This window comes from Ranitomeya imitator, chromosome 2 (assembly GCF_032444005.1).
Source record: "Ranitomeya imitator isolate aRanImi1 chromosome 2, aRanImi1.pri, whole genome shotgun sequence".
Classification (NCBI taxonomy): Eukaryota; Metazoa; Chordata; class Amphibia; order Anura; family Dendrobatidae; genus Ranitomeya; species Ranitomeya imitator.
In genome coordinates this window covers 358,883,231-358,955,319 of record NC_091283.1, presented here as the reverse complement: position 1 = coordinate 358,955,319, position 72,089 = coordinate 358,883,231, and the positions used below count along the sequence as shown (strand labels likewise).

The window sequence follows — 72,089 nt, the reverse complement described above, 5'->3', positions numbered from 1 at the left end:
CTTGGGGCTGTTGTTTGTGAAGTGCTTGGGGCTGTTGTTTGTGAAGTGCTTGGGGCTGCTGTTTGTGTGCTTCCAGGACCAGTGTGACGCCCGAGAGACCGGGGTACCCAGCACCGGACCAATGGGGTCTGTCTCTTGAGGGGAATGTCACAGGTGGCTTGACCCGGTGCTGTGGCCTCAGGCAATGCACAGTGTAAGGGGTATCGTGAGGGGACAGGCACTTACTTGATCAGCAGCAGGTTCTCCCAGCGGTGATGATCCCAATCCTGGATAGATGGCTATTGTCCAAATGAAAGACTGAGGCACTGAAACGTTTAACCAGTTTACTTTAACATAAAAGGATTTACAACCAGTCCTGTCACCGGCGTCTGTATGGGAACTCTGAGTTACTTTGACCCTGCCGGGGTCTTCGCCTCTTATTGTGCGCAATTTCTGTGTGGCCCTGCTGCTGTATGTGAACTGGCTGCCGGCCCAATCTGTCCCCTCCGGGTCCTGGTTCGACGGGCAACCCGAGTCCTTTTATCGGCTTACCCCCTCCGGGAGTACCGCTGAACTCTGTGTCTGTTGCTGCGTCCGACCCTAGTGAAGCTGATATCACCTCACGTTTTTCCGGTTGCTGTATTATATATAATGAATACAGCCACGGATCCGGTAGCCGTCTTTGCGCCTGTTCTGGGTAGTGATTAATGCTACCCGGTTCTCACAATGTCCCTTTTCTCTGTCCCTCTTCTCCTCAGGCTGGTGATTTGGGCCTGGAAACCGTCATAGGGCTGTTAGAAATTCAGCTGTATGACCTCTCACTATCAGCTCCTTAGCCCAACTGCCATTTCTTCTCTCAGACCAGAATGGATTAAGGGGAGTCTCTGGAGCTCCCCCTTCTGGCCGGAGGTGGTAGTGCAGTTTTGCTATCTTAACATTTGTGTTTAGTGTCAGTAACTATTTTTGTGGCAAATACCCCTAGGGGTGCCACATTCCCCCTTAGTTAAGAACAGTACTCCGGGACTGTGGGACGATAACATTTTGAAATAACAATTAATATGTACAGAGTCTTAAAAATGAAAAGTTACAAAAACCACTCAAGGAAACAAAAATAGAGTTCTGTAAAAAGTCACTTCAAATAGCGTCCATTAATACAGTTCTACCCTTGAAGGTACTAGGAAAGGCACTGCACTTTGTGTCCAGGAATTTAGTTCCATTTTTCCAACGGAGTTACCAATAGAAAGTCTAAAGAAAGTTCAAAAAGAGCAAAAAGGAAAGTTCAAAAAGCAGTCTTTCCGGAGCTTTGATTTAGTGCCTCCGGGCTGATAACAAGTTCAAGAATATGCAAGAAGTTCATACAGACAAGTCTCTGTAGGTACTGGGCTTAAACGTTGCAGACTGATAACAATGACTATACTACATTTTCTGTTTAACTATATATGGCATAACATATATACAATTTACATTATGAGCTTTATAGTTGGTAATCTGCATACCTGGCCGGTAATTGGCCCTGGGTACTACGCTGTGATCTACGTAATAGCGGTATCTCTTCATGTGGTGTACTACTGTCTACTGCGGATGTAGTATCTGCCCGCTCTGCTAAAGATAATTCCATGACTATGGAGTTGGCAAGTCCACCGTGAATGAGATTACTCTGATCAGGAATCTGTTCTTCCTGGCCTGGAACCTCCTGTAGTACGGGGTCAGCCTCTTCCTGTCTTGGGACTTCTGGTATTGGGTTCGGTGTTGGGTAAAAGGCCACCATGGGAACCAATACTGCACCATGGTATGTTAGTAGGGTTTTGGGAAAGTCTCCTATACAGGTGTGATACATTTTCTCTTCTTTTTCCTTTACTGGTTGGACCAGTATGGGTTGAATAACTTCTGGTTCTGGCTGGACAACTTCTGGCTCTTTCAATGCTTCCGGACACAATTTAAGATTGTCTCTTGACACTAGTACAGATGTTAAGCCTCCGTTTTTGCTAATGAGACACATTTTAGGATTATCCATTCTTGTTGGTAAAACTGTGTAGGGTACGGCTTCCCACTGATTGTCTAGTTTATTGGTTCGACGATTTCTCTTGAGCACTTGGTCACCCGGTCTTAATGGGGTCGCTAGAGCATTCTGGTTGAAAGTTCGCTCTTGTCTTTCTCTAGTTTGCTGAAGGCTTCTTTCCACACTCTCTTGCACTTGGCGATACTGCTTTTGCCGTATGATATCCCAATTGGAGTCTTGAACTTCTGCGTCTGGTTTCAGAATTCCCATTTCTAGATCGATTGGTAATTGGCCGGGTCTTGCACGCATAAGGTAAGCTGGGGTGCAGTTGGTGGAGCTTACCGGGACATGATTATATAGATCTACCAAGTCAGGCAATTTCTCTGGCCATTGATTCCTTTCTGTCTCAGGTAAAGTCTTTAGTAGGTCTATTATAATATGGTTCATCTTCTCGCATAAGCCGTTTGTTTGTGGATGATAGGCCGTCGTCCGGATCTTTTTGCAACCATACATATTACAGAATTCTCTGAAGATCTCTGATTCAAAGGCTGTACCATGGTCGGTGAGAACCTGTTCCGGATATCCATGGGGTCTACAAAAGTACGTTTGGAACGCTTTGGCTGCTGTTTTTGCTGTCAGATCTTTTACGGGTACTACTACCAAGAAGCGTGAATAATGGTCCACGATGGTCAAGGCATAGACATAGCCGGACCGGCTTGGTGTCAACTTCACGTGGTCCATGGCTACAAGTTCAAGTGGTTGTTTGGTGATTATGGGCTGCAGTGGTGCTCTTTGGTTCTTTTGATCGTTTCTTCTGAGGTTGCACGGGCCACAATTTCTGCACCACTGTTCGATTGATTTTCTCATCCCGACCCAATAAAATCTTTCTGTTAGAAGTACTTCTAACTTTTTCCAATCGAAGTGACCAGCACCATTATGGTAAGCTTCGAGGACCATCTTGACATCTTGTTTAGGCACGATAATCTGCCAAACCAATTCATGTGTTTTCGGATTGGTGTACCTTCTACAGAGCTTCCCTTGATACAGGAACATTTTGCCTCTCTCTTTCCAGAGTTGATGCGTCTCTTCTGGGGCATCCTCATCGGGATATGCACTTTGCTCAGTCAGCAGTTCCTTCACCAACTTCACAGCCGGATTGCTGTCTTGAGTGTCAGCCCATCTATGGTGTGCTAACGGATTAAAATTCACCTCTTGTTGTTTCTGATAGGTACTTGACTGATGATGTTTTGCCTTGGGATGATGGAAGGCTGGTAGTTCAATTTCTTCAAGCTCCCCCGTTTCTTCTTCTACATCTCTCAAGTGTGGCATCCGGGATAGGGCATCGGCATTTCCATTCTTGCGACCTGCTCGATACTTGATCTTGAAGTTGTAATTAGATAACCGGGCTATCCATCGCTGTTCTAACGCACCTAATTTGGCTGTGTCCAGGTGGGTCAACGGATTGTTGTCAGTATAGACAATAAATTCTGCAGCAGCCAGATAGTGTTTGAAACGTTCAGTCACAGCCCAAACTACTGCCAGTAGTTCCAATTTGAAGGAGCTATAATTTTCTGGATTTCTTTCAGTAGGCCGGAGCTTTCTACTTGCAAAGGCGATGACTTTCTCCCGACCTTCTTGCTTTTGTGACAGCACCGCTCCTAGTCCCACATTACTGGCATCGGTGTAGAGGATGAAAGGTTGATGGTAATCTGGGTATGCCAGAACCTCTTCTCCGGTTAGTGCCTTCTTTAGTTGTTCAAAGGAGTCTTCCCTTTCATCGTTCCACTGAAAAGGAGGGTTTCGGTTTGAAGGTTTCTTCGTCTGCCCTACCAAGGCGTCTTGCAAGGGTGCTGCCAATTTGGTAAATCCTTTTATAAATCTGCGATAGTAACCCACCAATCCCAGGAATTGCCTCACTTCTTTTGCGTTGGTAGGTCTTGGCCAATCCCTTATGGCGCTTATTTTCTCGGGATCCGGTGCTACTCCCTCCGAACTCACGATGTGTCCCAGGTACTGTACCTTTGGCTTGAGAAGGTGACATTTGGATGGCTTGATTTTCATGCCATACCTGGATAAGGCTTCGAACACTTCTGCCAGGTCTATTAAGTGTTGTTCGTAAGTCTTTGAGTAGACGATCACATCATCTAGGTACAGGAGGACGGTCTCGAAGTTCTTGTGGCCGAGGCAGCATTCCATCAGCAGCTGGAAGGTACCGGATGCGTTGCAGAGTCCGAATGGCATGCGATTAAATTCACTTAGACCCATTGGTGTGGTGAATGCTGTCTTTTCCTTATCTCTCTCAGCCACAGGGACTTGCCAATACCCGCTTGTTAAGTCTAAGGTGGAAAAATAATTAGCAGATTTCAAAGCAGTCAAGGACTCTTCTATCCTAGGCAAGGGGTAGGCGTCTTTATGGGTGATGTTATTAATCCGCCGGTAGTCTACGCACATTCTCATGGTTCCGTCCTTTTTTTTGACAAGCACTAGAGGGGCCGCCCAGGGGCTACAGCTGTCTCTTATTACCCCGGCCTGATTCATTTCCCTCAGCATATCTTTTGCACATTGATAGTGAGCGGGCGGTATGGGTCTATATCTTTCTTTTATTGGGGGATGGTCACCTGTGGGGATTGTGTGTTCTACCCCTTCTATCCGTCCGAAGTCCAATGGGTGTTTACTGAAGACTTGTTCATATTCCGTCACTAGCCTATACACCCCTTGTTTTTGATGGGTAGGTGTTGAATTTATGCCCACGTGTAGCTGTTGGCACCAATCCTCCATTTCTCCATCTGAGCCATTGCCTTCCACCTGACAGGTTGGTTCTAAGGGCTCAATGGTTGTGATGGCATTGTTGTCAACAGTATATAGCTTTGCCATTGTAGCATACCTTGGCAAAGTGACCTCTTCCTCTCCACAGTTCAAAAGTCGTACCGGCACTCGTCCCCGGTGTACCTCGATTATACCTCGTGCTGTGAGTATAGTGGGCCTGCTGTCGGTGTACACTGGTTCTATTAAGGCTTGATAATCTCGTCCCTTAGTACCAATGGCTGCTCTACACCATACCAGCATTTCTGTTTTTGGTGGGATTACAATAGACGTTGGATCACTTACCCTCACACTGCCGATTTCTCCACCTGCAACTTCTACCTGTTGCCTTAACATCAATACTTTTATTTCCCTTTGGAGAACTCTCTGCTGGCAGGATTCGGCAGTTTCAGCAATTTGCTGTAAGACAGAAATGACTTCGGAAAAGCAGTTCTCTAACACATTCATTCCTATCAATACAGTTGGTTCACAGTTCCGCCGGTCAACATCAACAACAATTATACCCTGTTTCTTCAATTCTACTTTACCAATCTTTATGGTCATCTCCCTGAATCCTAGTTTCGGTACCAACTTACCATTACTGGCCCATATATCTAGTTCAACATCAGAGGGCCCTTTATCAATATCTGCATCAGCCCAGTACCTCTTATAAAGGATATACGGTATAGATGAACTCTGGGAACCTGTGTCCAGCAAAGCGTAGAGGGGCATTCCGTCCAGCACGATAGGGATAATGGGTCGTCCTCCGATGTACCTGTCGTGCCAGGGTGTTGGGCCTTGAAAGTTCATTCCTGGGAAGCGGCCCGCATTCCCAGGGGATTCCCGTTTAAATCACAATCTCGTGCAAAGTGGCCTGGCTGCTGGCAACGGCGGCAAATGGGCTGTCCATCCGGTTGGTAGCGGTTGCGGGGTCGTCCTCTCCATGTCGGGTATTTCCGGGGTCTCATCCATGGAACATCCTCTCTACGGTTTGCCAACTCCATCTTGGGTCCTCTCATCTCCTGCATGGTTTTAGCCATTGAAGCAACAACATCAGTTAAAGAGTCAAGCTTTTGTTGAAAAGCCTCATTAGTACTGGGCCCCAGGGGCTTAGCAATGGCCCCGGACATAGCTGATGTCACTGGTACTCCATGTTGTTGAGGAGCCTCTGCCATGAGTTGCGCAGGCTCCTGATCCCGAGGTGCCTCTGCCAGCTGGAGACGTATAACGCTCTCCTTTAATTGAGCAAATGTCAATTCAGGGTTCTTAAAAACAAGCATGCTCACATGCCCCCGGTGAGAAGGGGTGTAGAGTCCCTCAATAAATTGATCTCTTAGCAGTTTATCCGCTCCGGTATTAAAAATGGGTTCAGCCAGTGTAAGTGATTTAAGGGCTTCCTGCAGGTTTAAGGCAAAGTCTCTCACGCCCTCATTAACTTTTTGTTTGCAATTAAAGAATCGTACTTTAGCTTTGCTGCTGGCAGTGGTTTCAAATGTAGCTTTTAATCCAGCAAATATGCGTTCAACAGTGCCTTTTAGATCAGCTGCCCATGCTGTGACTTCTCGCTTAGCATGGCCACTTAACTGCATCATCAGGAGACTAACACGCTGAACTTCACCCACGGGGAACATGTCAAAATGAGCCAGCATCTTTTCTCTGAAATCGTCAAGGGTATTAGGCTCACCTTCATACATTGGAAGCCATGGGCGACCCGGGGTATATGGCATCAGCACCGGTATGATGGGCGCCACTCCTTGCACCGCTGTGCTACCGGACTCTCTATCGACACTCTGTCTTTCAGCTGCATTAGCGTCGCCGGATGCTGCGGCGTCTCCGTGCTGCGACATACTGTGCCCCCTTAGTTAATCCGGACCCTTCCGGTCCTCCGCTTCCGTCGGGATAGTGTAGATTCGTTCCGCTGTGCAGCAGGATCGATTTTCCCCTTGCTCTGATGTCAGAGCGCTCAGCTTGGTGCCGCCCACAATGACACGCCCCCTGCTGCTCCTGACGGCCGCGCGCTCTGTAATGGCGGATTCTGAAGTTTTTCAGTTAGACTGGGGCTCAGGTGATGGCGTAGCTCAATTAACAGTCTCGTGCCTAACGGTTATGAGGTGATTACCTCAGGGGATGGCGGCCATCTTTACTCCATTATAACCAATGGGGAAAAGTCACTTTCAATAGTTTTCAATGGGGAATGGATTTTTCTTTAATAAAGTCAATTTTCAAGATTTTTTCATCCAAGTTTTCACAGTTTTGGGCTCCAATCACGGCACACAATACCCGGTATATGGGCTGGCTCTATCCTGTTCGTGACGCCAATTGTGACGCCCGAGAGACCGGGGTACCCAGCACCGGACCAATGGGGTCTGTCTCTTGAGGGGAATGTCACAGGTGGCTTGACCCGGTGCTGTGGCCTCAGGCAATGCACAGTGTAAGGGGTATCGTGAGGGGACAGGCACTTACTTGATCAGCAGCAGGTTCTCCCAGCGGTGATGATCCCAATCCTGGATAGATGGCTATTGTCCAAATGAAAGACTGAGGCACTGAAACGTTTAACCAGTTTACTTTAACATAAAAGGATTTACAACCAGTCCTGTCACCGGCGTCTGTATGGGAACTCTGAGTTACTTTGACCCTGCCGGGGTCTTCGCCTCTTATTGTGCGCAATTTCTGTGTGGCCCTGCTGCTGTATGTGAACTGGCTGCCGGCCCAATCTGTCCCCTCCGGGTCCTGGTTCGACGGGCAACCCGAGTCCTTTTATCGGCTTACCCCCTCCGGGAGTACCGCTGAACTCTGTGTCTGTTGCTGCGTCCGACCCTAGTGAAGCTGATATCACCTCACGTTTTTCCGGTTGCTGTATTATATATAATGAATACAGCCACGGATCCGGTATCCGTCTTTGCGCCTGTTCTGGGTAGTGATTAATGCTACCCGGTTCTCACAATGTCCCTTTTCTATGTCCCTCTTCTCCTCAGGCTGGTGATTTGGGCCTGGAAACCGTCATAGGGCTGTTAGAAATTCAGCTGTATGACCTCTCACTATCAGCTCCTTGGCCCAACTGCCATTTCTTCTCTCAGACCAGAATGGATTAAGGGGAGTCTCTGGAGCTCCCCCTTCTGGCCGGAGGTGGTAGTGCAGTTTTGCTATCTTAACATTTGTGTTTAGTGTCAGTAACTATTTTTGTGGCAAATACCCCTAGGGGTGCCACACCAGCATCAGTGGAGGTTTCAGCAGCATCAGACACCTGCTCATCAGGCTGTGTTGTGGGTGTCAGGTCTGCTGGGGCTTCGGTCTCCGAGGCCGAGGTACATGGCAGTGATGTGGCTGTTGGGGATTCATCCGAGTCATCAAGGTTGTCATCAGTCTTAGTAGCAAATAACATTAACAGTTTAGGTCACAATGCTAACCAAATCATAAATAACATTATAAAAATATATATTTATTAAACACTTTATGATTCTTTTTGAACATGTTTGTATTTTGGAATGGAACATATAAATATGATTATTGAACACACAAATGTACTGGGGAAAAATAACTATGGGTAAAATCTGTCCAAGAATTTTGGAACATGGTGAAGCTTTGTAAATGTGGTAAAATACAGTGTAGTTATTTGAATATAAAGAGTTGATTAATCCAGCTCCATGAAAAAGGCCAAAATTTGATGTATTTAAATCCAAGAAACTTTATTGAAACAAATCCATAAAATAGTCGATACCAATAGTTGGTTAGTCTTCAGCTGAAGACTAAGAACACGTTTGTGTTTGAAACGCGTACAGCGAGGGCTGATATGTGATCCTATGCCTAACCAACTATTGGTATCGACTATTTTATGGATTTGTTTCAATAAAGTTTCTTGGATTTAAATACATCAAATTTTGGCCTTTTTCATGGAGCTGGATTAATCAACTCTTTGTGCTTCTACCACATCCTGGGCTGGACGTTTTCCCTGCTCGGATGTTTGTATCGCTTGTGGATCCCTGTTGTGTGATCATAAAAAAAAAAAAAATGTTTAAAGTTATTTTAATATCTTTGGTCAATCATACACAGTCACACTTACTGATTTGGCTCCATGATTGGGCGAAGAAAGGCCAAGTTTCGGTAGTAAACATATTTCCTCTTTTTTGTTGCACCTGCTGTGGAGGGTAGGGGATTAAATTCCCGCCTAAATTGGTCCCTGGCTGAGCGCCATCGCCATTTAACCAAATCAACTGTTGGAAAAGTAGAGACACAACAAGTCACATTACCACAAATAACAACATATTCCTTAACCCCTTTACCTCCAAGGGTGGTTTGCACGTTATGGACCGGGCCAATTTTTACAATTCTGACCACTGTCCCTTTATGAGGTTATAACTCTGGAACGCTTCAATGGATCCCTGTGATTCTGACGTTGTTTTCTCGAGACATATTGTACTTCATGATAGTGGCAAAATTTCTTTAATATTACCTGCGTTTATTTGTGAAAAAAACGGAAATTTGGCAAAAAATTTATGCAATTAAATCACAGAGATATGTCACACAAAATACTTAATAAGTAACATTTCCCACATGTCTACTTTACATCAGCACAATTTTGGAACCAAAATTTTTTTTTGTTAGGGAGTTATAAGGGTTAAAAGTTGACCAGCAATTTCTCATTTTTACAACACCATTTTTTTTAGGGACCATATCTCATTTGAAGTCATTTTGAGGGGTCTATATGATAGAAAATACCCAAGTGTGACACCATTCTAAAAACTGCACCCCTCAAGGTGCTCAAAACCACATTCAAGAAGTTTATTAACTCTTCAGTTTCACAGGAATTTTTGGAATGTTTAAATAAAAATGAACATTTAACTTTTTTCCACAAAAAATTTACTTCAGCTCCAATTTGTTTTATTTTACCAAGGGTAACAGGAGAAAATGGACCCGAAACGTTGTTGTACAATTTGTCCTGAGTACGCCGATACCCGACATGTGGGGGTAAACCACTGTTTGGGCGCATGACAGAGCTTGGAAGCGAAGGAGTGCCATTTGACTTTTCAATGCAAAATTGGCAGGAATTGAGATGGGACGCCATGTTGCGTTTGGAGAGCCACTGATGTGCCTAAACATTGAAACCCCCCACAAGTGACACCATTATGGAAAGTAGACCCCCTAAGGAACTTATCTAGAGGTGTAGTGAGCACTTTGACCCACCAAGTGCTTCACAGAGGTTTATAATGCAGAACCGTGAAAATAAAAAATCATTTTTTTTCACAAAAATTATATTTTCGCTCCCAATTTTTTGTTTTACCAAGGGTAAGAGAAGAAATTGGACCCCAAAAGTTGTTGTACAATTTGTCCTGAGTACGCTGATACCCCATATGTGCGGGTAAACCACTGTTTGGGCGCATGGGAGAGCTCGGAAGGGAAGGAGCGCCGTTTGACTTTTCAATGCAAAATTGACAGGAATTACCAGATTGTGGTAATGTTGTACGATTAGGTAGGCAACATGACATTTTCCAGGAAGTATAAGAGGGAATTTCTCCACAAACTCCATCTCAGCTTCTTTGAGTCGGCCTCCTACTCTCTGCAGGCGGCTGTTGTCGATGAATGGGTCGAGTTTTCTCAATACGCTGCTCGCTGGTATTGGAGCTTTGTTAATAAGGCATTGGATTTCTGCAAAGTAGGTTTCTCTTTGAACAGTGAGGATGATGTGATTTCTAGAGAACTCTAAGTTGGAGGTAACGTAGGTATTTTTACAAAGATGCCAACCTTTACATTTTTCTGGCTCACAAGTTCTGGTCACAAGTTTCCGCAGCCATCTTGGTGCTCTACAGCTTTTGGCTCTAGTTAGCCTCTTGTATGGACTCCGGGCATGTGCACTGAGTGCCCCCACGGCCATCTTGGCACTCCCGGAAGTACGTATGTGCGGCGCCGCTTTGGTGCGGTGAACGCCGATACTCCATGCCTCTGCTGTTTAACTGTTCGCCGCCGTATCACAGCTGATAGGAATGCGTTCATTAGGGTAAGCGTTCGTGGGTATATATAGTAGTCGGCCACACACTGTGGCACTTGCTCCTGACGAAGCCACTCTAGTGGCGACACGCGTTGGGCTGTTGCCCCCCTGGACCTCTGTATGGTTGGGTATATTGGTCATGCTCTGTGGACATAGCTATTTTAAGTCTGTACGGAGATGGTAGCATTTTGCTCTATTGGAGTGGGCCCTGTTCTTCTATATGCTGTATACATTGTGCATTGGGGCTGTAACTTTGTATGGTAGGCTCTGGACACTTTACCGGCTCCGCACAGTCCCTATGAACAGAATGAGTCTGTTTCTCCCAGGCTTATATATACTTTTATGAGGACTTTCTCTATATAGCCTCTGTGATATGGGACAAATGCCAATTCACCATTAATGTTCTCTAGCTTTAGAGCCTGATCACCTCTTAGCTGGTAACTTATCACAGGGGTATATTCGCCGTGTATACTTTCCTTTATTGGTTATAATTTGTCTTTAAGGGCATATTCGCGATACTTGGTACTTGGTGCTTGCCGGTCTTATAGCAGGCTAACCTCTTGGGTCTATATTGGGTACATTATTATTGTTCTAGTATCATATATGTGTAGTGGTTACATAGGATATATCCGCTATATTCATCCAGATAGTGAGCACCCACTTTACCAACGGGACCACATATATATACAGTGGGGCAAAAAAGTATTTAGTCAGTCAGCAATAGTGCAAGTTCCACCAATTAAAAAGATGAGAGGCGTCTGTAATTTACATCATAGGTAGACCTCAACTATGGGAGACAAACTGAGAAAAAAAAATCCAGAAAATCACATTGTCTGTTTTTTTTACATTTTATTTGCATATTATGGTGGAAAATAAGTATTTGGTCAGAAACAAAATTTAATCTCAATACTTTGTAATATATCCTTTGTTGGCAATGACAGAGGTCAAACGTTTTCTGTAAGTCTTCACAAGGTTGCCACACACTGTTGTTGGTATGTTGGCCCATTCCTCCATGCAGATCTCCTCTAGAGCAGTGATGTTTTTGGCTTTTCGCTTGGCAACACGGACTTTCAACTCCCTCCAAAGGTTTTCTATAGGGTTGAGATCTGGAGACTGGCTAGGCCACTCCAGGACCTTGAAATGCTTCTTACGAAGCCACTCCTTCGTTGCCCTGGCGGTGTGCTTTGGATCATTGTCATGTTGAAAGACCCAGCCACGTTTCATCTTCAATGCCCTTGATGATGGAAGGAGGTTTGCACTCAAAATCTCACGATACATGGCCCCATTCATTCTTTCATGTACCCGGATCAGTCGTCCTGGCCCCTTTGCAGAGAAACAGCCCCAAAGCATGATGTTTCCACCACCATGCTTTACAGTAGGTATGGTGTTTGATGGATGCAACTCAGTATTCTTTTTCCTCCAAACACGACAAGTTGTGTTTCTACCAAACAGTTCCAGTTTGGTTTCATTGGACCATAGGACATTCTCCCAAAACTCCTCTGGATCATCCAAATGCTCTCTCGCAAACTTCAGACGGGCCCGGACATGTACTGGCTTAAGCAGTGGGACACGTCTGGCACTGCAGGATCTGAGTCCATGGTGGCGTAGTGTGTTACTTATGGTAGGCCTTGTTACATTGGTCCCAGCTCTCTGCAGTTCATTCACTAGGTCCCCCCGCGTGGTTCTGGGATTTTTGCTCACTGTTCTTGTGATCATTCTGACCCCACGGGGTGGGATTTTTCGTGGAGCCCCAGATCGAGGGAGATTATCAGTGGTCTTGTATGTCTTCCATTTTCTAATTATTGCTTCCATTGTTGATTTCTTCACTCCAAGCTGGTTGGCTATTGCAGATTCAGTCTTCCCAGCCTGGTGCAGGGCTACAATTTTGTTTCAGGTGTCATTTGACAGCTCTTTGGTCTTCACCATAGTGGAGTTTGGAGTCAGACTGTTTGAGGGTGTGCACAGGTGTCTTTTTATACTGATAACAAGTTTAAACAGGTGCCATTACTACAGGTAATGAGTGGAGGAAAGAGGAGACTCTTAAAGAAGAAGTTACAGGTCTGTGAGAGCCAGAAATCTTGATTGTTTGTTTCTGACCAAATACTTATTTTCCACCATAATATGCAAATAAAATGTTAAAAAAACAGACAATGTGATTTTCTGGATTTTTTTTTCTCAGTTTGTCTCCCATAGTTGAGGTCTACCTATGATGTAAATTACAGACGCCTCTCATCTTTTTAAGTGGTGGAACTTGCACTGTTGCTGACTGACTAAATACTTTTTTGCCCCACTGTATATTTGTTTACTAGCACCTAGTACCTTGTATATCTGGGATACTCGCTATATTTATCTATATAGTGATTACCTACTTTACCAACAGGACCATATATGTATACTCCTTCATTAGCACCTAGTATCTTGTGCTGCGAGCTGGGCCAGATTTAATTATTTATTTCTCATTCCCATCCTCATTCTGTATTGATATGCTATGTATAATTGTATCATTTATTTGAATGTGTACTTAGAGCAGTTACACTTGTGACCCAACAACTATTGTGGTATTCACATCTCCTTACTATTACTACATGTCTAGGGGGAGGTTCCTTATAGGAATCTTTGATGTTATATTTGTCGTTTTTAAATGTTTTTAAATTATAGTGTGCTACTGTGTGTTCTTTTGGTCGATAAAATAAAGTACTTAAAAGTTATCTTTATATCTTTTTGTTATTGTGTGGTGGCTCCCCTATTTATAGCATGACATCTTTCTCTTTGTGTTTATGGGCCTTGCCTTGTATAGTAACAGGAGCTGCGAAACCCAAGGGATCGTACAGACTGTTGATGGTAGACAGGACGCCTCTACGTGTGAAAGGCCTTTCTTCCTGGCTGACCTGAAAGGTGAAAGTGTCTGATTGTAGATTCCAGAGAAGCCCGAGGCTGCGTTGCATTGGTGCGGGGTCTGACCCCAGGTCCAGGTCTCTGAGACCATTACATAGGTCCTGAGAAGGGAACGCTTCCATGAGTTCTTGGCTGTTTGAGGCTATTTTATGAAGCTTAAGGTTCGAGCAGGCAAGCATGTCCTGGGCTCTCCTGAGAAGACTGATGGCAGTGTCATTTGAAGGCATGGCTTTTAGACAGTCGTCGACATAAAAGTCCTTTTCTATGAATTGTCTGACATCTGCTCCTAATTCTGCTTCTCCTTCCTGAGCCGACCTTTTGAGTCCGTAAATGGCGACTGCAGGTGAAGGACTGTTGCCAAAGATGTGCACTCTCATGCGATACTCTGTGACTTCTTTAGTAGGATCATTGTCTCTGTACCAGAAGAATCTTAGGAAGTTCCTGTCTCTCTCTCTCACAAGGAAACAATGGAACATTTGCTGGATGTCAGCGATGAAGGCAATGGAATCCTTACGGAAGCGCATAAGTACACCCAGTAGTTTGTTATTGAGGTCTGGCCCTGTCAGTAGAACGTCATTCAGGGAGACATCATTAAACTTAGCACTGGAATCAAACACGACTCTGATCTGGCCTGGTTTTTTAGGGTGGTAAACTCCGAACATGGGTAGGAACCAGCATTCTTCAGAGTGTTTGAGAGTGGGAGCTAGTTCTGCGTGACGGTTTTCAAAAATCTTTGACATGAAGGAGAAAAAGTGATCTTTTATCTCTGGTTTCTTTTGCAGATTACGAATGAGAGAGGAGAAACATTGTAATGCCTGATTTCTGTTGTTCGGTAGACGTGGTCTGTGGGTTTTGAAGGGAAGAGGTGCGACCCAGCTGTTGGTCTCATCTTTAACGAGTCCCTTGTCCATTACCTCTAAGAACAACTTGTCCTCTACCGACATTGCCACTTGGTTGTCCTGCTTAGTTCTCTGGAAGACTGTGCACCCTAACTGATCCTCATAGCTTCCCGACACTATACTGCTGTCGTGAGTAAAGTCTATTAGATGGTTGGGCAGTTGGATGCTGTGTGGCAGTTCCCTGACATGGAACTCATTGTTACAAGGTTGAAAAAGAGATGGACGTCCTTTCTCCAATGTATTTGTCAGCATGCTTGTCACAGAAGATGGGGCGTGCATGCGTCCCAAGCATACGTTGCCAATTATGACCCATCCTAGGTCTAGCCTTTGGGCATAGGGAGCATTGTGAAGTCCATTGATATGACGTCTCACTTTATGAACCTGTAGGCTATCTCTCCCCAACAGCAGAATTATCTGGGCCTGATGGTCGAGTTCCGGTATAAGGTGTGCTATTCGTTTTAAGTGAGCGTGATGGATTGCTACATCTGGTGTAGGGATTTCAGATCTGTTGTCTGGGATCTGGTTAAATTCGATGATCGTAGGTAGCGGTAGGCAGAATTGTCTGTCCAAAGACTCGATCTGATAGTCAGTAGCTTTCCTGCCTGCTGTTGTCACAGTACCTGCACACGTCTTTAAGGAGTAGGGAGTGCTTGGCCCTTTGATGTTGAATAGGTCAAAGAACGTTGATCTAGCCAAGGATCGATTACTTTGATCATCCAAGATAGCATACAGTCTTACAGCTTGGTCTCTATGGCCCTTCGGGTATACTCTGACGAGGCATATTTTTGAACAGGACCTACTGTCTATTGTCCCTTTGCAGACCTCGGTACATTGTGAAGTGATCTCTGGCGTAGCTGTATCAGTGCTCCTTTCCTCCCCGCCATGCTCACTGTCAGCTGGAGTGTTTTGTGTACTCCATGGAGCTGGGCCAGGGTGTAGAGCGGTGTTATGATCTGTGGTGCCACATTCTGTGCATTTTACAATGACCTTGCAATCCTTGGCGAGATGAGCTGTGGACGAGCAGCACTTGTAGCAGATACCGTTTTCTTTCAGGAAGCTTCTGCGATGTGGCATAGATTTTCCTCTGAAGGCTCTGCATTTCAGGAGAGGATGAAGCTTCTGATGAAGTGGGCACTGCTTGTCAGGGTCCTGCACCTTTGTTTCTGATTGGGAGCAGCCAGCAGACCTGTAATTAGAATCTGAAGAAGAAACATACCGTATATACTCGAGTATAAGCCGACCCGAGTATAAGCCGACCCCCCTAATTTTGCCACAAAAAACTGGGAAAACTTATTGACTCGAGTATAAGCCTAGGGTGGAAATGCAGCATTTACCGGTGAATTTCAAAAATAAAAATAGATCATTATTTCCCCATAGCTGTGCCATATAGTGCTCTACACCGTTCATTATTTCCCCATAGCTGTGCCCCATATAGTGCTCTGCACCGTTCATTGTGCCCCATAGCTGTGCCATATACGGTGCTCTGCACCGTTCATTGTGCCCCATTGCTGTGCCATATACAGTGCTCTGCACCGTTCATTGTGCCCCGTTGCTGTGCCATATACGGTGCTCTGCACCGTTCATTGTGCCCCATTGCTGTGCCATATACAGTACTCTGCACCATTCATTGTGCCCCATTGCTGTGCCATATACGGTGCTCTGCACCGTTCATTGTGCCCCATTGCTGTGCCATATAAGGTGCTCTGCACCGTTCATTGTGCCCCATTGCTGTGCCATATACAGTGCTCTGCACCGTTCATTGTGCCCCATTGCTGTGCCATATACGGTGCTCTGCACCGTTCATTGTGCCCCATATCTGTGCCCATATACGGTGCTCTGCTCCGTTCATTGTGCCCCATTGCTGTGCCATATACGGTGCTCTGCACCGTTCATTGTGCCCCATGTCTGTGCCCATATACGGTGCTCTGCACCGTTCATTGTGCCCCATTGCTGTGCCATATACGGTGCTCTGCACCGTTCATTGTGCCCCATTGCTGTGCCATATACGGTGCTCTGCACCGTTCATTGTGCCCCATTGCTGTGCCATATACAGTGCTCTGCACCGTTCATTGTGCCCCATTGCTGTGCCATATACGGTGCTCTGCACCGTTCATTGTGCCCCATATCTGTGCCCATATACGGTGCTCTGCTCCGTTCATTGTGCCCCATTGCTGTGCCATATACGGTGCTCTGCACCGTTCATTGTGCCCCATATCTGTGCCCATATACGGTGCTCTGCACCGTTCATTGTGCCCCATTGCTGTGCCATATACGGTGCTCTGCACCGTTCATTGTGCCCCATTGCTGTGCCATATACGGTGCTTTGCACCGTTCATTGTGCCCCATTGCTGTGCCATATACGGTGCTCTGCACCGTTCATTGTGCCCCATAGAGATCTCTGCCGCCGCTGCTGCAATTAAAAAAAAAAACCACATACTCACCTCCCTTGATTGCAGCTCCCGGCGTCTCGTTCCGGCGCCTCCATCTTCCCGGCGTCTCTGCTCTGACTGATCAGGCAGAGGGCGCCGCGCACACTGTATGCGTCATCGCGCCCTCTGCCTGAACAGTCAGAGCGCAGACGCCGGGAAGATGGAGGCGCCGGCCGGGAAGATGGAGCGGCGCCCGGCGGCTGGAACGAGGACAGGTGAATATGCTATACTTACCTAGTCCTGGCGATCCTCGCGCTGTCCCTCTGCCTGGTCTTCGGTGCCGCAGCTCTTCCTGTCAGCGGTCACCGGCACCGCTGATTAGAGGAATGAATAGGCGGCTCCGCCCCTATGGGAGGTGGAGCCGCTTATTCATATCTCTAATGAGCGGTCCCACGTGACCGCTGAAGAGGGGAAGAAGCTGCAGCACAGAAGCCCGTGGGACGGCAGGGACAGCGCGAGGATCGCTGGGACTAGGTAAGTATACCTCAGCGCCCTCACCCCCTCACCCGCCGACCCTGCCACCCACATTGACTCGAGTATAAGCCGAGAGGGGCACTTTCAGCCCAAAAATTTGGGCTGAAAATCTCGGCTTATACTCGAGTATATACGGTAAGTCTTGTGTACTGCCACAAATGTTCTGCGTGGATTTGCAGATTGTGATGGTGTGGCATATGGTATTGCAAAGTCAAAGCTGGGATTGTTTCTAATTCTCGCTTGTTGGTGTATGAAGTCTACAAAAACGGAGAAGGGAGGGAATGGAACGCTGTGTTTGTATTTGTACGTGGAACCATGTGTGAGCCACCTCTCCTGTAGATTGTAGGGCAACTTCTGGACTATAGGGTTAACACTTCTGGCTGTGTCGAGAAATGCAAGTCCCTGTAGGTCGTCCTCGTATTTGGCAACTTGCACTTCCTTCAGCAGGTCGCTTAGCTCTCTAAGTTTCTGGAGACCTTTGTTAGATATTTTAGGAAAGTCATCGATTCTTTTGAACAAGGCTCTTTCTATTACTTCTGCTGAGCCGTAACACTCATCCAGCCTTTTCCAGATCTCTTTGAGGCCAGTCTCAGGGCGGTTTTTATTAATGTCTCTGATCCTTACTGCGTGTTTGACTGACTCTTCTCCCAGGTATTTGACTAACAGGTCTATCTCTTCCCTGTGTTGTAGCCCCAAGTCTCTAATGACATTTTGGAAGGAAGCTTTCCAAGCTCTGTAGCCTTCAGCTCGGTCAGTGAATTTCATGAGTCCCTTGGCAACCAGTTCACGTCGTGTGAAGAACTTGGCAAATTCTGTCGTGAACCGGTTGTCAGCGGAGTACACTGGTGATGGGTCGCCCTGATAGTGATGTGAGGTGTTATGATAAGGTAATTCAGAACCGCAATGGACCTTGAAGTTCAGAGCACACAAAGTGACCTGACCATAACCAAAAACATATGACAAGCTCTGAGACGTGGAAACTCTGCTGACCGCAATCCCTAATCCTATCCAACCACACTAGAGGCAGCCGTGGATTGCGCCTAACGCTCCCTATGCAACTCGGCACAGCCTGAGAAACTAGCTAGCCCTAAGAGGAAAATAAGCCTACCTTGCCTCAGAGAAATTCCCCAAAGGTAAAGGCAGCCCCCCACATATAATGACTGTGAGTTGAGATGAAAGTACAAACGCAGAGATGAAATAGATTTAGCAAAGTGAGGCCCAACTTTCTGAATAGACCGAGGATAGGAAAGATTGCTTTGCGGTCAACACAAAACCCTACAAACAACCACGCAGAGGGGGCAAAAAGACCCTCCGCACCGACTAACGGTACGGAGGTACTCCCTCTGCGTCCCAGAGCTTCCAGCAAGCAAGAAAAACAAATATAGCAAGCTGGACAGATAAAATAGCAAAAAACAACACAAGCAAACTTAGCTCATGCAGGAGAGACTGGCCACAGGAATGATCCAGGAGGAAGCAGACCAACATTAGAACATTGACTGGAGGCCAGGATGAAAGCACTAGGTGGAGTTAAATAGAGCGGCACCTAACGACTTAACCTCATCACCTGAGGAAGGAAACTCAGAAGCCGCAGTACCACTTGTGACCACAGGAGGGAGCTTGACCACAGAATTCACAACAGTACCCCCCCTTGAGGAGGGGTCACCGAACCCTCACCAGAGCCCCCAGGCTGACCAGGATGAGCCATATAGAAGGCACGAACAAGATCGGCAGCATGGACATCAGAGGCAAAGACCCAGGAATTATCTTCCTGACCATAACCCTTCCACTTAACCAGATACTGGAGTTTCCGTCTCGAAACACGAGAATCCAAAATCTTCTCCACTATATACTCCAACTCCCCCTCCACCAAAACCGGGGCAGGAGGATCAACAGATGGAACCATAGGTGCCACGTATCTCCACAACAATGACCTATGGAATACGTTATGGATGGAAAAAGAATCTGGAAGGGTCAAACGAAAAGACACAGGATTAAGAACCTCAGAAATCCTATACGGACCAATGAAACGAGGCTTAAACTTAGGAGAGGAAACCTTCATAGGAATATGACGAGATGACAACCAAACTAAATTCCCAACACGAAGTCGGGCACCCACACAGCATCTGCGATTAGCGAAACGTTGAGCCTTCTCCTGGGACAAGGTCAAATTGTCCACTACATGAGTCCAAATCTGCTGCAACCTGTCCACCACAGTATCCACACCAGGACAGTCCGAAGACTCAAGCTGCCCTGAAGAGAAACAAGGATGGAACCCAGAATTGCCGAAAAACGGCAAAACCAAGGTAGCCGAGCTGGCCCGATTATTAAGGGCGAACTCAGCCAACGGCAAAAAAGACACCCAATCATCCTGATCAGCAGAAACAAAGCATCTCAGATATGTTTCCAAGGTCTGATTGGTTCGTTCAGTCTGGCCATTTGTATGAGGATGGAAAGCCGACGAAAAAGACAAATCAATGCCCATCCTAGCACAAAAGGCTCGCCAAAACCTCGAAACAAACTGGGAACCTCTGTCAGAAACGATGTTCTCAGGAATGCCATGTAAACGAACCACATGCTGGAAGAACAATGGCACCAAATCAGAGGAGGAAGGTAATTTAGACAAGGGTACCAAATGGATCATCTTAGAGAAGCGATCACAAACCACCCAAATGACCGACATTTTTTGAGAGACGGGGAGATCCGAAATAAAATCCATAGAGATATGTGTCCAAGGCCTCTTCGGAACCGGCAAGGGCAAAAGCAACCCACTGGCACGAGAACAGCAGGGCTTAGCCCAAGCACAAATCCCACAGGACTGCACAAAAGAATGCACATCCCGCGACAGAGACGGCCACCAAAAGGATCTAACCACCAAATCTCTAGTACCAAAGATTCCAGGATGACCAGCCAGCACCGAACAATGAACCTCAGAGATAACTTTACTAGTCCATTTATCAGGGACAAACAGTTTCTCCGCTGGGCAACGGTCAGGTTTATCAGCCTGAAATTTTTGCAGCACCCGCCGCAAATCAGGGGAGATGGCAGACACAATTACTCCCTCTTTGAGAATACCCGCCGGCTCAGACAAACCCGGAGAGTCGGGCACAAAACTCCTAGACAGGGCATCCGCCTTCACATTTTTAGAGCCCGGAAGGTACGAAACCACAAAGTCAAAACGGGAGAAAAACAGCGACCAACGAGCCTGTCTAGGATTCAACCGTTTGGCAGACTCGAGATAAGTCAAGTTCTTGTGATCAGTCAAGACCACCACGCGATGCTTAGCTCCTTCAAGCCAATGACGCCACTCCTCGAATGCCCACTTCATGGCCAGCAACTCTCGATTGCCAACATCATAATTTCACTCCGCAGGCGAAAACTTTCTGGAAAAGAAGGCGCATGGCTTCATCACCGAGCAATCAGAACCTCTTTGCGACAAAACAGCCCCCGCTCCAATTTCGGAAGCATCAACCTCGACCTGGAACGGAAGCGAAACATCTGGTTGACACAACACAGGGGCAGAAGAAAAACGACGCTTCAACTCTTGAAAAGCTTCCACAGCAGCAGAAGACCAATTGACCACATCAGCACCCTTCTTGGTCAAATCGGACAATGGTTTAGCAATACTAGAAAAATTACAGATAAAACGACGATAAAAATTAGCAAAGCCCAGGAACTTTTGCAGACTCTTCAGAGAAGTCGGCTGAGTCCAATTATAAATGGCCTGGACCTTAACAGGGTCCATCTCGATAGCAGAAGAGGAAAAAATGAACCCCAAAAATGAAACCTTCTGAACACCAAAGAGGCACTTTGATCCCTTCACAAACAAAGAATTAGCACGCAGGACCTGGAACACCATTCTGACCTGCTTCACATGAGACTCCCAATCATCCGAGAAGACCAAAATATCATCCAAGTATACAATCAGGAATTTATCCAGGTACTCTCGGAAGATGTCATGCATAAAGGACTGAAATACTGATGGAGCATTGGCAAGTCCGAATGGCATAACTAGGTACTCAAAATGGCCCTCGGGCGTATTAAATGCAGTTTTCCATTCATCGCCCCGTTTAATGCGCACAAGATTATATGCACCACGAAGATCTATCTTGGTGAACCAACTAGCCCCCTTAATCCGAGCAAAGAAATCAGATAGCAGCGGCAAGGGGTACTGAAATTTGACCGTGATTTTATTTAGAAGGCGGTAATCAATACAAGGCCTCAGCGAACCATCCTTCTTGGCCACAAAAAAGAACCCTGCTCCCAATGGCGATGACGACGGGCGAATATGACCCTTCTCCAAGGATTCTTTTACGTAACTCCGCATAGCGGTGCTCAGGTACAGATAAATTAAACAGTCGACCCTTAGGAAACTTATTACCGGGAATCAAATCGATAGCACAATCACAATCCCTATGTGGAGGTAGGGCATTGGACTTGGGCTCATCGAATACATCCCGGTAATCAGACAAGAACTCTGGAACCTCAAAAGGGGTGGATGATGAGATAGACAGAAATGGAACATCACCATGTACCCCCTGACAACCCCAGCTGGACACAGACATAGATTTCCAATCTAATACTGGGTTATGGACTTGTAGCCATGGCAACCCCAACACGACCACATCATGCAGATTATGCAACACCAGAAAGCGAATATCCTCCTGGTGCGCAGGAGCCATGCATATGGTCAGCTGGGTCCAATACTGATGCTTATTCTTGGCCAAAGGCGTAGCATCAATTCCTCTCAATGGAATAGGACACTGCAAGGGCTCCAAGACAAATCCACAGCGCCTAGCATACTCCAAGTCCATCAAATTCAGGGCAGCACCTGAATTGTTGTGAATTCTGTGGCTGAATTCACTCCTGTGGTCACAAGTGGTATTGCAGCCTCTGGGCTTCCTCCCTCAGGTGTTTTGGTGAGCTCGTTGGCTGCCTTGCTATTTAACTCCACCTGAGTCTGTCTTCCTTGCTCCTTGTCAATGTTCCAGTGTTGGATCTGAGCTACTGCATCTTTCCTGTGGCCTGCTGCTCTGCTAGATAAGTGTTACTTTGTTTTTGTTTCCGTTTTTTCTGTCCTGCTGTGCTATTCTCTTTTGCTGGAAGCTCTGAGACGCAAAGGGTGCACCGCCGTGCCGTTAGTTCGGCACGGTGGGTCTTTTTGCCCCCCTTTGCGTGGTTCTGCTTTAGGGTTTTTTGTAGACTGCATAGTTCTCTTTGCTATCCTCGCTCTGTCTAGAATATCGGGCCTCACTTTGCTGAATCTATTTCATTCCTACGTTTTGTCTTTTCATCTTGCTAACAGTCATTATATGTGGGGGGCTGCCTATTCCTTTGGGGTATTTCTCTGAGGCAAGTCAGGCTTGTATTTCTATCTTCAGGCTAGTCAGCTCCTCAGGCAGTGCCGAGTTGCATAGGTAGTGTTAGGCGCAATCCACTGCTGCTTTTAGTTGTGTGAGGATAGGTTCAGGTATTGCAGTCTGCAGAGATTCCACGTCTCAGAGCTTGCTCTATTGTTTTTGGGCTATTGCCATATCACTGTATGTGCGCTGATTACTGCACACTGTGTTGCCTGATAGCACAGCATAACACTGAATCCACAAATGCCATGACAGAATAGGACGACAAAGAGCAGATCAAAGTAACGGAGAAAAGAAATTTCGACTGTACCGTACCAATGGTGGCAGATCTAGCGAACTGCTTAGTGCACTTAGGACAATCAGAGATAGCATGAGTGGAATCACCACAGTAGAAACACAGCCCATTCTGACGTCTGTGTTCTTGCCGTTCAGCTCTGGTCAAAGTCCTATCGCACTGCATAGGCTCAGGTTTATGCTCAGATAATACCGCCAAATGGTGCACAGATTTACGCTCACGCAAGCGTCGACCGATCTGAATGGCCAAAGACATAGACTCATTCAGACCAGCAGGCAAAGGAAATCCCACCATGACATCCTTAATAGCTTCATAGAGACCTTTTTTGAAAATAGCTGCCAGCGCACATATATTCCATTGAGTGAGCACGGACCACTTTCTGAACTTCTGACAATAAACCTCAATCTCATCCTGACCCTGACACAGAGCCAGCAAATTTTTCTCTGCCTGATCCACTGAATTAGGTTCATCGTACAGTAATCCGAGCACCAGAAAAAACGCATCAATATTACATAATGCAGGATCTCCTGGCGCAAGGGAAAATGCCCAGTCTTGAGGGTCGCCACGTAATAAAGAAATAATGATCTTAACTTGTTGAACTGGGTCACCAGAGGAGCGAGGTTTCAAAGCCAGAAACAGTTTGCAATTATTTTTGAAACTCAGAAATTTAGCTCTATCTCCAGAAAACAAATCAGGAATAGGAATTCTTGGTTCTAGCATAGAATTCTGAGCCACAAAGTCTTGAATATTTTGTACTCTTGCAGTGAGATGATCCACACATGAAAACAGACCTTTAATGTCCATCACTACACCTGTGTCCTGAACCACCCAGATGTCTAGGGGAAAAAAAAGGCAAAACACAGTGCAAAGAAAAAAAAATGGTCTCAGAACTTCTTTTTTCCCTCTATTGAGAAGCATTAGTACTCTGGCCTCCAGTACTGTTATGATAAGGTAATTCAGAACCGCAATGGACCTTGAAGTTCAGAGCACACAAAGTGACCTGACCATAACCAAAAACATATGACAAGCTCTGAGACGTGGAAACTCTGCTGACCGCAATCCCTAAGCCTATCCAACCACACTAGAGGCAGCCGTGGATTGCGCCTAACGCTCCCTATGCAACTCGGCACAGCCTGAGAAACTAGCTAGCCCTAAGAGGAAAATAAGCCTACCTTGCCTCAGAGAAATTCCCCAAAGGTAAAGGCAGCCCCCCACATATAATGACTGTGAGTTGAGATGAAAGTACAAACGCAGAGATGAAATAGATTTAGCAAAGTGAGGCCCAACTTTCTGAATAGACCGAGGATAGGAAAGATTGCTTTGCGGTCAACACAAAACCCTACAAACAACCACGCAGAGGGGGCAAAAAGACCCTCCGCACCGACTAACGGTACGGAGGTACTCCCTCTGCGTCCCAGAGCTTCCAGCAAGCAAGAAAAACAAATATAGCAAGCTGGACAGATAAAATAGCAAAAAACAACACAAGCAAACTTAGCTCATGCAGGAGAGACTGGCCACAGGAACGATCCAGGAGGAAGCAGACCAACATTAGAACATTGACTGGAGGCCAGGATGAAAGCACTAGGTGGAGTTAAATAGAGCGGCACCTAACTACTTAACCTCATTACCTGAGGAAGGAAACTCAGAAGCCGCAGTACCACTTGTGACCACAGGAGGGAGCTTGACCACAGAATTCACAACAGTGAGGTGCGTTCGTACCTGTTAGTGTCCTCATGGTGGCGCCAGCCAGTGTCGTATTGCTTCGGCCTGATGTACGGTGTGTCAGCAGGGTGATCCACGTTGGTTACCTGGTGAGGGGCAAGGTAGTCATTAGCAGAGTTGTTTTGCCTCACATTTTCGAGTTTGTTTCTGTCCTGAGCCTCGTGACGACTTTCGCTCACTTCGCTGGAGGTGTCGTATTCTGGTTTTGGTACTGGTTCAGGGTTATAGTTTGGATCAGGAAGTTCATTAACATACTGAGATGTGCGTTGTGGTGAGTCTTGCAGTGGAAACTCCAGACTCGACGTACTGCTTTGGCTATGCAGCTTGAGGTTTTGCACGGCTTCTAGCGATTCTGCTTCGGCGAGGGCTGCGGCAGCTTCCCTTTTTGCTGCTAGGCTTTCTAAGGCGGCATCCACACGTGCCTTCTCTAAGCGCGACCTCCTCTCTTCGTCATCTAGGCGTGCTTTTTCGAATTTAAGTTACATCTCTTGGTCAGCAAAGCTCGCTCGTATTTTGGCGGCTTCAGCATTTGCGCGGGCAATGGCGACCGCGCTGCTGATGGATGTTGTCTTTGAGGAGACGGAAGTAACAGATCTTGTCCTATGCGATTTGTGAGACATGGTGTCTTGGGAAAGTGCTTGGCTGTGCAGAGATTGCTGTAGCTGTCTTTAGTCTCTGAGTAGCTGGTGACTTGAATCCCACTAGTTGGATGGCTGCCGTTTCACTATTCTGTCCTCACTAGCTGAGGCAGGCTCATACGTAGCTATACAGTCAGCTAAACCGCTATACCGGGGTCCAATAAGGAGACTGTGGTTGAGTCTGTGCTTTATTAAACGTAGTGGTATATTGATGCGGTGAAACTGTGAACAATGATATACATAGAATCAGTGCATGGCATAGAACAGATACATAATACACATGATATACATTATGCATAACATTTAGAAAGCTAGTAACTGAACTGGGAGTACAACAGGCTAGGCTAGGCTAATATGGAGCAGAAATATCTACAGAAAGCATAAAGACATACCGGCAATGCAATCGCAAGGGGGATGAAGTGAAGCGTCTTTCCTTGAAGGCAAACTGAAGAAAGTGAAAGGAAAAATGGAGGGAAATGGAGGCTGAGCTACCATAATGCATTGTAAAGGAGGAGGAGAATCAGACATGGATAGTACAAAAACAGAAAAATGGAACTGCCAACATAACTCTGACCGCTAGAGGGAGCCAAAGCATCACAAACAAATAAAGGTATAAATATATCCATACTGAGAAACCTGCAATTATGCAAACAGATAATCAGGGTAACAATATTTGATGGCGGAGACAGAACAAACATACTGGAAAGTAGTAAGAATCTTGTAAAGTGTATATGATAAGGTCCATGTAAATCTAAATCTTAAGAACACATAAGCCAAATGGTTATGATGGTAAGACATGGACCCTAACATATATAATGCACAATATGATTTTTGGTCATATGTTTCTCAGAAATTAATGTTTAATACAACAAGGAACACCTATGGGGTAACTTACCAAACTTTGCCTGCTTTGCGGGTGAATATGTGGACCAACCACATCTGGGGTACAGCTGCTCAGCTACAGCAAACCAAGCCCGTTCAATAGCCAGCCTATCATGGTATCCTTCGCATCGTGTGTCCCATAATTGCGGATGTTGCTCCACCAAAGTAATTAGCTTCTCTGTGTCCACACGAGGGGGCATAATATTAGCCAGTCAGCAGAGTATGAAGATGCCAGCACTCTGATAAGTTGACAACTTCACCTCAGAGCCTACAATGATGTCTAGACTTATGTTTAGCTTTGTTCCAATCAATGTCTAGACACCTGTCTGTTAATTGCTACAATTGCTTCAAATGTTAACCCTAAAATTTGAAAAACGCACACGGACGTCATCCGTGTGCAGTACGTGTTTACACGCACCCATTGACTTTAATGGGTCCGTGTGATCCGTGCGCTCCCACGAACACTGACATGTCTCCGTGTTTGGCACACGGACACACGGTCCACAAAAAATCAATGACATCTGCACAGAAGCATTGATCTCAATGTGTTTACGTGTGTCAGTGTCTCCGGTACGTGAGGAAACTGTCACCTCACGTACCGGAGCCACTGACGTGTGAAACCGGCCTAAACCAGACCTATACCGGCCTATACCACTCAAAATAGGGACTAAGTAGCATTTACCATAGGTCTACTTGATATCCGCATAATTTTTCAAATGTCTTTTTATTTTTTTAGGAAGTTAGAAGAATTTAGCAGGATTATTTCATTTTTTAAGAAATTTAGAAACCCAACTTTTTACGGACCTATTTAGTTTTGAAGTGACATTGAGGGACCTATATATTGGAAAAGCCCCAGAGGTGATACCATTTAGAAAAAAAACTGCACCCCTCAAGTCATTCTAAACTGCTGTCATAAAATGTGTTAACCGTTTAGGTTCTACACAGGAATTAAGGCAAAGTGGAATGAAAAAATTAAAGATTATATTTTGTCCACTAAAATATTGCTTTAGCTAAAAACGTTTCATTTTCACAAAAGGTAATAGGAGAAAATAGACCCCAAAATTTATTGCACAATTTCTCCTGAACGTGGCAGTACCGCATGGTCAAAATCTGCTTTTTGTGTACACGGGAAAACTCGGAAGTGAAGAAGTGATATTTGACTTTTGGAGCATGGACTTGACTGGAATAGATTGCAGAAATCACAAGACCCTAAGTTAAAAAAACAGCAGAAAACCTCCACAAGTGACAACATTTTGGAAAATGTTCCTCACAAGGAATTCATCTAGGTGTGTTTTGACAATTATGTATCCATAGGTGAACTTTATAATATTTGGAAGTAAAAATAAAGTTATTTTTTTCCCAGTAAAATAACATTTTGGCCAGCAGTTTGTAATTGTTACAAGGGATAACAGGAAAAAAAAATGGACCCCATAATTTGTTTCACAATTTCTCAAAAACGTGATGATACCCCTTATGCTGTCAAAAGCCAATGATTGGGCATATGGAAGGGCTCGGAAAGAGCACAATTTTAGTTTTGGAGGGCAAGTGGGCTGTGGTAGATTGCGGATGCCATGTTGCATTTGCAAAGCCCCTGAAGTACTATAACAGCAGAAATCCCCAATAAGTGACCTAATTTTGCAAATTACACACCTCCACAAAAACGCCTACAAGTCGGCAACTACTTTGGTCTTCTTGGTTTTCCAGAAAAAGAAACAGACTAGATGTTGCAGAGTGAGAATATGCCATTGTAGTGCCCATTACATTGTGCCCAGCTTGTTCTTCTGAAGACACTTTCCCAGTAATTTGTTAGGTGGGTTCTTCTCACTCCACCAGTGCTATACATGTGGATGCTAACAGCGGTTTAGGCACACTGTGGGGCTCAGAGGGGGCATTTGGAGCTCATAACATTGTGTATTATAGATAATTTAGGGACAAAATGTATAGTTGGTGGAGAAAGGTTGAACTTGATGGACCTAGGTCTTTTTTCAATGTATGTAACTATGTATGTACCTAAGAATTGACCCAAGTGGCCGTTATATACCGACCTCCATGCCCGGCCATTGCCTTTATTGACCAATTCTCCACCTGGCTTCTTCACTTTCTCTCTGCTGACATTCCCTCCATCAACATGGGTGACTTCAACAACCCCATTGATACTCTTCAGTCAACAGCCTCCAAACTTCTGTCCCTTACCTCATCCTTTGGACTTACTCAGTGGTCCTCCGCAGCCACCCACACAGACGGACATACATTAGACCTGGTATTCACCCGTCTCTGCTCTCTATCTAACTTCACCGCCTCCCCTCTCTGTCTATCCGACCACCATCTGCCCACCTTCTCATCCCTGTCCTCCTCACCGGTCATCCATGTCCAGCAAAATGTGCACCCCCGCAGAAACCTTGCACACCTAGACACCCACACACTCTCTGACTCTATCCTACCACTGGCATCCATATACTCACTCCATGACACAGACAGTGCCACTGCTTTCTACAATGCCACTCTTGCATCAGTAATTGACACAGTTGCCCCTCTCGTCCATGGCAGAGTGCGACGTATCAATAGACAACCCTGGCACAATAACACCACTAAAAAGCTCTGGCAAGTGTCCAGGGTTGCAGAACGGCGTTGAAAGAAAACACACTTGCAAGACGACTTCACTGCATTCAAACATGCGACACTCGCTTTTAAATCTCCTCTCACCTCTGCTAAACAGGCCTACTTCACAACCCTCGTATCTTCCCTATCCTACAACCCCAGTTATTCAAAACCTTTAACTCCCTCCTCCGCCCCCCACTGCCCCCTCCAACCTCCTTCATCTCTGCTGAGGACTTTGCCACACACTTTAAAAATAACAATGACCAGACAAGGCAAGTCTTCATTGTTCAACCACCACAACCCCTTTGTATACCAGATCAATGCCCAAACCCCATAACCTCCCTATCCAACATCATTGAAGGGGGGCTTGTCTCCTCTCCAAATCGCACCTCACCACCTGTGCGCTCGACCCCATCCCATCTCCTCCCCAACCTCACCACCACACTTATCCCATCCCTAACCCACCTCTTCAACCTATCACTATCTTCTGGCACCTTCCCTTCTGCTTTCAAACATGCCACAATTACGCCTATCCTTAAAAAGCCAACCCTCGATCCAACTGCTATGTCCAGCTATCGCCCAATATCACTGCTACCATTCGCTTCCAAACTCCTGGAGCAGCACGTCCACTCTGAACTTTCCTCCCACCTCTCATCTAACTTCCTCTTTGACAATCTACAATCTGGTTTCCGCCCCATCACTCAACTGAGACCACCCTGACCAAAATCACTAACAACCTACAGTCATGACCAAAAGTATTTCAAAAACCTGACCTGCACATCCAAACAGACACAGTGTGAACAGGTGCTGAACCTAGAGTCGCCAACTCGCATATAGTTAAGTAAATAAGGCAGCACACTGCAGCGCTAAAACATGCAAACTTGAAAACACGAAATTTGAACTGCATTACTGCACTAGAAATATGAAAAATGAGAGCTTTTAGCGCATAAAAATGGCCAATTTTATGTGTACCTGGTAGCCTCTTTACGGCATCTCTTTTATACCAGGTCCTACGCTTGCCTTCCTCGCTGAGAATAAACGTCTCCATCTGAATGGGTGCATGTGAAACCTCTTCTTAGACTAAAATTCTCTCTCTCTGTGGAGGGGTATTGGACCTGCTGTAATTAAAACACCTGAAAGCTAGGAGGCGGAGTGCACGATCAGAAGGCTAGAGAATACATTTCAAAAAGAAGAGGTTTCACATGCACCCATTCAGATGGAGACGTTTATTCTCAGCGAGGTAGGCAAGCGTAGGACCTGGTATAAGAGAGATGCCGTAAAGAGGCTACCAGGTACACATAAAATTGGCCATTTTTATGCGCTAAAAGCTCTCATTTTTCATATTTCTAGTGCAGTAATGCAGTTCAAATTTCGTGTTTTTAAGTTTGCATGTTTTAGTGCTGCAGTGTGCTGCCTTATTTACTTAACTATGGCCAAAACTATTGACACCCCTGCATGTCAGATAATACTCAGTTTCTTCTTGAAAATGATTGCAAACACAAATTATTTGGCATTATTATCTTCATTTAATTTGTCTTAAATGAAAGAACACAAAAAGAATTGTCATAAAGCCAAATTGAATATAGTTCCACACCAAACATAAAAAGGGGGTGGACAAAAGTATTGGCACTCTTCGAAAAATCATGTGATGCTTCTCTAATTTGTGTAATTACCAGTACCTGTAACTTACCTGTGGCACCTAACAGGTGTTAGCAATAACTAAATCACACTTGCAGCCAGTTGACATGGATTAAAGTTGACTCAACCTCTGTCCTGTGTCCTTGTGTGTACCACATTGAGCATGGAGAAAAGAAAGAAGACCAAAGAACTGTCTGGGGACCTGAGAAACCAAATTGTGAGGAAGCATGAGCAATCTCAAGGCTACAAATCCATCTCCAAAGACCGGAATGTTCCTGTGTCTACCGTGCGCAGTGTCATCAAGAAGTTTAAAGCCCATGGCACTGTGGCTAACCTCCCTAGATGTGGACGGAAAAGAAAAATTGCCAAGAGATCTCAAAGCAAGATTGTGCAGATGTTGGATAAAGAACCTCGACCAACATCCAAACAAGTTCAAGCTGCCCTGCAGTCCGAGGGTACAACAGTGTCAACCCATACTATCCGTCGGCGTCTGAATGAAAAGGGACTGTATGGTAGGAGAGCCAGGAAGACCCCACTTCTTACCCCGAGACATAAAAAAGCCAGGCTGGAGTTTGCCAAAACTTACCTGAAAAAGCCTGAAACGTTTTGGAAGAATGTACTCTGGTCAGATGAGACAAAAGTAGAGCTTTTTGGGCAAAGACATCAACATAGAGTTTACAGGAGAAAAAAAGAGGCATTCAAAGAAAAGAACACGGTCCCTATAGTCAAACATGGCGGAGGTTCCCTGATGTTTTGGGGTTGCTTTGCTGCCTCTGGCACTGGACTGCTTGACCGTGTGCATGGCATTATGAAGTCTGAAGACTACCAACAAATTTTGCAGCATAATGTAGGGCCCAGTGTGAGAAAGCTGGGTCTCCCTCAGAGGTCATGGGTCTTCCAGGACAATGACACCAAAACACACTTCAAAAAGCACTAGAAAATGGTTTGAGAGAAAGCACTGGAGACTTCTAAGGTGGCCAGCAATGAGTCCAGACCTGAATCCCATAGAACATCTGTGGAGAGATCTAAAAATGAGTTTGTTGAAGGCACCCTTCAAATATCAGGGACCTGGAGCAGTTTGCCAAAGAAGCATGGTCTAAAATTACAGCAGAGCATTGTAAGAAACTCATTGATGGTTACCGGAAGCGGTTCGTTGCAGTTATTTTGGCTATAGGTTGTGCAACCAAGTATTAGTCTGAGGGTGCCAATACTTTTGTCTGGCCCATTTTTGGAGTTTTGTGTGAAATGATCAATGTTTTGCTTTTTGCTTCATTCTCTTTTGTGTTTTTTTTCATTTAAGATAAATTAAATGAAGATAATAATACGAAGTAATTTGTGTTTGCAATCATTTTCAGCTAGAAAATGAGTATTATCTGACAGAATTGCAGGGGGTGTCAATACTTTTGGCCATGACTGTACTTACCGCCAAAGCTAATGGACAATACTCTGTACTCCTCCTTCTAGACCTGTCCTCTGCTTTCGACACAGTTGACCACTGCATCCTACTACAGATCCTCTCCTCCTCTGGCATCAAAAACCTCGCCCTATCCTGGATCTCCTCGTACCTTTCCAACCACACATTCAGCGTCTCCCACTCCCACACTACCTCCTCAGCCCACCCTCTCTCTGTTGGAGTCCCCCAAAGCTCTGTTCTAGGACCCCTACTCTTCTCAATCTATACACTTGGCTTGAGACAACTCAAAGTCCCATGGATTCCAGTACCACCTCTATGCTGATGACACTCAGATCTACCTCTCTGGCCCAGACGTCACTGCTCTGCTGTCCAGAATCCCAGAGTGCCTATCAGCCACATCCTCCTTCTTCTCCTCTTGCTTCCTCAAACTCAATGTGGACAAATCTGAACTCATCATATTTCCTCCATCCCATAGATCTTCCTTACCTGACCTATCTATCGCAATCAATGACACAATGCTTTCCCCCGTACCGGAAGTCCGCTGCCTCAGAGTAACCTTCGACTCTGCCCTGTCCTTCAAACCGCACATCCAAGCTCTCTCCACCTTCTGTCGCCTCCAGCTCAAAAATATTTCCAGAATCCGTCCTTTCCTCAACCATCAATCTACTAAAATGCTTGTGCATGCCCTCATCATCTCCCGCCGTGACTACTGCAACATCCTTTTCTGCGGCCTCCCTGCTAACACCCTTGCACCTCTCCAGTCCATCCTTAACTCTGCTGCCCGACTAATTCATCTCTCTCCGCGCTACTCCTCTGCTTCCCCTCTCTGCAAATCTCTTCACTGGCACCCATTCCCTCAGCGTATCCAGTTCAAATTACTAATACTGACCTACAAAGCCATCCATAACCTGTCTCCTACATACAGTATATATCTGAACTAATCTCCCGATATCTTCCCTCACGTAATCTCCGGTCCTCCCAAGACCTCCTTCTCTCCTCCACACTTATTCGCTCCTCATCCAATCGCCTCCAAGACTTCTCCCGAATATCCCCCATCCTCTGGAATTCTTTGCCCCAACACGTCCGACGATCAACCACATTCGGATCCTTCATATGGAACCTGAAAACCCATCTCTTCAGGAAGGCCTACAGCCTGCACTGACCCCGCTGCCTCCTCATCACTACCGAAGCTACCGCCTCACCAACACCGGAGCTCCTGCAACCCTCAACCTACTGTCTCCTTCCCCATAATCCTGTAGAATGTAAGCCCGCAAGGGCAGGGTCCTCGCCCCTCTGTATCAGTCTGTCAATGTTAGTTTGTTTACTGTAAGTGATATCTGTAATTTGTATGTAACCTCTTCTCATGTACAGCACCATGGAATCAATGCTGCTATATAAATAAATAATAATAATAAGAAGAAGAAGAATTAGCTTTTAAATGCTGTCAATCAGGTCATCGTAGTGCATATAATATAGAAACCCACTATTTTTCGGCTGACAGATGCCAGAACTGAGTGGGGGATTATTATTTGTGCGATACGTTGAAGTTTTGATTAGTACTATTTTGGGGTACATAAAATTTTAATTGCTTTTTATTCAAATTTTTCTGATTCTATTCTTTGGGTCAAAACGATTACAGCAATGCCCCATTTATATCGGCTTTATGATTTTCAACTTTTGCTAAAAAAAAAATAGTTTTGTTGCATCATCATATGCTGAGAGCTGTACGTTTATTTTTCTGAAAAAAGTCGTATGATGGCTTATTATTTGTGGGACAAGTTAACATCTGTAGTGTTGACAATTTTTGTATTTATGACTTTTTCATCACTTTTCTTTCTAATTTGTTTTTCAGTATGGTTAAATGGGGTATAGTCTTTGGACATTTTTTCTTTATTTTGTTTACAGTGTTCACCATATGGGATAAATAACATGGCAGATTTATACTTTGAGTTGTTCCATACATGGTGATACCAGATGTAAACTTTTTTTTTAGTTTTCATTTTTACATAAAACCTGTATTTGCAGTTATGAAGCTTTTAACCCTCAATTTTTTTCCTTACTTCAATATTTTGTTATATCGTTTGCTAGTCTGATACACTGCAGTACTTTCCTCTGTTAACCATTTAGATGCCATTGCTGCTATTGACTGTGGCATCTAAGGGGGAAATCTTTGTTGCAGGCTGTCAGGTTGTTACACACATTGACAGCCATCTCCAATTTTCTCTGTGACATTACTGAGAAGATCAGAGTCAATAAAGCTGGATAAACCAGCATCCTTCACTGTGATTGGTCTGAGATTGTCAGCCATGCCCAAAGCTAATTGGTCTAGGGCAGTGGTCCCCAACCTTTCTGACCTTGAGAGCCACATTCAGCTCAGCAAGAGGGTTGTGAGCCACATCCAGCTCCTGTCCCACTTCACAGTAGTGGGAACTAAATCAATTATTATGGGTATAATGATAACCAAAGATTTCCACACAAATCACCCTGAAGCACTATATCAAGATCCAGGGGTTCCCACCAAACCCCCATTCAGCATTCTCCCATCAGGCACTCCCAACACAGTCACATCCAGCTTCAAGCACTTCCTCTGACCGTTATTATCATCCTGTCTCCAGCATACCATACTTAAATTATCTCTAAGCCCCTAAGACCAGTAGATGTGTACCCAGATCTGCTCTGTAGCAGGGCTACTCACAAAGTTCACCATTTTGAGATGTGCTCTTCATACCAGTTTAGTAAATCTGGAGCTAATGCAACAAGCTGTCAGACAGCCGCAAGCCACAATTCATGGGACCATGAGCCACATGTGGCTCCCGAGCTACAGGTTGGGGACCCCTGGTCTAGGGCAAGTTATCTGCATTGCTCAGATGTCACTGTGCGATTTAATGCGGTTACAATTTAAATAAATCATTTACAAGTACGATGAACTGTGGTAAGGTACTGCAACCCGTAGGCGATTTTACATTAAGGGTTAAATAAAAAATATGGATCACACCTGATGTTCCTACAAAGAAGGAATGGATCACACATGTAAAATATAAGTTGTAACATGAACATGTTTAGAAGTGTAAGGTTTATAAGTTAAAGACTCTTCAGACAGGGAGATTGTGCATTGGAAATAATGAATGGCTTATCGCTGAAGAGGGAGGAGTAAATATTGGATATTTATTTTTGAGAGGCTTAAAAACTATTGCAATACTTATGTTGATGTAATGGTATATACATAAATAAATGAGACTATGAGATATTTAATGCACATTGAACGTTAATTTTTATTTGCTTTTTGAATGACAGATATTAGTAACTGCATATATTTTCAATTCTAGTATACAGTGGGGAAAAAAGTATTTAGTCAGCCACCAATTGTGCAAGTTCTTCCACTTAAAAAGATGAGAGAGGCCTGTAATTGACATCATAGGTAGATCACAACTAAAGCATGAGAGTCAAAATGAGAAAACAAATCCAGAAAATCACCTTGTTTGATTTGGCAAGATTTAGTTTGCAAATTATGGTGGAAAATAAGTATTTGGTCTTTAAGAAAATTTCATCTCGATATTTTGTTATATATCCTTTGTTGCCAATGACAGAGGCCAAACTTTTTTTTGTAAGTCTTCACAAGGTTGGCACACACTGTTGGTGGTATGTTGGACCATTTCTCCATGCAGATCTCCTCTGGAGCAGTGATGTTTTGGGCCTGTCACTGGGCAACACGAACTTTCATCTCCCTCCAAAGGTTTTCTATGGGGTAGAGATCTGGAGACTGACTAGGCCACTCCAGGACCTTCATATGCTTCTTACGAAGTCACTCCTTTGTTGCCCCGGCGGTGTGCTTGGGATTATTATCATGCTGAAAGACCCATCCATGTTTCATCTTCAATGCCTTTGATGACTGAAGGAGGTTTGCACTCAATATCTCACGATACATGGCCCCATTCATTCTTTCATGAACACTGATCAGTCGCCCTGGTCCCATTGCAGAGAAACAGCCCCAAAACATATTGCCACCCCCCATGCTTCACAGTAGGTATGGTGTTCTTTGGATGCAACTCAGAATTCTGTCTCCTCCAAACACAACAAGTTTTGTTTCTACCAAACAGTTCTACTTTGGTTTCATCAGACCATATGACATTCTCCCAATACTCTTTTGGATAATCCAAATGCTCTCTAGCAAACTTCAGATGTACTGGCTTAAGCAGAGGGACACGTCTGGCACTCTGAGTCCCTGGCGGAGTAGTGTGCTACTGAAGGTAGCCTTTGTTACGGTGATCACAGCTCTATGCAGCTCATTCACTAAGTCCCCCCATGTGGTTCTGGGATTTTTGCTCACTGTTCTTGTGATCATTTTGACCCCATGAAGTGACATCTTGTGTGGAGCCCCAGATCAAGAAAGATTATCAGTGGTCTTGTATGTCTTCCATTGGTCTTGTATGTCTTCCATTTTTTTAATATTACTCCCACAGTTGATTTCATCACACCAAGCTGCTTGCATATTGCAGATTCAGTCTTCCCAGCCTGGTGCAGGGCTAAGATTTTGTTTCTGGTGTCCTTCGACAGCTCTTTGATATTCACCATAGTGGAGTTTGGATTGTGACTGTTTGAGGTTGAGAACAGGTGTCTTTTATACTGATAACAAGTTCAAATAGGTGCCATTACTACAGGTAATGAGTGGAGGACAGAGAAGCCTCTTAAGGAAGATACAGGTCTGTGAGAGCCAGAAATCTTGCATGTTTTTAGGTGACCAAATACTTATTTTCCTCCATAAATTGCAAAATAAATCAGACAAGGTTATTTTCTGGATTTGTTTTCTCATTTTGACTTTCATTGTTGTGGTCTACCTTTGAGGTCAATTACAGGCCTCTCTCAACTTTTTAAGTGGGAGAACTTGCACAATTGGTGGCTAACTAAATACTTTTTTCCCCACGGTAAGTTTTAAATAATTTTCTCTTTCTTGTGTCTCATATGTCTTCTTGCACAATCTAGTTATTTCTGTCTGATTTTTTTTTTTGATGGTCAAAAATATGATTTTCCAGTAAATATTTCTCACCTTCTAGGTATGATAAAGGCTTCTTCCTATGTGGAATTTTTGATGTCTAAAAAGGTGCGATATTCGGGTAAAACATTTGCCACATTCTGAACATGAATACGGCTTCTCCCCTGTGTGAATTCTCTGATGTCTAACAAGATGTGATTTACGTAGAAAACAAATCCCACATTCTGAACATGAAAATGGCTTCTCCCCTGTGTGTATTTTCTGATGTGAAACCAGACTTGATTTATCTGCCCAACATTTTCCACATTGAACACACAAAAATGGCTTCTCCCCTGTGTGAATTCTCTGGTGTTTCAAGAGACTTTGTTTGTCTACCAAACATTTTCCACATTCTGAACATGAAAAGGGTTTTTGCCCAGTGTGAATTTTCTTGTGTTTCAAAAGATTTGATTTATCTGCACAACATTTTCCGCATTCTGAGCATGAATAAGGCTTCTCTCCAGTGTGAGTTCTCTTGTGAATTACAAGAGACGATTTTTGGTTAAAATATTTCCCACATTCTGAACATGAATATGGTTTCTCCCCTGTGTGAGTTCTTTGATGTCTAATAAGAGTTGATTTTTCTGTAAAACATCTCTCACAGTCTGAGCATGAAAAAGGCCTTTCCCCTGTGTGAAATTTCTGGTGTTTAACAAGATGTGATTTATTTGCAAAACCTTTCCCACATTGTGAACATGAATATGGTTTCTTCCCTGTGTGACATCTCTCATGTCTAAGAATATGTGATTTTTGTGCAAAAGATTTCCCACATTCTGAACATGAGTATGGTCTTTCCCCTGTATGACTTCGCTGGTGTGTAAAAAGATATGTTTTATTTGCAAAACTTTTCCCACATTCTGAACATGAATATGGTTTATCCCCTGTGTGACTTCTCTGATGTGTAACAAGATATGTTTTATCTGCAAAACTTTTCCCACATTCTAAACATGAATATGGTTTCTCCCCTGTGTGACTTCTTTGATGTCTTACAAGATGTGATTTATTTGTAAAACATTTCCCACATTCTGAACATGAATATGGCTTCTCCCCTGTATGATTTCTCTGATGTCTAATAAGATGTGATTGATATCCAAAACAAGTCCCACAATCTAAACATGAATATGGTTTCTCTTCTGTGTGAATTACCTCATGCTTAGCAAGATTTGATTTCTGGCTAACATATTTTCCATACTTAGAACAAGAAAATCTAGTATTCTCTGTGCTAAGTGTTTCTTGTGCAACAAAAAACAATTTGAGGGAACTTTTTTCATACTCTGAACATGAAAATAGCTTCTTTGTTGCAAGAGTATTTTGATTTTTTACTCCCCATTTGTCAGTTTGATTTTCCTTAATAGCCTTTGATGGATCAGAAGATAGGACCTGTTTCAAATTATCAGATGATAGATCTTTACTGTGAAGGGATGAAGGTATATCTGGAGAAATGGCATTCACTTCATTTGTATCCTGTGTGATCTCAAGGTCATCTGATTTAAAAATTGAAGATGTCAGTTGTTCCTCTGATCTCCTGGTACAGTAATCTGTCAATAATAAAAAAAAAAATTATTAATTTTGAATACAATATCCTTAAAATTATATATATTGTTTTATTTGTATATAAAATACTTCTAAAAATTCCATGTTATGTTACAAAATATTTTTGGGGGGACCAATACAAAAATCTAATAGTAACTCTTAGACCAGGAACCCTCTATGTTAATTCTGCCTCCAAAATATAGGAATAAGAATCCACCAAATAATGTTCTGTAGAATAAAATGATACCAATAAAAACTTCCACTCATCCCCCAAATAACAGGCTCTCACTCAGGTGCATTGTCTTTACATGGGAAAAACAAAGGTTTCCACATCGTTAGTGGCTCAAAAGCTCTTGAAAAGCAACATGCCTTCCATATACTAATTCAGCAAAATCCACTCTCCCAAAGCCAAATCTCTGCTCTCACTTCTAAATCTTGCAGTGTGCCCAAACCACATTTAGCATTCATGTACTTGGCATTGCTGTAGTGAGAAGTACCCACTTAATTTACTGTTTGCGTGTCTCCTGAAGCACAATCTGGGCACCATGTGTTGGGCAATAAAAAAAACATTCACTACAAGCTAATGTCCTAAAAGTGCTTGTGGAGTCAAAATAGTCACAATTATGGAGGAATTCATTGAAGGGTATAATTTCCAAAATTTCGTCACTTTATTGGTTTTTTAACTGTTCTGGATCTCTGCCATTTTTTTTACATTAGGACTTTTGCAAATGGTGAAATCGTGCCCGAGAATGATGACTGCAACATCTACAATCCAAAAGTCAAATGGCACTTCTTCCCTTCTGACCTCTGCCATGTGCCATAACAATGGGCTACATTTATTTTCTATTACCTTGTGTGAAAATGAAAAAAAAATGGGAGTACATGAACATTTTAGCCCATGATCAGCAACTTTATCTGTCAACTTTATCTGTCAGTGCAGCTGACAGATGATAGTTTCCTAGTGGGACAAAGTAAAAAAAAAGTTAACACATAAAAAAAACCCCAATATAAATGTAGTAACACTGTACGATCTGACCTGAAGAATAAAGCTGCCATATCAATTTTACCACACAAATTTACTCCCTTCAAAAAAAAAAATCCTGAATTGCTGTTTTATGTTAATTCTGCCTCCCAAAAATCTGTATAAAAGCAATTAAAAAAAAAAGCCTCATGTGTCTGAAAATGGTACTAATAAAAAAATCCAATTGTTCTGCAAAAAACAAGCCCTTACATGACTCTATGGGATGCAATATGGAAAAATTATAGCTCTCAAAATATGGTGAGGCAAAAACTATTTTTGTTGCAATAAAAGCGTCTTTTAGTGTACCTAACAAAAACAAACCTGGTTTAAATCAGGGATTGTTGTAATAATATCAACCCAAAGAATAAAGTTGCCTAATCACTTATATATACCACACAAGGAACGGCGTAAAATATAAATAAATCCAATTCTTCACTTGCTGTTGATTTTATAACCCCTTTACCCCCAAGGGTGGTTTGCACGTTAATGACCGGGCCAAATTTTACAATTATGAGGTTATAACTCTGGAACGCTCCAATGGATCCCGGAGATTCTGAATATGATTTCTAGTGACGTATTGTACTTCATGATAGTGGTAAAATTTCTTTGATATTACCTGCGTTTATTTGTAAAAAAAAAACGGAAATTTGGGGAAAATTTTGAAAATTTCGCAATTTTCCAACTTTGAATTTTTATGCAATTAAATCACAGAGATATGTCACACAAAATACTTAATAAGTAACATTTCCCACATGTCTACTTTACATCAGGACAATTTTGGAACCAAAAGTTGACCAGCAATTTCTCATTTTCACAACACCATTTTTTTTTAGGGACCACATCTCATTTGAAGTCATTTTTAGGGGTCTATATGAAAGAAAATAACCAAGTGTGACACCATTCAAAAAACTGCACCCCTCAAGGTGCTCAAAACCAGATTCAAGAAGTTTATGAACCCTTCAGGTGTTTCACAGGAATTTTTGGAATGTTTAAATAAAAATGAACACAACTTTTTTTCACAAAAAATTTACTTCAGCTCCAATTTGTTTTATTTTACCAAGGGTACCAGGAGAAAATGGACCCCAAAAATTTTTGTACAATTTGTCCTGAGTAAGCTGATACCCCATATGTGGGGGTAAACCACTGTTTGGGCTCAAGGGAGAGCTCGGAAGGGAAGGAGCGCCGTTTGACTTTTCAATGCAAAATTGACAGAAATTGAGATGGGACGCCATGCTGCGTTTAGAGAGCCACTGATGTGCCTAAACATTGAAACCCCCCACAAGTGACACCATTTTGGAAAGTAGACCCCATAAGAAACTTATCTAGATGTGTGGTGAGCACTTTGACCCACCAAGTGCTTCGCAGAAGTTTATAATGCAGAGCCGTAAAAATAAAAAAAATCATTTTTTCACAAAAATGATCTTTTCGCCCCCAATTTTTTTATTTTTCCAAGTGTTAGAGAAGAAATTGGACCCCAAAAGTTGTTGTAAAATTTGTCCTGAGTAAGCTGATACCCCATATGTGGGGGTAAACCACTGTTTGGGCGCATGGCAGAACTCGGAAGGGAAGGAGCGCCATTTGACTTTTCAATGCAAAATTGGCAGGAATTGAGATGGGACGCCATGTTGCGTTTGGAGAGCCACTGATGTGCCTAAACATTGAAACCCCCCACAAGTGACACCATTTTGGAAAGTAGATCCCCAAGGAACTTATCTAGATGTGTTGTGAGAACTTTGAACCCCCAAGTGTTTCACTACAGTTTATAACGCAGAGTTGTGAAAATTAAAAATCTTTTTTTTCCACAAAAATTATTTTTTAGCCCCCAGTTTTGTATTTTCCCCAGGGTAACAGGAGAAACTGGACCCCAAAAGTTGTTGTCCAATTTGTCCTGAGTACGCTGATACCCCATATGTGGGGGGAACCACCGTTTGGGTGCATGGCAGAGCTCGGAAGGGAAGGAGCGCCATTTGGAATGCAGACTTAGATGGATTGGTCTGCAGGCATCACGTTGCATTTGCAGAGCCCCTAATGTACCTAAACAGTAGAAACCCCCACAAGTGACCCCATATTGGAAACTAGACCCCCCAAGGAACTTATCTAGATGTGTTGTGAGAACTTTGAACCCTCAAGTGTTTCACTACAGTTTATAACGCAAAGCCGTGAAAATAAAAAATCCTTTTTTTTTTTCCACAAAAATTATTTTTTAGCCCCCAGTTTTGTATTTTCCCAAGGGTAACAGGAGAAATTGGACCCCAAAAGTTGTTGTCCAATGTGTCCTGAGTACGCGGATACCCCATACGTTGGGGTAAACTCCTGTTTGGGCGCACAGGAGAGCTCAGAAGGGAAGGAGCACTGTTTTACTTTTTCAACGCAGAATTGGCTGGAATAGAGATCGGACGCCATGTCGCATTTGGAGAGCCCCTGATGTGCCTAAACAGTGGAAACCCCCCAATTATAACTGAAACCCTAATCCAAACACACCCCTAACCCTAATCTCAACGGTAACCCTAACCACACCCCTAACCCCGACACACCCCTAACCCTAATCCCAACCCTATTCCCAACCGTAAATGTAATCCAAACCCTAACCCTAACTTTAGCCCCAACCCTAACTTTAGCCCCAACCCTAACTGTAGCCCTAACCCTAACTGTAGCCCTAACCCTAGCTCCAACCCTAACCCTAATGGGAAAATGGAAATAAATAAATTTTTTTAATTTTTTAATTTTTCCCTAACTAAGGGGGTGATGAAGGGAGGTTTGATTTACCATTTATCGTGGGTTTTTTATCGGATTTTTATGACTGGCAGCCGTCACACACTAAAAGACGCTTTTTATTGCAAAAAATATTTTTTGCGTTACGACATTTTGAGAGCCACAATTTTTTCCATATTTTGGTCCACAGAGTTATGTGAGGTCTTGTTTTTTTCGGGACGAGTTGATGTTTTTATTGGTAAAATTTTCGGGCACGTGACTTTTTTGATCGCTTTTTATTCTGATTTTTGTGAGGCAGAATGACCAAAACCCAGCTATTCATGAATTTCTTTTGGGGGGGGGGGGGGGGGTGTTTATACCATTCCGCGTTTGGGAAAATGGATAAAGCAGTTTTATACTTCGGGTCAGTACTATTACAGCGATACCTCATTTATATTTTTTTATGTTTTGGCACTTTTATACGATAAAAACTATTTTATAGAAAAAATAATTATTTTTGCATCGCTTTATTCTGAGGACTATAACTTTTTTATTTTTTCGCTGATGATGCTGTATGGCTGCTCGTTTTTTGCGGGACAAGATGACGTTTTCAGCGGTACCATGGTTATTTAGATCCGTCCTTTTTACGGTGTTCACTGAAGGGGTCAACTAGTGGGACAGTTTTATAGGTCGGGTCGTTACAGACGTGGCGATACTAAATGTGTACTTTTATTGTTTTGGTTTTTTTTTAATTTAGATAAAGGAATGTATTTATTGGAACAATATATATATTTTTTTATTATTTATTTAGGATTTTTTTTTTCACATGTAAAAAATTTTTTTTTAAACTTTTTTACTTTGCCCCTGGGGGGGCATCACATTTTATTGACAGATCGCTGATCTGACACTTTGCTGTGCACTGTGTCAGATCAGCGATCACACAGGCACAGCAGGGACGCTTACCAGCGCTTGCTCTGAGCAGGCGCTGATAAGCCACCTCCCTGCAGGACCCGGATGCAGCCCCGTGGCCATTTTGGATCCGGGCCTGCAGGGAGGAGAAGGTAAGAGACCGTCGCAGCAACGCGATCACATCGCGTTGTTCCAAGGGTCTCAGGGAAGCACGCAGGGAGCCCCCTCCCTGCACGATGCTTCCCTATACTGCCGGAACACTGCGATCATGTTTGATCGCAGTGTGCCAGTGGTTAATGTGCCGGGGGGCGGTCCGTGACCACTCCTGGCACATAGTGCCAGATGTCAGCTGCGATAGTCAGCTGACACCCGGCCGCGCTCCCCCCGTGAGCGCGGCTGATGGCTCTGGACGTACTCTTCCGTCCTTGGGTAGTAGGGCCCACCCCACATGGACGGAATAGTACGTCCAATGGTAGAAAGGGGTTAATTCTGCTTCACGCACATTAATCCTGCACTCTATGCTGAGCGCTTACACCGGGGTTTCCGATGTAAATCTCTGAAATACGTGATTCAGACGGAACGTCCAGAAGAAGGTTTCCTATAATGAGGCAGATGGAGGCACTGTGGACACCATCTTACCTGTGATCCGGTAGCGTCCGTCTTTTTACGATTGCATTAAAAGTGCCATTGGGCACAGTTTTGTCCACTTCCGAAAAGAAGGACTCAGCTGAACAGAGGCCAGACGGAGTCCAGAGTAACTTTGCTGCCTCATTATAGTGAATGAATCACGGTGGCTCAGTGGTTAGCACTGCAGCCCTGGGTTCAAATCCCACCAAGGACAACATCTGCAAGAAGTTTGTGTGTCCTTCCCGTGTTTGCGTGGGTTTCCTCCGGGTACTCTGGTTTCCTCCCAAATTCCAAAGACATACTGATAGGGATTCTAGATTGTGAGCCCCATTGGGGACAGCGATAATAATGTGTGCAAACTGTAAAGTGCCGCGGAATATGTTAACGCTATATAAAAAAAGAAAGATTACTATTATTATTAATCCCTCAGGTTTCATCTGAATTAAAACACAGAGATTTAGATGGAAACCTTACTTAAAGTAAGTGTTTAGCGTAGAGCGTGGGATAAATGTGATCCTATATGTTATGTAAAATGTTCCCAATAAAAGCTTCAACTCAATCCACAAAAAAACAGGTCCCCACTCAGGTCTGTCATTTGTTAATATAAGGGTTTTCTCATCCACAGCCGTTTCTGCAGACTTCTCCATCTTCTGCTGCAAATCTCCATGATGCCCTTAAAGATAGCAGTGTCATTATAATGCTCCTGAATAAAAATATCTGCCCTAATCTGAGTCCTGAATAAATAATTACCCCTCACTATATTCCCTACACAAAATATGAGCCACACACTGTCCTTCGTATAGTACATGTTCTCCATAGTGACCTCTCCTTTCCATACTGGGACCCCTCTTCATACTGTCCTCTCACACTGTGTCCTCCCTATAGGGCCCAGTCTCTATACTGTACCCTTTCATCACACTCCCCACCCCTTGGTATACTGTTTCCTACTGGCTGTACCCTTGCACTGTCCCCCCATGCTAATCCCCCAATACTCAGTCTCTATTCTGTGCCCACTCACTTTTCTACCCCATACTGTCTCCTCACACTATTTCCCTCCCTCATCATACTGTATCCTCTCACATCCCCCGTTTACCATACTGTCTCCTCATATATTTACCCCCTCACTCTCTATACTGTCTGCTCACACATACCCCTCACTCCCCATACTGTGTCCAAATACATTTTTCCCACGACTACTCATACTTTGTCCGCAATCGTTCACCCCCATAGTCTGCACCCATCCCCCCACTCACCATACTGTGCCTGCCCCAATCCCCCATACTGTTTCTTCATACATGCCCCCTATACCGTTTCTTCATACATGCCCTAAATCCCCCATCTCCAATCCAAATCTTCCCCCACACATTAAATCCCCACATCACCACTCCAAATCTCCCCACACATATTAGATCCCTCCACCCCCACTCTAAATCCCCCCATCCCCACACTAAATCCCCCGTGAACTTAATCTTCGGTGTCTTCAGCCCCACTGGAGCACTTACCACTAGTGTTCACCTCTGCAACGCGGGCCAGTGACATCAGCAGCATAATCACATGACCTGATCACACTGATGGCATCACTCTCAACCGGCGGTCAGAGCTTCAATTGTACTCGCATCTGTTAGACGTAAGTAATATTGAACACTGGCAGCCGGTGTGCTGCATCTTCTCTGTGCCGAACCAGAAACACATGGGCTACTTGCACAATGAACAAGTCTGTAGAAACCTGTTCACACACCACCAAGAAACTTGAAGACACAAAAGAGCAGTGAGGTCAAAAATACTCTGTTGTAAAAAAAAAATCACAGTAATAAGCAAGTGCTAGTCAAAAGATGGAAAAAACAGGGTAATTAGTTGATACTTTTTTTGCAAAAAAATGTATACTACGTTGCTCAACCAATCGTCAAGATATACCCATATAGAGCAGTCCTACCTAATGTATATAATCTCTATCTGATGTATTTAGGTAGGGCTGCTCTATATGGGTATACCTTGACGATTGGTGGAGCAGCTTAGTATACATTTTTTTGCAAAAAAACGTATCAACTAAATACCCTGTTTTTCCATCTTTTGACTAGCACTTGCTTATTACTGTGATTTTTTTTTACAACAGAGTATTTTTGACCTCACTGTGCTCTTTTGTGTCTTCAAGTTTCTTGCTGGTGTGTGAACAGGTTCCTACAGACTTGTTCATTGTGCAAGTAGCCCATGTGTTTCTGGTTCTGTAATTGTTCTCTTGTTTCTACAAGACTAGGGAGTCCACCGCTCCTTATGGATCATTTGCATCAAAGCTGTTCCATCCAGCATGTGCACATGAAAATTCCCTCTCTAGACCCTGCTTATACAGGTACTATACAGATGATCAGGTTTTTAAATACATCAGATAGGGATTATATACACATTAGGTAGGACTGCTCTATATGGGTATACCTTGATGATTGGTGGAGCAGCTTAGTATACATTTTTTTGCAAAAAAAGTATCAACTAAATACCCTGTTTTTCCATCTTTTGACTAGCACTTGCTTATTACTGTGATTTTTTTTTACAACAGAGTATTTTTGACCTCACTGTGCTCTTTTGTGTCTTCAATCTTCTCTGTGGCGGCTGCCAGCTCGACAGCCGGCAAAGTGGACAAGGGAATACCAGTCTGTGGGTGGCAGAATGCAGCCACCGAAGGAGACACTGCGGATTGCCACATTGTCCTCCTGCCAGCTGCTCCCGCAGCACATGCCCTGGCAGCCCCCCTAGATATGCCTCTGATTACAAATGCTCTGGAAAAGCTAAATGACTCCTCACCTTTCTAAAGAAATGTTGCAAATTCTGAGCTCCCAAATCCAAATGCCCCCTTCCTTCTGAGCCCCACAGTGTACCTAAACAACATATTACTCCAAAAGCACAAGCTGGGGATAACGTCCTGGTGACTGCAACGTACTGGTCACTACAATGTACTGTTCAGTACAATGGCAGTTTGCAATTTTAATTCTGCAACATCCACTGCTGCCTGTTTCTGGAAAACAGCAATGGAGTCAAAATCGTCACTACACCTGTAGATATATTCACAAAAGGGTATAATTTCCATGATAGGTGTCACGCACGCACCCAGACTGGTTGGTGCAGGCATACGGGGGTGTGGCCCCACTGGACCACAGACCAAACTTCCCTGGAAGGGGCGTAACTAAGTAGCTTCCTAGGTGTTCGCTGGAGCCTCTGATGGTGAAGTCAGACTTGTGCAATAGGAAGCTACCAGGTGCCACTCCAGGGTGATGTCTGGCTGTGGCTGCTGATCCCACTAAAGAACGGAGCGGGCACGGCTGGCACTCTGGCTGACAGGCGGGCACGGCTGGGACAAAGGCAGGCAGACGGGTACAACAGTGACACTGGTGGGCAGTTGGACACAGCTGGCTCTCTGGTAGGCAGGCGGGTACGGCTGGAACATAGGAAGAACCGGTAGGGACCGGTCTGCAGGCAGGTATGTGAAACAGGTTGGAACCTGTTCAGACAGGAGGACTAAGTAACAAGTAGAGAAAGACCGCAAGAGCGGATGCAGAGCGAAAGCACAAGAGCTAGAACCAAGAACAGAAACGCAGGAGGCTGAGTACGAGTAGAAGGTGGAACTAAGAGAAGAGAAGGAAAAGGCAGAGCCAAGGGCGGAGACGCAAGAGGCAGAGCCAAGGGCGGAGACGCTGGAGGCGGAGCCAAGAGCGGAGACGCTGGAGGCGGAGCCAAGAGCGGAGACGCTGGAGGCGGAGCCAATAGCGGAGACGCTGGAGGCGGAGCCAAGAGCAGAGACGCTGGAGGCGGAGCCAAGAGCAGAGACGCTGGAGGCGGAGCCAAGAGCGGAGACGCTGGAGGTGGAGCCAAGAGCGGAGACGCTGGAGGCGGAGCCAAGAGCGGAGACGCTGGAGGCGGAGCCAAGAGCGGAGACGGAGCAAAGTGCAGAACAAAGTTACAGAGAGCAGAGCTGAGGGAAAAGCTGAGAGACACAGAGCACAGGTTGTGGAAGAACTGAGCAAAGAGAAGCAGAGCCACAGACAGTGGCGAACAGAGCAGAAAAGGCAAACCAAGACAGATATAAACAGACAGTGGAATAGGACTAGACTAAGACAGAGTCAGGAACGAGACAAGACACAGAGACAGACACAAGCCAGGGTATGAAGCCCCGCTGGGTGGCAACACAAGACCGAGACCAGGGTACTAAGCCCCACTGGGTGGCTACACAGGACAAGACCAGGGTACAACGCCCCCCTAGGTGGCAGACAAGAGAGAGTAACCGAGACAGGACCTGGCACCTCAGCAGCTAAGAACTGACTGAGGGAGAAAGTTGCACAGGCCCAGACCACAGGGTGGAGCTGCACTATATACAGGAGGCCTCTTGGTAATTGGTCAGGAACTGATTAGACAGATGCACCTGATTCCTATAAGAACCAGAGAGTTCAGGCGCCGGCCCCCTATACACATAGCCATGAAGCATGCACAGAGCAGAGACACAGAACATGGAGCTGGCATGAAACAGAAACCACATCATGGCCTGGAGCAGTGGGTAAGATTGTGTGAGAGATGTGAGGCCATGCCGTGATGCCAGCAGAGTTGTTACAATAGGGTCACTTGAGGAGGGATTCTGCTCTTCTAGCAATTAGGGGCTCGGTATATGGAGCCTGCAAACTGTTCTAGGAAAATCTACACTACAGGTACAAATAGCTCTCCGTTCCTTCCGAGTATCTCCATATGGCTAAGCAGTACTGTACAGTCACATATGAGGTATTGCCACGTTCAGCAGAAATTGTGGGACAAATCATGGTGCTATTATTACCCATTTCTTGTGTGAAAATGTAAAACCTGGGGCTAAAACTAAATTTTGGTCGTAAAAATGTAGTTTTTTTCACTGCCCAATGGTATAAAATTATGTGCCACACCCATGGTGTCAATATGATCACTGCACCCCTAGATGAATTCATTGAGAGGTGTAGTTTGTAAAATGAGTCACTTATGGGGAGCTCTGCTGTTCTGACAACTTACGGGCTCTCCTAGTAGGTGATTGCAGATGCAAACAATAAGAGTAAAATCTGGCGCTCCTTGCCTTCGGAGCTTTGTATAGTGCTTGAAAAATATTTCTTTATTACATATAGGGTATTGGCGCACACAGAAAAAAATGGACCTCTGTTTGTTGTAAAAAAAAAAATCCTATTAGCCCTTAGAAAAATTAAAAACTTGGGGTTAAAACAACATTGTAGTGGTAAAAAGAACATTTTTGTTTTCATGGCTCAGCGTTATAAATTTCTGTGAAGCATTTGGACAAGTTCCTTGAGATGTCTAGTTTCCAAAATGGGGTCAGTTTTGTGGCTTTTTCATTGGCTAGGCACATCGGAGGCTCGTCAAACGGGACGTAGCATCTGCTTTCAATTCAAGCCAATTGTTCCAGCAAATTTTGCATTCAAAAAGTCAAATGGCGCTCCTTCCCTTCCGAGCTCTGCTGTGCGCCCAAACAGTGGTTTTCTCCATCATATGGGTTGTCGGCATGCTCCGGAGAAATTGCACAAGAAATTTTAGGGTCCATTTTCTTCCCTGTTACCCTTGTCAAAAATAAAAAAATGGGGTCTAAAGTAATTTTTTTGAGTAAAAAAAGTTAAATGTTAATTTTTTTTCCACAAAATTCCTGCGAAGCACCTAAGGGTTAATAAACTTCTCCTAGAACGTGGTCGGGTGTGTCTACTTTACATCAGCACAATTTTTGAAACATAATTTTATTTTGTTAGGAAGTTAGAAAGGTTAAAATTTGACCAGCGATTTCTCATTTTTACAACAAAATTTACAAAATCATTTTTTTTAGGGACCACATTTGAAGTGACTTTGAGGGGGTCTATATGACAGGAAATACCCATTAGTGACCCTATTCTAAAGACTGCACCCTTCAAAGTGCTCGAACACATATTCAAGAAATTTATTAACCTTTCAGTTACTTCTCAGGAACTGAAGCAATGTGGAAAGAAAAAATTAACATTTTTTTTTCCACAAAAAATTTACTATAGACCCAAACTTTTTATTTTCACAAGAGCAACAGGAGAAAGTGGACCACAAATTTTGTTGTGCAATTTCTCCTGAGTACGCTGATACCCCATTTGTGGGGGAAATCTACTGTTTGGGCGCATGGCAGGGCTCAGAAGGAAAGGAGCGCCATTTGACTTTTTGAATGCAAAATTTGCTGGAATCATTAGCGAACGCCATGTCGTGTTTGGAGAGCCCCTGATGTGTCTAAACAGTGGAAACCTACCACAAGTGACTCCATTTTTTATTTTATTCAGAGGTATAGTGAGCATTTTTAATCCACAGGTATGACACACAATTTGATAACAATAGATTATCAAATTGAATACATCATCAATACTGTAGAGCGCAAGCGCTCTCTACTCTGGTTCACTCGGGTATGCACCGAAGTGGCATGCTTGAGTCCCTACCCTGCATGTTTTGCAACACCCAAAAAAATGGGGATCCACGATACTTTGTACATACCCGAGCACCCAATGCACTTGCATTTAACACTAGCCATCATATTGACATCATTTTTTTTTTACTTTTGAAAAAAAAAACTATTCTAACTCCAACCCTAACCCCCAACCCACACCCTAATATAACCCTAACCCAACCCCAAAGAATAGGAAAAAAAAATGTATTTTATAATAGTAATCTAAGTAAGGGGGTGACAAAGGGGGATTTTACTTACTTTTTCTTTCTTTTGATCACTGTGAAAAGGTCTTTCATAGTACCAGTGTAGTGTGTTTCGGGGTGGCATCATTTCTCTCTCCTCTGTCATGTATATCATGTCAGAAGAGAGAGAAATGATTTTATCCTTAGGCCGTGATCATATTCTCCAGGGTCTCAGCTATGCCCGGTAGCCAAGACCCCAGATATTTTCCAACTCTGTGGAGCGCTACAGCCTTATTCCCAATCGCCCTTTTAAAACGGCAATGACGGAATAAGGCCCCTTAGCGGCCGCCGTTTTAATGTGTATGGGCGGTCGTTAAGGGCATACATATTAATAATTTAAAAAAAAAAATTATATTTTAAAATGTTTGGCAAATTTCAGATATTTTTATATATAGACGTAAAATATATCAGCCTACCCTTACCAGTAACTTAGTGTGCAATATGTCACAGAAAATGACAATTTCAGAAAAACTGGGATCTGAAGAAATATTCCGTGGTTGTCACCAGTATTGGAGCTACTTTGAGTCCTGACCAGAAAAGTAGAGAAAATATTAGTTCTCCCGAGATTGTGCAGTAATTTTAATTCCTTCAGATAAAAAAAAAAAACATGAAATTCATGACGGAGTCAGTAGAGCCCTCAACTACACAGCTTAGAGATATATCATGGGATAAGTCTGACTTTTTTTCTTTAATTTAGAGTAATCTTTTTTAAGGTTAGTTGGTTATTTTTAAAGGAGACTGAAAAGTCAGTATAAAGGGATACTTTGTTGTTATTGTACAAAAATTGGCCCTCACTGCACATGGGATGATGTCTTGGTCATATCACCAAACGTTGACCACAAAGATTCAAACTGATCTTGTAGCAACCCTACGAGCTCATTAAGCAGCACAGAAGGGAAGAAGGTAGGTATATGACGCCTGGATTCTAGGAAGGTAACAGTATCATTATCCTCTGCTTTATCTTAGAGGCACATTACATGAATAATATTTTTTTCCCATGAATTTCTAAGTTGTCAGCACATTCTGTCAACTGAATTTGTAGTTTGGAGAACTGACGAAGAACCTCCAATGCCCAAAGTAACTAGAACAGTTTTGGGTGAAACAGCATGTAGTGGTCTAGAGGCAAGATGGCGAGGCCACAACTGTGATATGGCCAGACAACACTACTGATAAAGCAGCCACAGCCAGTGACTCAGAAGAATCTGGAAACTCTGCATTTAATGGTTACTACTCACCTGGGGAGTCATATGTTGGAATCTCTTCTTTACACCACTCATCACCCATAACAAATGTCTCTATAGTATTAATATGGGTCAGATCTTCACCCTGAAACAAATATTCTTGAAGTCACAGACAGATGTAGAAGTCACATCTATGATCAGCTCTAATACTGCCATCTCCACAGTTCTTATTATTTAAGTTTAAAACATATAATACTAGGGGATAAAACAAGACTGAACACAAGACCTTCACAGCCGTCTACATATCATAGGGGAGATCTCATGACACCTTCTCTCCATCTACCTGATAATCCTGAGGAACATTGGTATCTTCTTGTTTACAGTCATGTGAGAGAAGAGGACGTGGACATCTCTCTGGTGTTGTCCTCTTACTGGACAGAACTGGAGGAAACACATACAGGGACTGAATTCATTCTTTATATACAGATAATTATAGGCCGTGTGTATTTAGTCCTGTATATTACCTGCTGATGTGAGGGGCTGGGGAACCTCCATCATGACGTCCTTGTACAGAGCTTTGTGTCCTTCTAAATACTCCCACTCCTCCATGGAGAAATAGACGGTGACGTCCTGACACCTTATAGGAACCTGACACATACAATGATACTGTCATCCCCTCCATCCTTTTATAGCATTACTTTATAACGTCCCAGCATTCCCAGCAGTGTCACCTCTTCAGTCAGCAGCTCAATCATCTTGTAGGTGAGCTCTAGGATCTTCTGGTCATTGATGTCCTCTTGTACCAGGGGGTGATGTGGAGGCCCAGTGATTGGGCTCAGGGGTCTTCCCCATCCCTCAGACACAGGGTCCTGACAGCGCTCACTAGAGGTCTTCTTCATTACTGTGTAATCCTGGTTATGGAGAGACACATTAATAAATCTCACTACAGACATTTCCAGACTCCTCACCTCTCCAGTTCTGTCCATCTGTTATTCCCATAGATAAGAATGATGTAATGTGACGTCATCAGAATCTCTCACCTCTCCAGTAAGCCGGAAGACGATCTCTAGGGTGATGTGTAATATCCTCTCAAACATCTTGTCTCTGTCCCTATCCATCCTTGATGAGTAAATCAGGAAAATTTTCTTATATAGACGATCACCACTGAGAAGATCCGATATTTTAAGGACCTGATAATGATATGTCGATGTAAAATCATAAAGAATCCCACAAACATGTATATGTTCTTTCTTGGCTCATATAGACTGGAACATATGTAGAATTGCTGACTAAAACCGCTCATCCATGCTCAAAAACACTGGTTATCACATTTTTGAGAAGAGATCAGGAAATACAGAGTCTAGCAGTGGACTGAAGCATTGGTGGTAAGGCAGTAGTGGGAGATACTTTATGTATTACTATTTTTAGTATTTCGCAGCATTCTGTTTTCTTCTTTCTATCTACTAATAAATCCTATATATTTTACACCAAAGACAACAAGCAGTTTCTTCCTCGGAGTCGGCAACTGAATACGTTTCTCATAGACTCATCTTCCATAACGCTAATTCTCGTCTCATTTACCGACACTGGAAGCAGCATTAACAATACTGCAGGAGATATTCATTACACGTGACAGGAGAAATAACTACTTCACGATAAGGACGACATTAGTGATGAGCAAGCAGTAAACTGCTCTTATGTACTCAAATATCGAGTACGCAGACTGTTCAGAAGCTTGACTAGAGTATTGAAAACAATGTACATCAGTGAAGCAGTCAAGAGAGAGCGAGAGAGATGGAGAGAGAGCAAGAGAGCGATGGAGAGAGAGTGGGAGAGATGTAGAAATAGCGATGGAGAGAGCGAGATGGAGAGAGAATAATGGAGAGAAGAGAATGAGAGAAGAGAGGAGAAGCGAGAGAAGAGAGAAAACGAGAAAGAGAAAGACAAGAAAGAGAGAAGTAGAAGACAGAGAGCGAAAAATGAAGAGAGAGAGAGAGAGAAAAATGAAGAGAGAGAAAAATGAAGAGAGAGAGAGAGAGAGAAAAATGAAGAGAGTGAGAATATTTCCGGCGTCAGTGCTGCGCGGCTCAAATTAAAGGGAACCTGTCACCTGAATTTGACGGGACAGGTTTGTGGTCATATGGGCGTGGTTTTCGGGTGTTTGATTCACCCTTTCCTTGCCCGCTGGCTGCATGCTGGCCATAATATTGGGTTGAAGTTCATGCTGTGTCCTCTGGCTTGCCTTGCGCAGGCATGTACTACGGAGGACACAGCATGAACTTCAACTCAATATTGCGGTTACCATGCAGCCAGCGGGTAAGGAAAGGGTGAACCAAACACCCAAAAACCCCGCCCATATGACCACAAACCTGTCCTGCCAAATTCAGGTGACAGGTTCCCTTTAAAATTCATTGTGCATGATCTAACTACCGTAACTTTCTAGCCCTGATGACAGGATGTTATCATGATGACATCGGGTCACCATGGCAACAATCGGCCCCTTGCGGTGATGTTGCGGGGGCACCGATTGGAGGGCAGAGGGAGCCCTTTCTTCTAAATTCTGCGATTGTTAAACTGCCGGGAGAGGTACGGACACATCTCCTAGAAGCGAGTGCTAGGTGTCAGCTGAATAGCAGGCCGAGATCGCACAGATCTTCTGCATGCAAGATCGCCTGCATGTATCCATACGTCCATGGTCGAGAAGTACTTCTCAACCTAGATGTATGGATACGTCTAAGGTCGTGAAGGGATTAAGTACATCCTGGGAATTGTAGGCTCAAGCAATACAATTATATCTGGGGCCGACCAGACATTACAATTGATCGCTGTACTAAGCTTGGTGCTGCATACATTTACTGACTGTGGTTCTGGTGCTGCATTCACGTACTGACTTTGGTTCTGATCTTGTATATGTAGCCATCTATGTTGTGCTTCATGGATATGTTTCAAAAAATCCTCAAAATGTTAATGATTTGAAATTATGAGGATTATTTGGCAAAATTCTGCTGCAAAAACTCAGTTTGTTAGTGTGTATTCATACAGATTTCCTTTGGTAGCAGGAATGCTAAATCCTTCTCAATTACTGAAAACTTGGTGCTGGTGATGTATTAATGTACTGATGGCAGTTCTAGTAATGTATTCATGTAAGTACCCCTTAGGTGGCAAGCATAGGCTTCTTGAATGAGAGACTTGGAGCCTGCGTCAACCACTATATCAGGATTTATCAGGATATATTGAGGACATAAAAATAATAAAGGTCTGTACTAATATGCATTGATTAGAAGTTGATAAATGGCTAAACTGAGATGTTATAGGATTGTGACCATCCATTGCTCACATATATTAACGGAATGTCTGAAACTGCAGCTAAATACATTGAGTACTTATACAGACAATATCAAATCATTTTTAAGCAGTGACTTTTTTGTTACATAATTATTTCACAATTGAGAATACATTTTTTTCTACAAAAACGGGGAGTTTCTATGGGGTGGGTGGTAAATTCTTTCCAGCCCAGACTGACTGTTGGAAACGAGCACAGGCCAAACATTAAGTGCACCTTCCCACCTATCCCTGCCCTTCTCTGGCTCTATACCGTGTGTGGATACTGTATGTGGGGGGATGGTGGTACTGGCAGAACATTATACTGTGTGGGGGATGGCGGTAGTGTTGGAACATTATACTGTGTGTGGGGGGGGGATGGCAGTACTGGGGGAATATTACAATGTGTGTGGGGGGATGGCGGTACTGGGGGAATATTATACTGTGTGGAGGGATGGCGATACTATGGGAACATTATAGTGTGTGGGGGGATGGCTGTACTGTGGAAACATTGCACTGTGTGATGGGGATGGCGGTACTGTGGGAAAATTATACTGTGTGTGGGGGGATGGCGGTACTGTGGGAACATTATACTGTGTGTGGGGGGATGGCAGTACTGTGGGAACATTATACTGTGTGTGGGGGGATGGCGGTACTTTGGGAACATTATACTGTGTGTGGTGGGATGGCGGTACTGTGGGAACATTACACTGTGTGATGGTGATGGCGGTACTGTGGGAACATTATATTGTGTGTGGGGGGATGGCGGTACTGTGGGAACATTATACTGTGTGTGGGGGGGATGGCGGTACTGTGGGAACAATATACCGTGTGTGGGGGGATGGCGGTACTGTGGGAACAATATACCGTGTGTGGGGGGATGGCGGTACTGTGGGAACATTATACTGTGTTTGTGGGGGGATGGTGGAACTGGGGGAACATTATACTGTGTGTGGGGGGGAAGGCGGTACTGGGGAAACATTATACTGTGTGGGGGGGGGGGGATGGTGGAACTGGGGGAACATTATACTGTGTGTGTGGGGGGGATGGCGGTACTGTGGGAACATTATACTGTGTGTGGGGGGATGGCGGTACTGTGGGAACATTATACAGTGTGTGTGGGGGGATGGCGGTACTGTGGGAACATTATACAGTGTGTGGGGGGGGATGGCGGTACTGTGGGAACATTATACTGTGTGTGGGGGGATGGCAGTACTGTGGGAACATTATACTGTGTGTGGGGGGGGATGGCGGTACATTATACCGTGTGTGGGGATGGCGGTACTGTGGGAACATTATACTGTGTGGGGGGGGATGGCGGTACTGTGGGAACATTATATTGTGTGTGTAGGGGGGATGGTGGAACTGGGGGAACATTACACTGTGTGTGGGGGATGGCGGTACTGTGGGAACATTATACTGTGTGTGTGGGGGGATGGTGGAACTGGGGGAACATTATACTGTGTGTGGGGGGGATGGCGGTACTGGGGGAACATTATACTGTGTGTGGGGGGGATGGCGGTACTGTGGGAACATTATACTGTGTGTGGGGGGGATGGCGGTACTGTGGGAACAATATACCGTGTGTGGGGGGATGGCGGTACTGTGGGAACAATATACCGTGTGTGGGGGGATGGCGGTACTGTGGGAACAATATACCGTGTGTGGGGGGATGGCGGTACTGTGGGAACATTATACTGTGTGGGGGGGGGATGGTGGAACTGGGGGAACATTATACTGTGTGTGGGGGGGATGGCGGTACTGTGGGAACATTATACTGTGTGTGGGGGGATGGCGGTACTGTGGGAACATTATACTGTGTGTGGGGGGGGATGGCGGTACTGTGGGAACATTATACCGTGTGTGGGGATGGCGGTACTGTGGGAACATTATACTGTGTGTGGGGGGGATGGCGGTACTGTGGGAACATTATATTGTGTGTGTGGGGGGATGGTGGAACTGGGGGAACATTATACTGTGTGTGGGGGGGATGGCGGTACTGGGGGAACATTATACTGTGTGTGTGTGGGGGGGGATGGTGGAACTGGGGGAACATTATACTGTGTGTGGGGGGGATGGCGGTACTGGGGGAACATATACTGTGTGTGGAGGGGGATGGCAGTACTGTGGGAACATTATACTGTGTGTGTAGGGGGATGGTGGAACTGGGGGAACATTATACTGTGTGTGGGGGGGATGGCGGTACTGTGGGAACAATATACCGTGTGTGGGAGGATGGCGGTACTGTGGGAACATTATACTGTGTGTGTGGGGGGATGGTAGAACTGGGGGAACATTATACCGTGTGTGGGGGGGATGGTGGTACTGGGGGAACATTATACTGTGTGTGTGTGGGGGGGATGGTGGAACTGGGGGAACATTATACTGTGTGTGTGGGGGGGATGGCGGTACTGTGGGAACATTATACTGTGTGTGGGGGGATGGCGGTACTGTGGGAACATTATACTGTGTGTGAGGATGGCGGTACTGGGGGAACATTATACTGTGTGTGGGGGGATGGCAGTACTGTGGGAACATTATACTGTGTGTAGGGGGGATGGTGGAACTGGGGGAACATTATTCTGTGTGTGGGGGGGATGGCGGTACTGTGGGAACATTATACCGTGTGGGGGGGATGGCGGTACTGTGGGAACATTATACCGTGTGTGGGGGTTGATGGCAGCATTGTAGGAGCATTAAACTGTGTAGGGCCAAGAAAGCGGCACCGTACTATGAGAGTAATACATGTTCCCGTGCTGTTGCCTCATAGTTGGGTCGTATGTATCTCTCAGAGGAAAAAGAATAAAAAACATTATGATTCATATAATGTAGCAACAGAAAAGCACCAAAATAGTCTCAGCAATGAAGGGGTTACTGCCCCCCCCCCCAGTAATGGGGAATCTCCAGCACCTACCTCCACCTGCAGAGCTGCACACCACATATATGGCTGTTCTGTGCACAGGACCTGTGATGAGGTCACAGGAGGGGAGGAGTCAGGGGTCACATGATCAGGGGCCTCAGTGTATGAGCTGTGCTTCTCCTGTGAGTGAAGACACTACATGGAAACTTCTTCTCAGGTCACGTTCACACTTTCAGTATTTCACCTCAGTATTTGTAAGCCAAAACAGGATTGGGTAAAAAGTACAGAACTGGTGACGTGTTACTATTAGGCTATGTGCGCACGTTGTGTATTTGCTTGCACATATTTCTGCAAGGTTTCTGCATCTCTTAGCAGAAAACGCAGCTGGAAATACGAGCGTTTTTTATGCATTTTTTTAATTGTGTTTTTGTAAATCCATAGAGCTAAATAAAGATATCAAAATAAAAAATTGTGATGTTATTTCCTTGTTCAACCTCTTCAGCCAGATACCCTCATTAATATTAAAGGGACACTGTCACCTGAATTTGGAGGGAACAATCTTCAGCCATGGAGGCGGGGTTTTTGGGTTTTTGATTCACCCTTTCCTTACCCGCTGGCTGCATGCTGGCTGCAATATTGGATTGAAGTTCATTCTCTGTCCTCCATAGTACACACCTGCACAAGTCAAGATTGCCTTGTGCAGGTATGTACTATGGAGGACAGAGAATGAACTTCAATCCAATATTGCAGCCAGCATGCAGCCAGCGGGTAAGGAAAGGGTGAATCAAAAACCCCGCCTCCATGGCTGAAGATTGTTCCCGCCAAATTCAGGTGACAGTGTCCCTTTAAATAAAGACACAAACACACGCACACACACACACACAAGCCTGTGTGGGAGCATTAACACAATTAACCAACATATGCTGTAACAAAAAAGCAACTGTCAGAAATCTGCGTGAAACGCAATATCTGCTTATTCATTTATTTTATTGTGTGGGCTCCCGTATAATTTTAATAACCATATAAAACCTGCAAGAGAAAAAGTGAGCAAAAACCTTGCTGCAACTAAGTTAATAAACAGCAAAAAGTGCATTTAAATAACACAGTTTTTAGTAATAGTGTTTTTGATCAAAAATAGCATAAAAGGCTTCCCACCAAGACAAGGTAACTCTGATCGGGACGGTCCTACACTGTCTAATATTAAATCAAGCTCAATTTTTGTGATTTTTTTCTTTGTATTATTGCATTCTGTGCAAGCTGGGGTGTGGCCTCCCTCTCCTGGGCTGGAAATTGTATATAAGTAGTGATGAGCGAGTATACTCATTGCTCGGGTGATCTCCGAGTATTTGTTAGTGTTCGGAGATTTAGTTTTCATCGCGGCAGCTGAATGATTTACAGCTACTAGCCAGGCTGAGTACATGTGGGGATTGCCTGGTTGCTAGGGAATCCCCACATGTAATCAAGCTGGCCACTAGCTGTAAATCATTGAGCTGAGGTGATGAAACATGAAACTGAAGTAGATCTTGTAGAGTGGGCCTTGACCCCGATCGGAGGTGTCAAGTTCTGGGCCAGATAGGTTTCATGCATGGCCCTCTTGATCCAATTAGAGATGGTGCTTTTTGACACCTTCCTCCCCTTATTCTGACCTGACATAAGGACAAACAAATTTTGATCAACTCTGAAAGAGCTAGTTTGTTCAAGGTAATGTAGGATAGTTTGTTTAACATCGAGAGTATGGAACTCTTCCTCTTTTGGGTTTGCTGGATTTTGGCAGAAGGAAGGAAGAACAATGTTCCGAGATTGGTGAAAATCAGACACCACCTTTGGCAGAAAAAATGGATCAAGAAGGAGGATTATAGAGTCATCTGTAATTAACAAGTATGGTTCTCTAACCGATAAGGCTTGAAGCTCTCCCACACGTCTTGCTGGAGTTATCGCTACCAGAAAGGCAGCTTTGTATGACAGGAATTGAGGAGAACAATAAGTCAAGGGCTCAAATGGTGCTTGTGTGAGCCCCCCTGAGGACTAGATTTAAGTCCCATGAAGGAATGGGTTGTTTCCTGGGTTGTGATCTGAGAGCTGATACCATTAATCTTCTGATCCAATGGTGGATGGCCAGGTCTTGGTCAAAAACAGCGCTTAGAGTGGAAACCAGAACCTTTAGTGTGCTGGGTTTAAGGCCCAACTCTAACCCATGCTGGAGGAAGTCCAATATCTGCGATATATTCGGATGAAGTGGATCTGGATTCTTAGGTGGACAGAAAGACGAGAATGTTTTCCACACCTTACTGTAGATTGCATTAGTAACAGGCTTCCTGGACCTTTGCAACGTACAAATTACAGCATCTGACAACCCTCTAGCCCTTAGGGCCTGGGCCTCAGTAACCAGGCCGCTAGGTTCAACTTTTGGGGGTTCTGATGTTGGAAAGGCCCCTGAAGAAGATCGGCATCTAACGGCAGGTGGACTGGCCTATCTGTAGTTCGATGAGGAGATTGAACCAGCTTCTTTTCGGCCATACTGGGGCCACTAGCATGGTTGGCACCTGTTCCTCCCGGATCTTCCAAAGGGTTTTCGATAATATTGGGATTGGCGGGAAGGCGTAGGCTAATCGGAAGTTCCATGGCTGGACAAGTGCGTCCACTCCTCTGGAATTGTCCCTGGGATTCAGGGAAAAAAAGGTTTGGACCTGTGTATTTTGGTTTGAGGCAAATAAATCGACCTCTGGTAGACCCCATCTGTCTACCAGCATCCTGAAGACTCTTTTGTTCAGGATCCATTCTCCTGGTTGAATGTCCTGGCGACTCAGGAAATCCGCCTGAAGGTTGGAGGACCCCTTCAAGAGGACGGCTGTGAGGTGAGAGAAGGTGCTTTTCGACCCAACAGAATATTCGGTTTGAGATGCCGGCCAGGCTGTTGAATTTTGAGCTCCCCTGATGCTTGAGGTGAGCAACAGTAGATGTGTTGTCTGAATAAACTTTGACGTGACTGCCTGATATTAGGCTGCCTGCGGCTAGGAGAGCTTCTTCCACTGCTTTCAACTCCCTTTAGTTGGAGGACCTGGCACTCGTTGCCTGATTCCAGTGTCCCTGTAAAGCAGTATGCAAAATTACAGTCCCCCAGCATCGTTTGCTGGCATCGGTTGTAATTGTTACAATGGGGGATTGTGACAAGCTCACACCCCTGCGGATGTTCCTGGGGTTCAACCACCACACTATGGATGCTTTCACACGCCCCGGAGTTTGTAGTCTTGTTTAGAGAACCCGGATGTCCATCCCTGTTTGCGAGGATGTGGGCTTGAAGGACTCTGAAATGGGCCTGAGCCCAGGACACTGACTGGATACAGGCCGTCATGGAGCCTAGGACCGACATGCTTTTCCATATAGTCGGAGATCTGTCTTCTGTGAAATCTATTACCTTTTCTATTAAAGCCCGGCGATGATCTTCCGGGAGAAAAGATTTCTGTTTTACCGAGTCTAACAGGACCCCCAGAAACCTTCTTTATTTGGAAGGTTGGAGCTGGGATTTCTTCAGATTTTGGAGACACCCCAGTGTTCTAAGAATATCGAGAGTATTCGAAACATGATTGGTGAGAGTCTGAGCCGAAGGGGCTCAGTAGCAAATCGTCCAGATAAGGAACGATACAGATTCCCTGTCTCCGGATATGCGATACCGCCTCTGTGTTGTGAATTCTGCTTTTAGGCTCCCTCCGGTGGTTGTAGAGGGTAATGCAGTTGTGCCTGGACTGCAGGATTGGACAGGTGTATCTGCTAATTGCAAAGCTGACTGGGGTATTTAGCTTTGCAGGACTCATTAGTCCCTGCCAGTTGTCAATGTTCCTTTGGAAGTGTTGGTCCTGCCTGGCCTCTCCTGCTTGCTGCCAATTCAGCAAAGATACAGTTAGGTCCATATATATTTGGACAGAGACAACATTTTTCTAATTTTGGTAATAGACATTACCACAATGAATTTTAAACAAAACAATTCAGATGCCATTGAAGTTCAGACTTTCAGCTTTCATTTGAGGATATCCACATTAAAATTGGATGAAGGGTTTAGGAGTTTCAGCTCCTTAACATGTGCCACCCTGTTTTTAAAGGGTCCAAAAGTGATTGGACAAATTAAATAATTTTATATAAAATGTTCATTTCTAGTACTTGCTTGAAAACCCTTTGTTGGCAATGACTGCCTGAAGTCTTGAACTCATGGACATCACCAGATGCTGTGTTTCCTCCTTTTTGATGCTCTGCCAGGCCTTCACTGCGGTGGTTTTCAGTTGCTGTTAGCTTGTAGGCCTTTCTGTCTGAAGTTTAGTCTTTAACAAGTGAAATGCATGCTCAATTGGGTTGAGATCAGGTGACTGACTTGGCCATTCAATAATATTCCACTTCTTTGCTTTAATAAACTCCTGGGTTGCTTTGGCTTTATGTTTTGGGTCATTGTCCTTCTGTAGTATGAAACGACGACCAATCAGTTTGGCTGCATTTGGCTGGATCTGAGCACACAGTATGGCTCTGATTGCCTCAGAATTCATTCGGCTGCTTCTGTCCTGTGTCACATCATCAATAAACACTAGTGACCCAGTGCCACTGGCAGCCATGCATGCCCAAGCCATCACACTGCTTCCGCCGTGTTTTACAGATGATGTGGTATGCTTTGGATCATGAGCTGTACCACGCCTTCGCCATACTTTTCTCTTTCCATCATTCTGGTAGAGGTTGATCTTGGTTTCATCTGTCCAAAGAATGTTCTTCCAGAACTGTGCTGGCTTTTTTAGATGTTTTTTAGCAAAGTCCAGTCTAGCCTTTTTATTCTTGATGCTTATGAGAGGCTTGCACCGTGCAGTGAACCCTCTGTATTTACTTTCATGCAGTCTTCTCTTTATGGTAGATTTGGATATTGATACGCCGACCTCCTGGAGAGTGTTGTTCACTTGGTTGGCTGTTGTGAGGGGGTTTCTCTTCACCATGAAGATTATTCTGCGATCATCCACCACTGTTGTCTTCCGTGGGCGCTCAGGTCTTTTTGCATTGATGAGTTCACCAGTGCTTTCTTTCTTTCTCAGGATGTACCAAACTGTAGATTTTGCCACTCCTAATATTATAGCAATTTCTCGAATGTTTTTTTTCTGTTTTTGCAGCTTAAGGATGGCTTGTTTCACCTGCATGGAGAGCTCCTTTGACCGCATATTTACTTCACAGCAAAACCTTCCAAATGCAAGGACCACACCTCAAATCAACTCCAGGCCTTTTATCTGCTTAATTGAGAATGACATAACGAAGGGATTGCCCACACCTGTCCATGAATAGCCTTGGAGTTAATTGTCCAATTACTTTTGATCCCTTTGAAAACAGGGTGGCACATGTTAAGGAGCTGGAACTCCTAAACCCTTCATCCAATTTTAATGTAGGTACCCTCAAATGAAAGCTGAAAGTCTGAACTTCAACTGCATCTGAAATATTTTGCTTAAAATTCATTGTAGTAATGTCTATAAGCAAAATTAGGAAAATGTTGTTTCTGTCCAAATATATATGGACCTAACTGTAAGTGTTTTGCTTCATTTTTGTTTTTGACACACTGCTGTGTGTTTATTTTCTGTGCTATCTTGTTTCTATTTTGTTCCTGCTAGACTGTGCCTGTTGTTTTTCTCAGTCTAGTTGGATTCGCTGGAGTCGCAGATATACTCTCCACATCTTTAGTTAGGTGTGGAGTTTTTGTATTTTTCTGCTGTGGATATTTTGTAGTGTTTTATGCTGACCGCATAGTATCCTGTACTTTCCTTTCCTATCTAGGTAGAAGTGGCCTCCTTTGCTTATCCCTTTTTTCAGTCTGCGTGTGTCTTTTCCTCTCCTACTCACAGTCATTATTTGTGGGGGGCTGTCTATCCTTTGGGGGTCTACTCTGAGGCAAGGGAGTTTTCCTATTTCCATCTTTAGGGATATTTAGTTCTCCGGCTGTGTCGAGGTGTCTAGGTCTGGTTAGGCACACCCCACGGCTACTTCTAGTTGCGGTGATAGGATCAGGGTTTGCGGTCAGTATAGTTACCACTGCTCCAGCGAAGGTCATTTCATGCTGCTCCAAGGCCACCTGATCATAACACTCTGCCACTATCCTGGAGAAAACTCTCGGTGCTGAAGAAATGCAGAAAGGGAGCACGTTGAATTGGAAGTGTCTCACCTGCTGGTTGTACTGAATTGCAAATCTGAGATATTTCTTGTGCCGGGGGTGAATCGGCATGTGAAAGTACGGATCCTTTAGGTCGATAGTTGCCATAAAAAAATTTGGACCTATCAGGGGAATAGCAGATTTCACTGATTCCATTTTGAATCTGCGGTATAACATATGACGATTGAGATCTTTCAGATTTATTATGACTCGCGCCTCCCCTGATGGTTTCTTTACCAGGAAGAGTCGAGAGTAATGGCCTGAATCCCATTCCTCGGGGGGTACCGGGGAGATTGCATTTGATTTTAGGAGATCCCCAAGGCCTCTCATCATCATTGTATATGCTCCCTGGGATGTTGGGGAGGTAACAATCAGATTCCGAGGGGGGGGGGAAGACATAAATTCTATCAGGAGGCCCTTTTGAATAACATTGAGGACCCATTGACAATTGGTAATGGCCCACCAATGGTGGATGAAATTTGTGAGCCTCCCCCCCACCGGGATGGAGTCATTTGTCCTGCTGCTGCTGTGGAATGAGGATATTTTTTCCCTTACCCTTGGCGTAGCTCCATTTCCCAGTTTTCCCTTTACCTCTTGTTTGAGGGGTATTAGATTGGGAGGCACGAAAAAAATGTTTCCTGACAGGTTTCTGTTCTGGAAGGGCTTTTTTTCTATCTATGGCTCTTTCCAAAAATTCATCTAGAGCGGGACCAAAAAGATAATCGCCCATGGAGGCAACTGCTAGAAAGGCTGAAGCCTTTTGAAGCATGGGAAGAGAGTCCAATAGTTCTCCTCTCGAAGTACCCTAAGAAATATGCTTCTCCAACTCATCCATCCATCGAGAGAGGGCTCTTGCGACACAGGTAGCAGCAATATTGGATTTTAACCCCGAAGTGGATGTTTCCAATGACTTCTTCAATAAACTTTCCATTTTTCTATCTAACGGATCCCTCAGCTGAGAGGAGTCCTCAAAGGGGAGCGAAGTTTTCTTTGCTACTCTCGCTACCTGTTTGTCGACTTTTGGAACATCCCATGAACGAGAAGCCGCTTCTAAGGGAAACCTGTGTTTCATTTCAGAGGGGGTGATTAGGCGTTTTTCCGGGAGCTCCCACTCCTGAGATATTAAATCTAGGATGTTTTTATGCACCGGGAACCCCATCTGTCTCTCCGACTTTAATCCTCCAAACATTACATCCTGTATAGATTGGGGAACAGACTCCTCCTGTAACCCCATTGTGTTACGTACAGCCATTATAAGCTCATCAATATAATCAGAGGAGAAAAATATTTTCTTGATTCCGCAAATTTAGAAGTCGAAGGTTCACCCCATCTCTCCGAGGAGGATGAATATGAGTGAGTTCTCTATTTGTATCTTCTTTTTCTTAGAAGGAGATGGACCCTGCAGCGGTGGTGGTGGAGGAGGAGGATTGAAGGCAGCTAAAGAGGATTGTACTTCATGCTTAACTAGGGCACAGATTTCCTCAAGGAGGGAAGGCTGTTCAGCTCTGACAACTTTGTCCGTGCACCCCTGACACAGCTTCTTCTCCCATAGAGAGGGAAGCTTCAGATTTCAGATTGCGCATTTTGAAGACGTTTTGGCCAGGATTTTCTGGGCAGACTTTTCTCCCTGAAAAAGAGGGAGAGTGGAGTAAGGAAACAGGGGGGCCCCTACTACTTCGGGCTCAGACCCATCCTCCAACAGACTTACTGGAGCTTGGGCAGCACTGGGCTCTGCAGATGCAGGGCAGGAAGTACCATCCATTCAGTCTTACCTGGAGGTATCTTCAGGCCGGTTTATATAGAAAATAAACCCAGCCCCCAGTGCAGATCAAAGAAGTTCCCCTCCTCCTCCCCGAGTCCTAGAGCAGGCCTCCACGTGGAATGGTGTGCTCTCTGCCCATACTTATGCACAACACAGCACAGAAAAATGCCATAGATAAGACAGGTGACGTTAAGCAGAATTACCATTATGTGAGTGATAAACAGTTATGTCCATAAATATTGGAACAATTCATAGATAAGGAGTGTGAATGTTTTATTGTCCTTTGATTGGACAGGAGACAAGCATCCAACATCAGTGCCCAGGAGAGAAAGGCCATACAGTCTTTGAAAACCAACAAAGAAATCATCATTAAACCTGCTGACAAGGGTGGTGCAATAGTCATGATGAACACATCAAACTATATGAAGGAAGCAAACAGACAACTTATGGACACATGCTACTACAAAAAATTGGAGTCGGATCCTACATAGGACTATTACAAGGAACTAAACAAGTTGGTATCTTGTCTGCCCAACTAATCCATAAGAGCCGATGACCCGATACCAGAAAGTCCAAAAATAGGGACATTCTACATGCTTTCCAAAAACCACAAATCTGGAAATCCAGGAAGACCAATTATTTCATGTGTGGGCACCCTTACTGAAGCAGGTATCTAGATTGGTAGAGGGTATTCTTAAACCACTGGTAAAGGATACATCCAGCTTAATTCAAGACACAATTGACATACTAAATAAACTATCAGCAATAGGTCCTCTACCAGAAGGAACCATCCTGGCCACCATGGATGTGGAATCTTTGTATTCTAATATCCCACACCAGGAAGGATTAAATGCCTGCAAATTCTTAATGGAAAACACAGGGACTGATGCTGATTCTGTAGTGAAACTTATAAAATTCATCCTCACCCGCAATTACTTTGAATTTGACAACAAGATATATCTACAGAAGATTGGCACAGCAATTTGAAGTAAAATGGCCCCACAGTATGCAAATCTTTTCATGGCCAAGCTTGAAAGCGACTTTTTGTCCTCATGTCCCATCAGGCCTCTGGCCTACTACCGCTACATTGATGATATTTTAATCATCTGGACAGAGTCTGAGCCACAGCTAAAAGACGTTCCATGAATAGTTTACCGTAATCAATTTCATCCTACCATCAACTTAACACTCAACTACTCCTGCACTGAAATTAACTTTATGGACAGCATCATTAAGCTGCAGAACAATGAAATAGAGACATCCCTGTATCAGAAGCCAATCGACCGTCCAACATACCTTAAATTGGACAGTTTCCATCCAAAACACATAAAAAATTCTATTGTCTAGAGCCAAGCCATCAGATACAATCGGATATGCTCCAACCCCATGGATAGGGATGAACACCTTGGTCGCCTCAGAAAGATCTTTTTGAAACATGGCTACCATCCAAGAACAATTCAAAACCAAATTACAAGATCAACTAGAATATCAAGGAATCACCTGCTACATTACAAAGCTAAAAAAAAAATAATCGGGTACATGATGGTACCTTGCCTGTTCCTATACCACCGTTGTCTGGATTGGATGAAAATGAAGTAGAATATGAAGATTATGGAGCTGAAGCTAGTGACGAAGACATGGAGACCTCAAGTCAAGATGAGTTTGTACCTGATGGAGCAGCCGAGCAGCCAGAACGCTTTACTCAACATTAATTAAATGATCTCATCAGAGACCTTTCATTGTCAAAAGATAAAGCTGAACTTCTTGCATCTAGGATGAAAAAGAAGAATCTTCTTCATGATTATGTCAAAGTGTGTTATTACCGAAACAGAAATAACACTTTAACACAATTTTTCACAGTTGATGGACCAAGGGTGTACTGTAACAATGTGAGTGGCCTCTTTGAAGAACTGAATCAAGAGTATTTTTTTGCAGATTTGTGATTGTTTATTGACTCATCCCAGAGAAGTTTGAAAGCAGTGTTGCTTCACCATGGAAATATGAAACCATCAATCCCTATAGCTCACTCATGTCATCTAAAGGAAGTTATGAAAATCTGTCAGTTGTTTTGGATGTTATACAATATAAGCATCATCAATGGAATATCTGTGGAGATTTGAAAGTGATTTGTCTGCTAATGGGAATGCAAGGAGGTTTCACAGAATATTGTTCCATCTTGTGTTTATGGGACAGTAGAAATACAGTAGAGCATTATGTTTGTCGTGATTGGGAACAGAGAAATATCTATGCTCCAGGTAGAATACAATTTCAACATAATTTCTGATTCAAAAAAGTACAAAGTTACCTACAATGATTGCAACAAATATTTTTTGTAGACCTGTGTAATGGTCTTTCTTACCATTGCCTGTTAGATATATTAATTATTGGTGGTAAATGAGTATTTGCTATGACCCCTTAGGTATTGCTACTTTCTGCTCACCTCCCGACTTCAAGTTAAATAACTAAGATGACCGGCACTTTATACCGTGTCGTACAGTTGTCAAGAGAGGCCATGGGGCCTGTTATTCAGGGCACGCACCATGGCTCCCTCCTAGCTTCTGGTGAAGATCCGAATGCTGCCGGACTAACTGCAGAGCAGAGAAGGAATTTATGTCTCAGTTCCCCATACTGCCGATAGCATGGCATAAAAAATGGTCGCCATCCACTTAAGTTCCTTTTTCATGCTGAGGTTTCAAGGATCCTCCCAAATCAGGGCTCCTCACCACAGCAACTCTTCTGAAGCTCAGCAGTTTCCGCCATTGGGGTTGTAATGTAAGGACACAGTAGCTCTCTTAGCGAGGTATATGTGCAGGATAATGTTCAGAATGGTGGTAGCTCAGCTCAAGCAGAACTTTTTAGTTACTCTACATTGTCATGCCCCCACGTTTATTGTTTCTTGCACATGAATTGATATTAGTGTTAGTATGAGATAGGGCCTTTGTCCCTGTAGCTTCACGGTAGAATGAGATTCAATGATCTTGTTCATATAAAGACACCTCACCACATGTGCACTTGACCCCATCCCTTCCCACCTGCTCCCCAACCTCACTAACATGCTCATTCCAGCCCTAACCCATCTCTTCAACCTATCGCTATCTTCTGGTACCTTTCCCTCTGCCTTCAAACATGTTACCATCACACCCATCCTCAAAAAAACTAACCTTGATCCAACTGCTATGCCCAGCTATCACCCCATATCACTGCTCCCGTTTGCTTCCAAACTCCTTGAGCAGCATGTCCATGCTCAACTTTCCTCCCAACTCTCATCTCTTTCATTGACAACTTCCAATTTGGCTTCTGCCCCCAATATCTCTAGACTAATCTCCCAATTTCTTCCCTCATGTAATCTTCGATCCTCCCAAGACCTCCTACTCTCCTCCACACTTATTCGTTCCTCACACAACCGCCTCCAAGATTTCTCCCGAATATCCCCTATCCTCTGGAATTCCACGCCTCAACACGTCCGATTATCCACCACCCTCGGATCCTTCAGATGGAACCTGAAACCCCATCTCTTCAGGAAAGCTTACAGCCTGCAATAACCATTCTGCCGCCTCACCACCATCCAAGCTGCCGCCTCACCACCACCAGAGCTGCTGCATATCCGACCGTCTGTCTCTTGCCCATTATCCCTTAGAATGTAAATTTGTTTACTGTAGATTATATCTATAACTTTGTATGTAACCCCTTCTCATGTACAGCACCATGGAATTAATGGTGCTATATAAATAAATAACAATTTGAGAATAATTGTCTTCTCAAATTATTATTAATTCTCAGAGGCGTACGAAAGCCATAGGTGTGCTTGGCAGTCACAGGTGTAGCTGTGATTGTAATGTGAGGCAGTGACTCGTGTCAGTGGTAGGGTGTTATGGACCTGGTGGTTAGGAGCACCCGGCACGACCTGATAGTTAAACTCACACAGGACAAGCTCTGGGATGTGGGAGCTCTGCTGACCGCAGGCCCTAATCCTATCACAACAACTAGAAATAGCCGTGGAGCGTTCCTGACTCTCCCTAGACGCCTCTTCACAGCCTAAGAGCTAGCTAGCCCTAGAGATAGAAAATAAAGCCTACCTTGCCTCAGAGAAATTCCCCAAAGGAAAAGGCAGCCCCCCACATATATTTATTGTGAGTAAAGGTGAAAGTCACAAACACAGAAATGAAACAGGATTCAGCAAAGGGAGGCCAGACTTACTAAACAGACAGAGGATAGGAAAGGTATCTTTGCGGTCAGCACAAAAAACTACAAAAGACCACGCAGCGACCTCCGCACCGACTAACGGTGCGGAGATGCCACTCTGCATCCCAGAGCTTCCAGCTAGCAAGAAAAAATCATGATAACCAGCTGGACAAGGAAACAATGAACAAATAATAACTATCAGGAACTTAGCTTCTGCTGGAGAAGACAGGTCACCAGAAAGATCCAAGAGCGAACTAAACCAATGCAGGAACATTGACAGCTGGCATGGAGTAACGATCTGAGTGGCGTTAAATAGAGCAGCCAACCAAAGGCTAAACCACGTCACCTGTGTAAGGAACCTCAGAAGCAGCAGCTTCACTCGCAGCCACCAGAGGGAGTCCATGGACAGAACTCGCCGAAGTACCATTCATGACCACAGGAGGGAATTCGACAACAGAATTCACAACAGTAGGGGTTGCTGTGTGTTCTCCCCAGGTTGTGCATGGAGACGGATGAAGTCCATAGGTGTGCATGGGAGTCACTGTTTTCCGGTTCAGGTTTTCCATGTGGCTGAAGGCCACAGGTTTGTGTTAAAAACCCTGCAGTAAGGGGTATGGGTGTGTCAGGCGTGAGGTGCAACGTCAGTGTCAGTCTGAAGTGTGATGGTGTGCAGAGAAGACTGTGATACAGGACACCCATGGGAACTAGTCAGAGGAGGACTGGCGTGTGTAGTGTCTGCAACATAAGAGGCTGTGTACGGAGACTGTAATATGGCGTGCGGTTGCCCCACGGATACTGGACAAGGAGAGGTCTGGCATGTTTAAGGACTGCAATCTAAAAGCTGTTGTGAATTCCGCTCTTGGGCTCCCTCCGGTGGTTGTTAGTGGCATTTTTGTGAGTTCTGCTCTTTGGCTCCCTCCTGTGGTTTTGAGTGGTATGGCTGCTTCTTGGAGTTAGCTTCAGCAGCTGTTTTCACTGATCGTCTTTCTGGCTCGGCTATATTAGTCTGGCCTTATCCCTCATTCAATGCCAGTTGTCAATTGTTCCTGCCTAGAGTCATTGATCTTAGGACTTTCCTGACACTCTGATCAGTTCATCAAAGCTAAGTCCTTCCTTGTCCTTTTGCGGTTCTCTTGTTGTGGACTTGTTGTTCAGCACTTTCTTTGTTTTTGTTCTTTTGTCCAGCTTTTCAGTATGGATCTATTCAGCTAAGCTGGAAGCTCTGGGCAACAGAGTTTGCCCTCCACACCTTTAGTCAGGTGTGGAGATTTTTGCATTTCTCTGCGGTGGACTTTTTCTAGTTTTTATTACTGACCACACAGCATTCTGTCCTGTACTATTTTCTATCTAGCTAGAAGTGGCCTCCTGTGCTAAATCTTGTTTCATACTATGTATGTCATTTCCTTCTCCTCTCACAGTCATTATTTGTGGGGGGCTAATCTATCCTTTGGGGATTTTCTCTGAGGCAAGATAGTTTTCCTGCTTCTATCTTTAGGGGTAGTTAGCTCTTAGGCTGTGACGAGATGCCTAGGCCGAGTTAGGAGCATTCCACGGCTGCTTCTAGTGTTGTGTTGAGCTTAGGGACTGCGGTCAGTATAGTTGCCACCTGCTCAAAGCTAGACGCATGTCGCTCCTTAACCCCTTCATGACCCAGCCTATTTTGACCTTAAAGACCTTGCCGTTTTTTGCAATTCTGACCAGTGTCCCTTTATGAGGTAATAACTCAGGAACGCTTCAACGGATCCTAGCGGTTCTGAGATTGTTTTTTCGTGACATATTGGGCTTCATGTTCGTGGTAAATTTAGGTCAATAAATTATGCGTTTATTTGTGATAAAAACGGAAATTTGGCGAAAATTTTGAAAATTTCGCAATTTTCACATTTTGAATTTTTATTCTGTTAAACCAGAGAGTTATGTGACACAAAATAGTTAATAAATAACATTTCCCACATGTATACTTTACATCAGCACAATTTTAGAAACAAAATTGTTTTTGCTAGGAAGTTATAAGGGTTAAAATTTGACCAGCGATTTCTCATTTTTACAACGAAATTTACAAAACCATTTTTTAGGGACCACCTCATATTTGAAGTCAGTTTGAGGG

General features: G+C 44.3%; 1 protein-coding gene across 1 annotated transcript; it reads right to left on the bottom strand.

Moving 5' to 3' along the window:
* Window positions 1–35,257: 35,257 nt before the first annotated feature.
* On the bottom strand, window positions 35,258–57,981 carry LOC138663814 (zinc finger protein 83-like). The gene is made up of 7 exons (XM_069750155.1): window positions 57,933–57,981; window positions 52,738–52,887; window positions 52,429–52,608; window positions 52,222–52,345; window positions 52,041–52,138; window positions 51,752–51,842; window positions 35,258–38,571 (listed from the first exon to the last, which is right to left on the bottom strand). The coding sequence occupies exons 1-7, from the start codon at window positions 57,957–57,959 to the stop codon at window positions 37,052–37,054; spliced, it is 2,190 nt and encodes a 729-aa protein (XP_069606256.1). The 5' UTR covers window positions 57,960–57,981; the 3' UTR covers window positions 35,258–37,051.
* Between the last annotated feature and the right edge of the window lie 14,108 nt (window positions 57,982–72,089).

Excerpts from the sequence above, each read along its gene's own strand:
- LOC138663814 (XM_069750155.1), bottom strand. The coding sequence starts at position 57,959 with ATGTGGTGTGCAGCTCTGCAGGTGGAG. Across the intron at positions 52,888-57,932 it reads GTGCAGCTCTGCAGGTGGAG|GTCCTTAAAATATCGGATCT; the intron begins GTAGGTGCTGGA and ends TATCATTATCAG. Across the intron at positions 51,843-52,040 it reads ATGTTCCTCAGGATTATCAG|GGTGAAGATCTGACCCATAT; the intron begins GTAGATGGAGAG and ends TATTTGTTTCAG.